Source organism: Indicator indicator, unplaced genomic scaffold, assembly GCF_027791375.1.
Source record: "Indicator indicator isolate 239-I01 unplaced genomic scaffold, UM_Iind_1.1 iindUn_scaffold_63, whole genome shotgun sequence".
Taxonomy (NCBI): Eukaryota; Metazoa; Chordata; class Aves; order Piciformes; family Indicatoridae; genus Indicator; species Indicator indicator.
The window spans coordinates 250,806-318,747 of NW_026539194.1; the positions used below are offsets into that span (position 1 = coordinate 250,806).

Genomic DNA, 67,942 nt, shown 5'->3' on the forward strand with positions numbered 1-67,942 from the left:
AGATCTGCCTGATGGTTGTGTTGTTGTTCTTCAGTAGCTTTGCTCTTAGGAATGTGAGCATCAATGTGTCTCACTTTCACTGGGATTCTCTCAATGCGAGCAGCAATGTCTTGCCACAGATCTGCAGCCCAGATAGGCTTTCCTTTCCTCTGCCATCCATTCTTTTTCCAGTCTTTCAACCAACCCCACAAGGTATTGGCTACCATCCACGAGTCAGTGTAGAGATAAAGCTTTGGCCATCTCTCACGTTCAGCTACGTTAAGAGCTAGCTGGACAGCTTTTACCTCTGCACATTGACTGGATTCTCCTTCTCCATCTCTCGCTTCTGCAACTCTGCGCGTTGGACTCCACACTGCAGATTTCCATCTCCACTTGTTCCCAACCAGACGACAGGAACCGTCTGTGAACAAAGCATATCTCTTTTCATCATCGGACAGATCACTGTAAGGAGGAGCTTCCTCAGCACGAGTTACTCTCTCCTCTGGAGGTTTAGCACAGCTTGTGCCTTCTGGCCAGTTTGTGATCACCTCCACCAAACCAGGCCTTTCGAGATTTCCCATTCGAGCTCTCTGTGTTATCAGAGCCATCCACTTAGACCAGGTAGCATCTGTTGCATGATGTGGTGAAGAACCTTTGCCTTTGAACATCCAATTCAGAACTGGCAATCTAGGAGCTAGAAGAAGTTGTGACTCAGTTCCAATGACTTCAGAAGCAGCTTTCACTCCTTCATAAGCAGCTAAAATCTCTTTCTCTGTTGGAGTGTAGTTTGCCTCTGAGCCTCTGTAGCCACGACCCCAGAAACCAAGAGGACGTCCTCGTGTCTCCCCTGGAGCTCTTTGCCATAAGCACCAGGTTGGACCATTGTCACTCGCAGCTGTGTACAGAATGTTCTTAATGTCTGGACCAGTTCGGACAGGTCCCAGACCCATCGCTTGGACTACCTCTCGCTTGATCTGGTCAAAGGCTGCTTCTTGCTCAGGACCCCATTGGAAACTGTTTCTCTTTCGAGTCACATCATATAGAGGTTTCACAATCTGACTGTATCCAGGAATGTGCAGTCTCCAAAATCCCACTATGCCTAAGAAACGCAGAGTTTCTTTCTTGTTGATGGGATTTGCCATGGTGGAGACTCTGTTTATCACATCCATTGGGATGTGACGGCGACCATCTTGCCACCGCACTCCCAGAAACTGGATTTCTCTGGCAGGTCCTTTCACCTTGTCTCGCTTGATAGCGAAACCAGCTTGCAAGAGAATGTCAAGGATTTTATTACCTTTCTCGAAGACTTCTTCAGCAGTCTCACCCCAGACGATGATGTCATCGATGAACTGAATGTGTTCTGGAGCTCCACCTTTCTCCAGAGCATCATGGATCACTGCATGGCAGATGGTTGAACTGTGAATCCACCCCTGGGGCAAACGATTGAATGTGTACTGAATGCCTCTCCAGGTGAAAGCAAACTGAGGCCTGCATTCCTCTGCTATTGGAATAGAGAAGAAAGCATTAGCAATGTCTATGGTAGCATACCATTTGGCCTGCTTGGATTCCAGCTCATATTGGAGTTCCATCATGTCTGGTACAGTTGCACTCATGGGTGGAGTTACTTCATTCAAGGCACGGAAATCAACTGTCTGACGCCACTCTCCATTCTGCTTTCTCACAGGCCAGACTGGACTGTTGAAAGGTGAATGAATTTTGCTGATGACTTTCTGACTCTCCAACTGACGAATCAAGTTTTGAATGGGCACCAAAGAGTCACGGTTGGTTCTGTATTGTCTGTGATGCACAGTTTGAGAAGCAACCGGCAGCTTTACATCCTCTATCTCATGTTGTCCCACAACTGCAGATTCAGCTGAAAGCTCAGGTCTAATGGACAACTTCAATTTTTCTCCATCAATTTCTACAGTTGCTATTCCAAAAGCCCATTTGTAACCCTTAGGGTCTTTAAAACGCCCTTCTCTCAGAAAGTCAATTCCCAAAATACAAGGTGCATCAGGTCCCCAATCTTTCCAATCAGAGTTGAAATGGCCGAAACCAAAGAAGTACGTGCAAGACTATCCTCCAGTTGCCTCATTTGGTCAGTGAAATGGCCAACAATAGGAGGCGCTCTGCCATAATTTCTTGCCAAGATTCTATTTGCCAGAATGGCAGCGTAATTAGGAGGAGCAAGCTTAATGAGCTTTTTGGCAAGGCCTGTTCCCACTCTCTCAGGTGCTTGATTCCCTTATCTATTGTGGTCCAAGGCTTAGGGTTCCATGGTAAATCATCTCTGGTGGGGTACCTCATAAGGACTGCCAGTTGGAGGCATGCCTACAGAGAAACTTTACCAAGGTACTTGCCTAGATGCCTGTCTATGCCTGCATCTTTTGAGAACATCCCCAACTGGGAGGCCGACTTGTTGCCTACCACCAAGGTTGGGGCTCCCATATCAAAACACCTGGCTAGCCAAGACAGGATTGGCTCAGTATCTCCTCTGATATAATCCTTCCTCACATGTCTAATTTCCTGTCTGGGTGCATTAGCTGACTGTATATCATCCTCATCCTCCTCCTCATCATCATCTTGAGCTCACTGTCCCCATACTCCTACTGCAATCCTCTGTGCAATTTCCTGGAGTTCAGAGGCACTTCAAGCAATTGCTAATTCACTAGGGCCCATAGGTTCCTACATCTCCATCATCCATGTGTGGTCTCAAGAAGCGTGGCAGACTTTTAAGGCTAACTTTCTCGTCCTCATCAGAAGGATCTTTCTTAACAGAGGACCCCGAACAGAAGGATCCTGACCTCCTTCTGCACCCTCCTGCAGCATCTGCACCTCCTGCTGTGGATCTCTTGCACTTTCTGGTGAGAGTGGCAAATAAATTCACTGGTTTAGCTTTCACATTCACAGCAGAGTCAGCAGAAATACAGAGATTCTGTGCAGAGTCAGCAGGTACTCTTTGGGACACTGCAACCGCTGCTGCTTCCATATTGGCAGCAGAGGGAGGAAGAGACTGTGCCTCGTTAGTGGTGCCTGCCTGTGTAGCCATGGCTGTTATCAGAGATCCTGGCAAAGTTCCCAGAGCTACTGGCAGAGTTCCTGCAGCTGCTGCTACTGACTCTGAGCCAAGGCTATCTCACAAGCCTTCTCTTCCCTGCACTTAATTGTGATCTCCTGGACACTGTAATCAGAATCAGAACCTAATTCTGAATCTCTCTGAGCTTTTCTATGCTTCCTTCTACATCTATGCAAGCTGCTAGAGCAAATAGCTCCATGTATTTCTCGATACAGTAGCCATATGTTTATCACAACAAACACCAGATTCAAGCTTAGCATAAAAATCCATTTAGGGTTCCATTGGTTCACACAACCCTCTGCAAGAGGAATAGCAAACTCAAATGCTTCTGCTGGCAGATTTGTAATTGAGTTACCATAACCTCCTAGTCTGAGAAAACCAGAACAGAACTCAACAACTTTCAGTAACTTGTTCTTACCCTAAAGAAACACCTTATATGCCACATATCTCACAATCTTATCTATCATGGCAGAAATGGCCCATTTATAGATCACCACAGTCAGACAAGAGTAAATAAGATGCCAAAGAATCCAAAACAGCTTCATTTTGCTTCCTAATCTGAGCAGAAATAAATCATACAAGCAATTGCCCCGCCTTGGGCACCAAAATAATGAACTATAACAGTGTGAGAGCTGAAGTCCCACACTGACAATAACCAGGCTAGCTCAGTCTGGAAGCAAATGAAAGCTGTATTTACAGGCAAATCTACAATCTATGATAAAATGCAATGAATCTGTACAAATAGACACTATTCACAACATTTACAAATATGTACAATCAACAGAAAAGCACAACCAAGCCCCCTTTGCTTCCCCCAAGGGGCCTCCCCCGCAGCCAGAAGGAATCCCCCCAGGCCCCCCTAGCAGAAGACAGAGTAGAGATGCTGTTAGACTTAGCTTGCCAAGGTCAGTGTGTTATCTTCAGCTGGAAAAGAAGCAGCAGCAGACAGAAGCTGAGCAAGCAAGCTGAGAACCAGACTGCCCAATTCTGCAACCTTGTTTTGACTAATAGTTCTTAAACATTTGTATCTCTCCAATGGAAGTGTTTAGAATAATCATTATTTTGATTTCTTACACTCAATAGTGGTTTATTTACATTCTTTCACTTTATCTGCTTGAACTTGGTGAAGAAAAATTAAAAAGATAGTCTTAAAACCATCACACAAGTGTAGGGTCCTACATCTGGGGAGGAACAGGCACCAGGAGAGGTTAGAGGCTGCCCTGTTGGAAAGCAGCTCCATGGAGAAAGTCCTTGAAGTGCTGGTGGACAGCAAGTTCTCCACGGACAGCAATGTGCTCTTGTGGCCCAGAGAGCCAATGGCATCCTGGGATGCAGCAAGAAAAGTGTGGCCAGCAGGACTAGGGAGGTTATTCTCCTCAGTTGTATCATTTATTACCAGCATTGAACAGGCAAAGTTTTAAGATCTCCTACAATCAAACACCAATTCTGAAGTCATTCTCCACACCAGGGATGTCAGCATAGCTTTGGTAACTTGCAAACAAACTCAGCTCTCAGTCTCTTTAAAACCTGCAATGCCTGCAAACTGTGAAAACTGCAAGTGAGGGGAGAGAAGAGATGGGATGGGGGCTGGGCAGTGAAGAGGTGATGCTGGACACAGCAACCTTCTTGCGCTGTTTGCAATCCGTCCTCTTCACAAAGGCATAGGTCTACAAGCATTAGAAGTGAGGTCTGCATCGCAGCAGTACTGCTCTTGGTTCCACAGCCTGCTTGGGGCTGAAAAAATTGCCTCATGTTCCTTTCAACCAGAGCTGTCCAAAGGAAAGCAGAAGCAGGGCAGCAGGAGAAGCCAAGCCCTGGAATTCTTTGGAGCTGCCACCTGGGCTGCTTTAGCTGCCATTTTGCCTGCTATAAGCCGTTCTCAAGCCATAAATCTTCACCACAGAGGGAAATCTTCTTGCAACTTAAGGCACTCTGCAGCAGTTGTTTTTTTCACAGCCTACTTCTCTCGAGAAAGCCTCAATTCCTGTGCCCTTTCGAGGGGCACCTGTGAAATGGAGTGAGCTTAAGAGCAGTAAGGGAGGTGGAAATCTCATGGCAAGGAAGAATCATTTCTTCAGGCACCTCATCCCTTTTTAGCTGCAGTGTCTGTCCCCCTTTGTCCAGACAAGCCAGGTGCTGAGAGCCCTGGCTACAAATCCACACAGCAAAATGTCAGTAGGAAGCTTTTTTGCCCCCTGCTAGCACAGAGCCCTGTGCTATTTGAGAAGGATTCCTGTGGCTGCTCAAGTCTGCTGTCCAGCAGGGAGATGGTGAAAAACTCCTGCATGCTAGAAGTCCTTCTCCCCTCTCAGCCACACATTCCTCACTGGATGTCTTCTTCTCTTAACATCTTCCAGTCAGCCATCCACACTCAGGTGCCAGAAGTCCTACCCCCGTTTTGGGGTGCTGATGGAGTCGTACTCCCTGAGAACAGGGTGCCATCTGACGTGACAAATGTACCAAGCCCCTGGGGGTACAAGAAGATGCCAGAATTGTAGAGGGGAGAGAATCTCAGGAGTCTTCTCACAAGTCCTTGACTACAGCCTTGCAGAATCCCCAGCATGACAGACTTAGAGTGTCTTTAATATCACAAGGCCCAGAAGGCCTTAACAGAAGTAGCTTACAGAAGTCCCTAACCGAATATCTACTGCACAAAGTACCTCATTTTAATAGACTTTCTTACCTCTCACATTGATTCATGGCACCAGCAGAATCCAACCCTGTATATAATCTAAAGCATGCTCCAATCAAAGGTGCCAGCACATCTGGCTCATGCAGGATGTTGTGCTTGGCTCACATATGAAAACAACTTTGCAGCTTGTAGTTGGTCAGGAGAGAATCAGAGGCTCTACACACGGCCCAGTAGCTGCCCTTGTGCGCAGAAGAGCAGCTGCAATCTAGGAGAGGAGGAGAAGCAGGGAATTCTAAAGCAAGGAATCATTACCACCTGGCATCCAGTGCTGCCTCACCAGTCCTAAAGGCTTCCTGCAGTGGGGAAGCTCCACACACCCAAGTTGCTGTCACAGGTTTAGACTTTCCCAGTCCCCCATGCAGTTACACTTCCTTAGTTGATTGCCAGTTCCTTGCCCAAAGTGCCCTTCTGGGCTTCTGTGGCAGTTTAGGCTGGGTGCCCCCTGCCACTGCCACATGAGATGCACCTCTGGTGTCCTGGGTGCCCACCCACAGGGGTGGACACAGGAAACGACGTATTTCTACCCATAAGTCCTGCACCCTATAAGGCCATCTGCAAAGTCATTCTCTTCCTCTTTCTTCCCTCTCTGCTCCACAGGAGATGTCCTCTCTTATCGGGTAATGCCGGGGGAGTATCCTCAAGGCCTCTTAGGCCTGTCTAGGCCTAATGCCAGGAGGAGAATGGAGGGGGAGCAGTCTCAGACCTGGCCAGCCTGAGACTTGCCTAGCAGTGGGAGGGGGAAGAAAGAGCCCTGGGGGGTTTGGGTTTACCCTCAGGTGGGAAGAAGGGAAGGATTGGGAAGCTTTGGGAATTATGTAACGGGCTCTGTACGCTTTGGGATACTCTTTGTCACTATGCTTTGTAGTTTGTAGTTCTCTGTAGCTTCACCAACTGCTTTTCCGTTTAAACTTTCCATCACTATCCAATCCGTTTGTGTGAGTCTCATTCTTTTGTCCCTTTCGGGGCAAGAGAGGATCTGTATCTGGCCCCAAACCAGCACAGCTTCTCTGCACCTTGTATAGCTCCAAACTGTGCCTGTGCCAGTTAGTTGTGGGGAGAGGTCTCTCCACCTGAAGACCATGACATTTCAACACTCACTTTCAGGCTCCAATGCAGCATCTTGAGCACAGAACTTGTGGATTTGTGCAGCAGCTCAGCCAGCTCCAGCTTGTGGAGCAACAGCTTACGGTTCTGCCAGGCACACTGCTTAGAGCTGCAGAGCTTAGATCAGAGCCAAGTGTAAGACAGACATCCTGGGGGAGTATTTCTGGGCACTGTGATGAGGCACAGCATCCTTTCTTGCAATCATTTAACTCTTTACATTCATAAAGCTCCTCAAAACTCCTCGATGCTCAAAGAAATCTCTTCCTGCTTCTGGGTGGGTGCTGCCAGCACCATTGTAGGTAGAAGCCAGGCAAAGCCACACAGCTGCTGAACCAACCGCTCCCATCCCCTGCAGCCTTGACCCTCCATCCATCGGTCCATCTGCACTCACTCTCTGATCCCCAAGAGTCTTCAGTGCTCCACCAGGCCCCAGAGCTGACCTAGAGCCCCAGCATGGCCCAACAGCAGCCCCCGGGTGAGAGCCTAGAAGAGAATACCCTGGAGAACAAGTCTCAAGGGAGAGGAAGAGGAAAAGGAGGTTGAGAATGAGGAGGAAAAGGAGGTCGAGAAGGAGGAGGAAAAGGAGGTCGAGAAGGAGGAGGAAAAGGAGGTCGAGAAGGAGGAGGAAAAGGAGGTCGAGAAGGAGGAGGAAAAGGAGGTCGAGAATGAGGAGGAGGAGTACAAGAACAAGAAGGATGAGGACAGGAAAGAGAATCTGCAGTGCCCCTCTGTGCCAGCTGAGCAGCCCAATCAGTGCCTGAGTGCACTTCCCACCCAGCTCAACGCCACTACAGCACCAAGGGCCCCACCCTGGGACCCAATCACTTCTATTCAAAACTGTTCCAAAAGGCTTTAAACTGACTGAAAAGATCATCAAAATCTATTCAGAACTCATCACAAACCCTTAAAAATCATTCAGATCTCTGAACAACTCCTAAAAAACTAATTCTGAAGAGATTTTAGGGAGTTTCTAGGCCTATCTCTGTGCTTGACTTTGAAAATGCTTAAGAAAGGTTTAAAATTGCCCCAAAACCATCAACATCTCTGCCAAACTCCTACAGGTTCCTAAAAACTCTCCGTCTTAAAAATCTCTTCAGAAGAATTTAATTTCCCTTTGAAACTCACGCTGGACTCTGCCACAAGCAGGAGGAGCCAAGGCCCAGCCCAAAATGCCCCGAGGGAAGCACCCAGAAGGCAGGAAAGGACCCCCCAACCCCAGGGGAGACAGGACTGGGGACTGCAGAGGGATCCTGCAGGGCAGGGCCATGGCAGTGCCACTTTGGACTCTGCCTGACCTGGGGGCAAAGAAGTCTTGGGGGACAGCAATATTTTGGGACCTTCCTGTTCTTCCCTTCCCACTTCATTGCCCCCCAATTTGGGGACCTGAGGGTACCCCCCACATACACACATCCTGGTCTCCTTTCAGCAGTCACCTTTGGTCCCAAATGGGGGCTCCTGCCCATGAGGCCAGCCCAGCCCCAAAACCTGTGCTCAGAGATGAGGCCAGGCCAGGGTCTGAGGTGCCCTGCGACCAAGCCAAGCTGAGTCCAGCACCAAGCCACTGCTGGATCCCCCTGGACTCTTTCTCTGGACCCCCCAGCAAGGGTAGAGCTCAAGGAGGTGTCTTGCAGCTTGTGCAGGGCTGAGAGCAGCTGAGGAGAGAGGAGAGAAGGCAAAGAGAGAACAAGCAGAGAGCTCAGCACCACCCCAGGCTCCCATCCAGGCTGCCAAGGTGCTGGGCACCCACTGGACTTGGCTGGGGGGTGCCACCACTGACAGCTGGCAGTGGCCAGCACAAGACAGACATGGACCTCCTGGAGAGGATCCAGAGGAGGACACAAAGATGATCAGGGGCTGGAGAACCTCTGCTGTGGGGACAGGCTGAGGGAGCTGGGGGTGCTCAGCCTGGAGAGGAGAAGGCTCCAGGGAGACTTCAGAGCAGCTTCCAGTCCCTGAAGGAGGCTGCAGGAAGGCTGCAGAGCGACTGTGCTTTGGAATGAGAGCAGAGCACACAGAGATTGGATGTGAGCAACAAGTTCTGCACCAGGAGGGTGGTTGAGCTCTGGCACAGGCTGCCCAGGGAGGTGGTTGAGGTCCCAGCCCTGCAGATATTCAGAATGAGGCTCAGCAGGGCTCTGGGTGATCTGCTCTGGGGGAGGATGTCCCTGCTGACTGCAGGGGCTTGGACTGGATGAGCTCTGGAGATCCGTTCCAGCCCTGGGGATTCTATGGTTCTGGTGGCACTGCCTTGAAACTCAGTGCCAGGGTGAGCTGCCCTGGGGCTGTGCTCCTGTACCAGGGGCTCAGGACCCTCTGGGGCTGCCCTGGAGCTGTGCTCCTGTGCCAGGGGCTCAGCTCCCTCTGGGGCTGCTCAGGGTTGCCCAAGTTGCTTCCTTTGCTAATGATGGAAAATGTTTCATTGCCTTCCAAGCAGCAACAGCTCCCAAATACTTTCCTGCTTCAGAGAACCACAAACTGCTTGGGGTTGGAAGGGACCTTCAAGATCATCCAGGTGCAACCTCCTGCCATGGGCAGGGACACCTCCCACCTGCCCAGGTTGCTCCAGGCCTCATCCAGCCTGGCCTTGAACACCTCTTGGGAGGGAGCAGCCACCATCTCCCTGGGCAACCTGTGCCACTGTCTCTCTACCCACACGCTCAAGGATTACTCCCTTCTCTGCAGTCTCAATCTCCTTTCTCCCAGCTTCAATCTATTGCCCTCATCCTGCTCTGCTCTGCTGAGGCCTCACTTAGGAGTCCTGTGTGCAGCCTGAGAGCAGCTCTGCCACTGCCAGCCACAGCCTGCCCTGTCCTGCTGGGGCCTAGCCTGTGCCCAGCTGCCTGCCTTGGGCTCTGCAGCCCAGCCAGGATGGCAGCAGGGAGCTCCTGCCCCTTCCAGCAGCTCTCAGCTGCCATTCTCCCAGGCCCTGCTCTCTGCCCTCCAGGGCCCTGGCCCTGCTCTATCAATGCCAGGCCCAAGGCTGGCTCCTGCTCCTCTGCCTGCCCTGCCCTGCCCTCCAGGATCAGGGGGAGATGAGGCTGGCACAGGAGCACTGGGAGGCACTGGAGCCATACTGGGAGCACTGGGACCAAACTGGGAGGCACTGGGAGCCATTCTCCCAGGCCCTGCTCTGGCAGCAGCTGAAGCTGGCCTGGCCTTGCCCAGCAGCACCAGGTGCCAGCAGTGCCCTAGGCAGAGGTGGCCCAGGGCAGCAGCAGGACTCAGCCCAGCAAGGCCCTGACCCTGCCAGGGGGTGTGAGGCACCTGCCAGGCTGGCCCTGCCACAACACTGCAGGGGCCTGTAGGGCACTCTGGGGGAACTACTCAGGTGCTGTCCACCAGGGATGCCCCTGGCACCTCTGGCAGTGCAGAGCTGGGCTGCCAGGGGCTGCAGGAGGGAGGCTGAGGAGGCTCAGTGGCCCTGGCTGGGCTGCAGCTGCTGAAGGCAGGCTGAGCCAGCAGCCCCAGGCAGCCCCAGCCCAGCTGTGCCCAGCCAGAGCTGGGCCTCAGGCAGTGCCAAGTGCAGATGGAAGTGGCCCCCTAAGGATGCCCAGAGCCCAACCAGCAGGTGCTGAGCTGCCAGGGGTGTGCCACTCAGCTGGGGGCTGTGGGCAGACCTGTGCCCAGGGATGGCAGCTTGGCTTTGGGACCTGCCTGCCTGCCCTGCAGCCCCCAGAGAGGGTAGGGCTGTTTGTGGGGGGTGTTGGGGGCTGGGGTGCTGACCCCAACCCCCACAGTAGACCCCCCCAGGACTCCCGACAGAGGAGCAGCTCTGGGCAACTGCAGCCTGAAAAGAGGCTGCAGGGACAGCTGGGACCAGAGGTGCCACCCTCCATGGCCACCCCTCACCCAAAACCAACTAAGAAACCACCCCACAAGCCCTGGGGCCATTTGGGGATCTCAGAGGTCATTTTGGGCATCCAGGGGAACCATCTTGGGGTCCCTGGGGGCAATTTGGAGATGCCAGCAGGGAAACTAAGTAAGGAGTCCATGGAAAGGATTCTGGGGTCCCAAGCTGCTATTTGAAGTTCCTTGGAGGCCATTGTAGGGTCCTGGGCCCCACTGGGGGCATCCCCATCGGGGAACATTCTGAGTTCCAGGACCCATTCTGGGATCCCCCAGGGCCATTTTTGAGTCCAGTAGAATATTTTAAAGGATCCAGAGGAGCACTTTTGGGTCCATGTTCAGTTTCCATTGCTAATGTGGCCTGGAGCTCCATGGCCTCCACATGGTGGGGAGGGAGACCCCCAAAACCCAATGGGTCCCCCAAAATCACAGGGTTCCCCCTCACAAGTCAGGGGACCCCAAAACTAAACACCTGGGGGGGGGAATCTGGAACTCCTGTGGAGCAGCACAGGGGGCAGGGGGGTTGGGGGCATCCTGCAATTAGAGGGTCCCCAAAACCATGCAATGGGGCTGGGGTCACTTGAGGTACTGCTGGCAGCACAGGACTGGGCTCAGCAGACCCCCACAGGAAGGGGGTGGAGTGCACAGAGACCTTTGATGCCACCACCCCTAGCACAGCCAAACCACCCCAGAGCTGCCACCAGCCCCAGGCGCTCCTAAGCTCAGGATCAGCACAGCACCCACGGTTGCCACCCCCACGGCAGCCAGGGCACAGCCTGGCCTGGGCTCCCCCCCTGGGCCTGGCCCTCAGCCCAGCCGCTGCCCTTTAGCACAGCAGCCGCCGGGCACCTGCCAGCACAAAGCCTCCAAACCCCCAGAGCTCCCCACAGGAGCCTCTGCTGCAATCCAGCCCCCACGCTGCCCCCTACCTCTCCTTGCCACAGCAGCCCCCAGAGCGCCGCTGCCAGCTCAGCTCTGCTGCCAGGGCAGCAGTGAGCAGAGGGGGCCGGGGCCAGGGAGCCAGGGCCAGGGCCAGCCCCTGCAGGGGACTGGCCCAGGCCCAAGGCTTTGGGCTTGGGCTTGGCCTGGTGGGGCCTGGTCTCACAACACAGCCCAGGAACAGCCTCGGAGCCATTTGGAATCGAAGAAGAAGGAATTTTCCCCAAAGCCCGGTGAGAGGTGTGACTCGGCTGACTTGGAGTGAGAAGTACCCAGAAGTTCCAGTTGGTTGTCACCTGCCAGAACCACACACGGTTGGAAGTCAGCTTGGTGCCTGAACGTCACGAGACGTCCTGGAACAAAACTAAGTCCGCACGTGCGAGGCAGCAAGGTCAGAGCAAGGACAACCGAGGAAGACCACTGACTGCATCCCACGGCCACCCGAGAGGGAAGGGGGAGACCCTCGGAGCGCGACTGCGGCTGCACAAGGCACCAGAACTAAGGGGAGGAGGCTTCTGGGGTCTTCTCCAAGCAAGCATTTGCACATGTCTGTGAGCCGGGGTATAAAAGGTGAGGAGCTGTCCTGTGCGGGGTGGGTGCAGGGGAGCTGAGGCACCGCCACACCCAGTGCTGTTGGCTGTGCTGTGGTTACCCACACAGGGACGTCCCCACGGGGGTGTCAATAAAGGTCGCTTGGGTTATTGACTTGGCTCAAGGCATCTTTGTAACACCTCAAAGGGACTTAAGGCAAAGGAGAGAGAGTAGGGAGGGGCAGAGACAGAACCTGACTGGATGGCAGCAGATCCACAGGAGACAGGCACAGGCCACAGGGAGCAGGCCTGGAGCAGGCCTGGAGCAGGCCTGGACTGGGTGCAGCAGGCCTGGCCTCACCCTGTCCCCAGGACTCCCACTGCCATCCTGGCACAAAGGGGACAGTGGGGGGACAGGGAGAGGACAGTGGGGGGGGGGGGGCGCAGGGGACACTGGGGGGTGGCAGCCACTGTCCTCTCCTCCCCCTCAGGACAGAGGTCCCAGGGTCCCATAGAGCTGTGCCAGGGTCCGGCCCAGGGCAGGGCCCAGGGACCTGTGGGGAGAAGAGATAGGAGAGTGAGGATGGGACTGGGGGGGACTGGGTTTGGGGACTGGGAGGGGACTGGAAGGGACTGGAAGGGGACTGGAAGGGAGTGGGAGGGACTGGGAGGGGACTGGAAAGGAGTGGGAGGGTCTCACCTGTTGGGGGGGTCTCTGGGCAGGGCCCCCAGCAGCTTCTCCCCCTCCTGGGGGTCCTTGCAGTTCCGGAGGGCTTCCAGTAAGCTGGGGGGGGGATTGGGGCCCAACTATTTCAGACCAGTTCCCCACCAGTCCCTCCTAATCCCCTCCCAGTCCCCTCCCATTCCTCTCCCAATCCCCTCACAGTCCCTCCCAAACCCCTCCCAGTCCCTCCCAATCCCCTCCCAGTCTCCTCTCAATCCCCTCCCAGTCCCTCCCAGTCCCCTCCCAATCCCCTCCTAGTCCCTCCCAATCCCCTCCCAGTCCCCCCTAGTCTCTCCCAGTACCTGGCTGGGGTTGGGAAGCAGCTCAGGACCCCTCTGGCCACCCCGGGGCTGACTCCCCTGACCTGCAGCAGCTGCCTGGCAAAGACCTCCCCCACAGTCTGGGGCTGAGGAGGGAACCAATCAGCCTGGGGGCCCCCCAGGAACCCCCCCCAGACCCCAGACCCCCCCTTAGGGCTGGCTCCCCCAAGCCTCCATTTGCCCTCCCCCCATTTTACCTCCACCCCCTAAGGACCTCTGTGCCACCCCCAGACCCCCACCCCCCCTTCAGGGAATCCCCCCGACCCCATTTCATCCCCCCTGACCCCTATTTATTCCTCCAGCCCCCTCCCCCCCACAGATCCTATTTTGACACCCCCCCCAGGAAGCCCTTTTCCCCCCCCATTTTACCCACTTGGGGACCCCCTTTGCTCCCCCCCAGACCCCATTTTACCCCCTGCAGACCCCAATCCACCCTAGGGACCCCTGTGCCCCCCCCCAAGACTCCTCACCCCATTTTGCCCCGCCCCTACCCCCAATCTCCACCTTAAGACCCTCCCCAGGCCCTCAGACCCCCCTTCAAACCCCCCTCAACCCTCCTAGATCCCATTTTGCCCCCCCCAACCCCCAATCCTGCCCTTAGGACCTCCCACACCCCCCCCCCCCCCCTTAAGCCCCCCCTACCTGAAACTCAACCCCTCCCTTAAGACCACCTCACAGACCCCCAACCCCCACCTTAGGACTCCCCCAGGCCCCAAAATACCCCTTTGGGACCCCCCCCAACGCCTCCAGACCCCCTTTGCCCCCCCAGATGCCTCCCCCCCCTTACCCTGCTCTTGGCCCCCTCCTCCCTCAGCCTGTCCCAGGTGAGGAGGGGGCAGGGGACCCCCGGGGGGGGCAGCTCAGGGGGACCCCTCCCATCCAAATCCCCAAGCCAAGCCTGCAGGGGGCGCCCCTGGGGGAACAGAAAAGGACCCAAAGTGACCCAAAAGGACCCAAAATGGACCCAAAGGGACCCAAAATGACAAAAATGGACTGAAAGTGACCCAAAATGACCTGAAGTGATTCTAAAGGAACACAAAATTACCCAAAGTGACCTAAAATGACACAAAATAGACACGAAATGAGCCAAAACGGACACAAGTGACATCAAAGTGACTCAAAGTGACCCAAAACAACTAAAATGGACACAAAGTGAGCCAGAATGACAAAAAATGGACACAAAGTGACCTAAAGTGACCCAAAATGATCCAAAGTGAATAAAAACGGAACCAAAATGACCAAAAACAGACACAAAGTGACCTAGAATGACCCAAAGTGATCCAAAATGACCCAAAGCGACATAAAATGACCACAAATGGACATAAAGTGACACAAAGTGACCAAAAATGGACCCCAAGTGACTAAAAACAGACACAAAGTGACCCAAAATGAGCCAAACCAACCTAAAATGATCCAAAATAGACCCAAAGTGACCCAAAATGGAAATAAAATGACCCAAAAAGAGCCAGAGTGACCCAAAGTGACCCAAATTTGGTCCCCAATCAGCCCACAGCAACCCAGTTGGAATTGGTATGGGACCAGTAAGGACCAGTAACAGACTTGGGAGCTCCAGTGCCTCCCAGTACAGGCTGGGAAGGCTTCCCAGTGCTCACAGTGTGCCCTCCCATGCTCCCAGTATGGGCTGGGAATCAGTCCCAGTGCTCCCAGTGCCCCCAGTAAGGCTTCCCAGTAAGGCCTCCCACTGCTCCCAGTAAGGGTTGGGAACCAGTCCCAGTGCTCCCAGTATGAATGAGAACCATTTCCAGAGCCCTCAGTATGGACTGGGACCCATTCTCAATGCTCCCAATATGGGCTGGGTCTCACTCCCCATGTTCCCAGTATGGATGGGACCCATTCCCAGTGCTCCCAGAGCTCCCAGTAGGCCTCACCGAGTATCTCCTCTGCAGTCCATCCCCCAGGGCCGCCAGGAAGGCAGCAGAGTGCTCAGGGCCCTTGGTCCAGCGCAGCAGGAACCCATCCGACACCTGCCCAGTACACACCAGTACACACCAGTACGCACCGGTATGCACTGGGGCACACCAGTACACAGCAGCACACACCAGTACGCACCAGCACACACCAGCACACACCAGTACACACTGGTACACACCAGTACACACCAGTACACACCAGTACACACCGGTACACACCAGTACACACCGGTACGCACCGGTACACACCAGTACACACCGGTACGCACCGGTACGCACCGGTACGCACCGGGGCACACCAGTACACACCAGTACGCACCGGTATGCACTGGGGCACACCAGTACACAGCAGCACACACCAGTACGCACCAGCACACACCGGTACACACCAGAACACACCGGCACACACCAGTACACACCAGTACACACCGGCACACACCAGCACACACCTGTACACACCAGCACACAGCAGTACACACCAGCACACACCAGTACGCACCAGCACACACCAGCACACACCAGCACACACCAGTACGCACCGGCACGCACCAGCACACACCAGCACACACCAGTACGCACCGGTACACACCAGCACACACCAGCACACACCAGCACACACCAGTACACACCGGCACACACCAGCACACACCAGCACACACCGGTACACACCAGCACACACCAGCACACACCAGTACACACCGGTACACACCGGCACACACCAGCACGCACCAGCACGCACCAGTACACATCAGTACACACCAGCACACACCGGTACACACCAGCACACACCAGCACACACCAGCACACACCAGCACGCACCAGCACACACCAGTACGCACCAGCACACACCAGTACACACCAGCACGCACCAGCACGCACCAGCACGCACCAGTACACATCAGCACACACCGGTACACACCAGCACACACCAGCACACACCAGCACACACCAGTACACACCAGCACGCACCAGCACGCACCAGTACACATCAGTACACACCGGCACACACCGGTACACACCAGCACACACCAGCACACACCAGCACACACCAGTACACACCAGCACACACCAGCACGCACCAGTACACCAGCACACCAGCACACACCGGTACACACCAGCACGCACCAGCACGCACCAGTACACATCAGTACACACCAGCACACACCGGTACACACCAGCACACACCAGCACACACCAGCACGCACCAGCACGCACCAGTACGCACCAGCACACACCAGTACGCACCAGCACGCACCAGCACACACCAGCACACACCAGTACACACCGGTACACACCGGCACACACCAGCACACACCAGTACACATCAGTACACACCAGCACACCGGCACACACCCGCACACACCAGCACACAGCAGCACGCACCAGTACACACCAGCACACACCAGCACGCACCAGCACGCACCAGCACACACCAATACACACCAGTACACACCAGCACGCACCAGCACACACCAGTACACACCAGTACACACCAGTACACACCGGCACACACCAGTACACACCAGCACACCAGTACACACCAGCACACACCAGTACACACCAGCACACACCGGTACACACCGGCACACACCAGCACACACCAGTACGCACCAGCACACACCAATACACACCAGTACACACCAGCATGCACCAGCACACACCAGTACACACCAGTACACACCAGTACACACCGGCACACACCAGCACACACCAGTACACACCAGTACACACCAGCACACACCAGTACACACCAGCACACACCTGCACACAGCAGTGCACACCAGTACACACCAGTGTACACCAGCACATACCAGCACACACCGGTACACACCAGCACACACAAGTACGCACCAGCACACACCAATACACACCAGTACACACCAGCACGCACCAGCACACACCAGTACGCACCAGTACACACCAGTACACACCAGTACACACCGGCACACACCAGTACACACCAGTACACACCAGCACACACCAGCACACAGCAGTGCACACCAGTACACACCAGTACGCACCAGCACACACCAGTACACACCAGCACACACCAGTACACACCAGCACACACCAGCACACACCAGCACACAGCAGTGCACACCAGTACACACCAGTACGCACCAGCACACACCAGTACACACCAGCACACACCAGTACACACCAGTACACACCAGCACACACCAGTACACACCAGCACACACCTGCACACAGCAGTGCACACCAGTACACACCAGGGTACACCAGCACATACCAGCACACACCAGCACACACCAGTACACACCAGCACACACCAGTACGCACCAGCACACACCAGTACACACCAGTACACACCAGTACACACCGGCACACACCAGCACACACCAGTACACACCAGTACACACCAGCACACACCAGTACACACCAGCACACACCAGTACACACCAGCACACACCTGCACACAGCAGTGCACACCAGTACACACCAGTGTACACCAGCACATACCAGCACACACCAGCACACACCAGTACACACCGGCACACACCGGTACACACCAGCACACACCAGTACGCACCAGCACACACCAATACACACCAGTACACACCAGCACGCACCAGCACACACCAGTACGCACCAGTACACACCAGTACACACCAGTACACACCGGCACACACCAGTACACACCAGTACACACCGGCACACACCGGCACACACCAGTACACACCAGTACACACCAGCACACACCAGCACACAGCAGTGCACACCAGTACACACCAGTACGCACCAGCACACACCAGTACACACCAGCACACACCAGTACACACCAGTACACACCAGCACACACCAGCACACACCAGCACACACCAGCACACAGCAGTGCACACCAGTACACACCAGTACGCACCAGCACACACCAGTACACACCAGCACACACCAGTACACACCAGTACACACCAGCACACACCAGTACACACCAGCACACACTTGCACACAGCAGTGCACACCAGTACACACCAGTGTACACCAGCACATACCAGCACACACCAGCACACACCAGTACGCACCAGCACACACCAGTACACACCAGTACACACCAGTACACACCGGCACACACCAGCACACACCAGTACACACCAGCACGCACCAGTACACACCAGCACACACCAGCACACACCAGCACACACCGGTACACACCGGCACACACCAGCACGCACCAGCACACACCAGCACACACCAGCACGCACCAGTACACACCGGCACACACCAGCACGCACCAGCACACACCAGCACACACCAGCACACACCGGTACACACCGGCACACACCAGCACACACCAGCACACACCGGTACACACCGGCACACACCAGCACACACCAGTACGCACCAGCACACACCAATACACACCAGTACACACCAGCACGCACCAGCACACACCAGCACACACCAGTACACACCAGTACACACCAGTACACACCGGCACACACCGGCACACACCAGCACACACCAGTACACACCAGTACACACCAGCACACACCAGTACACACCAGCACACACCAGCACACACCTGCACACAGCAGTGCACACCAGTTCACACCAGTGTACACCAGCACATACCAGCACACACCAGCACACACCAGTACACACCGGCACACACCGGTACACACCAGCACACACCAGCACACACCAGTACGCACCAGCACGCACCAATACACACCAGTACACACCAGCACGCACCAGCACACACCAGTACACACCAGTACACACCAGTACACACCGGCACACACCAGTACACACCAGTACACACCAGCACACACCAGCACACAGCAGTGCACACCAGTACACACCAGTACACACCAGTACGCACCAGCACACACCAATACACACCAGTACACACCAGCACGCACCAGCACACACCAGTACACACCAGTACACACCAGTACACACCGGCACACACCAGTACACACCAGTACACACCAGCACACACCAGCACACACCAGCACACAGCAGTGCACACCAGTACACACCAGTACGCACCAGCACACACCAGTACACACCAGCACACACCAGCGCACACCAGTACACACCAGTACACACCAGCACACACCAATACACACCAGCACACACCGGCACACACCAGTGTACACCAGTACACACCAGCACACACCAGCACACAGCAGTGCACACCAGTACACACCAGTACGCACCAGCACACACCAGTGCACACCAGTACACACCAGTACGCACCAGCACACACCAGTACACACCAGTGCACACCAGTACACACCAGTACGCACCAGCACACACCAGCACATACCAGTGCACACCAGTACATACCAGTGTACACCAGTACACACCAGCACACACCAGTGCACACCAGTACATACCAGTACACACCAGCACACACCTGCACACAGCAGTGCACACCAGTACACACCAGTACGCACCAGCACACACCAGTACACACCAGCACACACCAGTGCACACCAGTACATACCAGTGTACACCAGTACACACCAGCACACAGCAGTGCACACCAGTACATACCAGTACACACCAGCACACACCAGCGCACAGCAGTGCACACCAGTACATACCAGTGTACACCAGTACACACCAATATACACCAGTACACACCAATCTGCACCAGTACACACCAATTAGGCACCAATTAGAGCAGTACACACCAGTACTCACCAGTTAGAGACCAATGCCCTTCCATCCCCTTCCAGTCCCTCCCATTCCCTTCCCAGTCCCCTCCCAGTCTATCCCAATCCCCTCCCAGTCCCTCCCAGTCCCTCCCAGTACCTGTGTGCTGGCCGCGGCCTGGCGCAGGGTGCGGAGGGGCACTGGGAGCTGCTGCCCCCTGCTGGGCATCTCCAGGAGGTAGATTGGGCAGCGCAGGCCGCAGCGCCCCAGACGGAACTGGGAGGGCACCAGTATGGGCCAGTAAGGACCAGTATGTAGCAGTAGGCACCAGGATGAGCCAGGACAGCACAGAACTGGGGCTCCCAGTGCCTCCCAGTCACACCAGTAACACCCAGTACTCACCCCAGCCACCCACACACTGACCGAGTCTCAACTGGGAGGGCACCAGTATGGACCAGTAAGGACCAGTATGGACCAGTAAACATGACTAAGAGCTAGGGAAGCAGAGAATTTGGGCTCCCAGTACCTCCCAGTCCCTCCCAGTGCCATCCAGTCTCTCCCAGTGCCTCTCAGTCCCTCCCAATGCCATCCAGTCCCTCCCAGTACCTTCTGCTCCCGGTACCTCCCATCACAGATGCTGCTGCCTAGGTCCGAGGCTGTTTTCCTCTCCACCACCCAGTCCAGGACCAGCTCCCGGGGGGCCCTGCCTGGGGGTGACCCAGTATGGACCAGTATGGACCAGTTCCCCTCCAAATACCCTCCCATTCCCCTCCCAGTGCCCACCAGTATCAACCAGTTCATCCCAGTAGCTGCCGGGGCTTCCAAAGCCACTCCCAGTCCCTCCCTGTGACATCCCAGTGCTCACCAGTCCCATCCCAGTGCCTCCCAGTGACATCTCAGTACTCACCAGTCCCATCCCAGTCCCTCCCTGTGACATCCCAGTGCCTCCCAGTGACATCTCAGTGCTCGCCAGTCCCATCCCAGTGCCTCCCATTCCCTTCCTGTGACATCCCAGTGCTCACCAGTCCCATCCCAGTGCCTCCCAGTGACATCTCAGTATTCACCAGTCCCATCCCAGTGCCTCCCAGTCCCTCCCTGTGACATCCCAGTGCTCACCAGTCCCATCCCAGTGCCTCCCAGTCCATCCCTGTGACATCCCAGTGCTCACCAGTCCCCTCCCAGCACCTCCCAATCCCCTCCCAGACCCCTCTTCGCACCTCCCAGTGCCCCCCCAGTCCCTCCCAGTCCCCCCCAGTACCTGGGACTGGGTTCCTCTCCCTGGCCACCCACAGGAAGTCTCCCACGGGAAGTCTTCTCCTCAGGACCTGCCTGGAGCGGCTGAGCAGGGCTGGGACCAGGCCCCGCAAGCGACCCCCCCTGGGGGGCAGCAGCAGTGTCAGATGGGGGCGGGGCTTGGACCGGAGGGGTGGGGCTTGACACAATGGGGGGTGTGGTCTCCACCCCCCCACCCTCTTCTTTTTCAGACCAGTAGGACTGAGGGTTTAGCCATGGAACTGATTGAGCCCAGGCTGGAAGTGGGTGGGGCTATGGCAGGAAGTGGGCAGGACTTCACTCAGAAGTGGGTGGGGCTTTGGCAGGAAGTGGATGGAGTTTTGTGCCGGAAGTGGGCATGGGTTAGATCAAAGTAGCAGAGCTTAGACCAGGAGAGGAAGAAGGCAGAGTCCAGACAGAGAGTGGGCGTGGTTTGGGGCAGTAGGGGGCGGGGCTTAGCCCAGAAGAGAGTTTGGAAGGGCTGGGGGAGGTTACACTGGAAGTGGGCAGGGCTTTAGACCCAGAGGGGTGCAGTGCTCAGACCAGAAGTGGGCGTGGTTAAATCAGAAGTGGGTGGGGCTTAGACCGGAAGTGGATCAGGGGTTGGACTGAAACCAGGAAGTGTTAAAGTGTAAGGAAAGAAATTGAGATGGGGGAAAGGGAAGGGGCTAGCCCCGGGAGGGGGCGTGGCTTACACAGGGTAGGGGGTGGACCTTACTCTGGAAGGGGCTGGGAGTCTTAAGCAGGAAGTGGGCAGGGCCTAGGCCGGAAGTGGGTGGGGCTTAGAGCAGAAGGGCTGCAGGTAAGGCTGAAAGGGGGGGGGTTGGACTGGAGGGGGGCAGAATTGGGACTAAAAAGGGGCGTGGCTTAGACCAGAAGAAGGCGGGGCTTAGGTTTGACATGGAGGAGGTTAGCATGGAAGGGGGTGGGGCTTAGAGCAGAAAAGGGCAGGGCTTGGGAGGGAGGAGCTAGAGAGGAAGGGAGCAAAGTTTAGGCTGAGGTAGAGGAGATGAGGAAGGGTTGGGCCAGAAGAGGGCGGGGCTTGGGCTAGAAGTGGGCGGGGTTTCCTTTTTCAGGCTGGAAATAGTGAGGGCTTAGGCATGAAAGGGGTGGGGACTGGACCCGAAGTGGGTGGGGCTTCCTAAAAAAGAGGTAGGGCTGGTGGTGGAAGAGGGTGGGGCTTATATGGGGAACTGACTGGAATTTCAGCTGGAAGAGGGCAGGGCTTAGACAGGAAGGGGCAGGGTAGTGTAGACTTGAAGGGAAGGAGTTTGATCAGAGGGGGTGGGGCTTAGACAGGAAGTGGGTGCAGTTTAGCCCAGGGGTTGTCGTTTAGACTGGAAGTGAGTGGGGTTTAGACAAGAAGGGGGCAGGGGTTAGACTGGGGGTGTGGTCTGGGCCAGAAGTGGGTGTGGCTGGGCCAGAAATGGGCGTGGCTAGGGCTGGCAGTGGGCAGTACCCGCACTCCTCAGTGACGTCAGCACACAGGATCAGGTCGTAGGAGCCTGGCTGCAGTGTGAAGGGGCTGGGGGGCACCAGGGAGTCCCAGTAAGGCACCAGTAAGGTATCAGTAAGGTACCAGTAAGGCACTGGGGCCTCCCAGTAAGGCATCAGTTAGAGAAAAGCTGAAACCAGCAGCTCCCAGTCACACCCAGTGCCTCCCAGAAACCAACCCCCAGTGGCTTCTAATGTTCCTAGTAACCCCCAGTACCTCCCAGTAACCACCTCCAGTACCTCCCAGTGCTCCCAATAACCACCCCGAGTATTTCCAGTACCTCCCAGTAACCCCTAGTACCTCCCAGTGTCTCACCCTGGGGCCGAAGGGAGGTCACTTCCCTCATCCTCCAGCAGGGGGAGCTCTGTGCTGGGCAGAGCTTGAGGGGAGGTCTCGACCAATTGCAGGGCCAGGAGCCGCCCACGTGGGGTCAGGGAGTACCTGGGCAGGAATGAGGTCAGCCCAGGACCTCCCAGTACAGACCAATAGCAACCAGTGACCCCCAGATCCCCTCCCAGTCACCCCCAGTCCCCTCCCAGTGACCCCCATTCCCTCCCAGTCGCCCCCAGTCCCCTCCCAGTCACCCCCAGTCCCTCCCAGTGACCCCCAGTCCCCTCCCAGTCACCCCCAATCCCTCCCAGTCACCCCCAGTCCCTCCCAGTGACCCCCAGTCCCCTCCCAGTGACCCCCAATCCTTCCCAGTTGCCTCCAGTCCCTCACCGGGGGGGGTGGCTGTGGCGCTCTGCCAGTTGCCGCCTCAGGAGGTCTCTCAGCGCCACCTGCTGGACGGAAGCAGCCAATGCAGGATCCTCCCCTGGGCCCTCCTGGCCCTTACTGGTCCTTACTGGTGTCACTTACGGGGCTCAGGGGCAGGTCGCAGAGGGGCTGGGCCAGCTGCAGCAGCTCCTCCGCTCTGATTGGCTCAGAGCTCTGAGGGGGCGAAGCTTCCGGTTAAGCTGGGGGGGGCTTCCCAGTGCCCTCCCAGTCCACCCCAGTGCCTACCAGTACAAACCAGTAGCCTCAAAAACCCTTCCCAGTCCCCCCCCAGTGCCTCCCACTTGCTTCCAGTCCATTCCAGTGCCCGCAGACTGCCTCCCAGTTCCCTCCCAGTCATTCCCAGTCCCTCTACATCCACTCCCAGCACCCTCCCAGTACCCACCAGTATCAACCAGGCCCCACAAAATCCCCTTCCAGGCACCTCCCAGTGCCCCCCAGTTTCCCCTAATCCCCTCCCAGTCCCTCCCAGTCTCTCCCACAGCCCCACCCCCTCACCTTGAGCAGGGCCAATAGGAGGGCAAAGCCCCGAGAGCGGGGACGGGGCTTGTAGTCACGTGGTGGACAGGCCTGGGTGGTAGTGGTGACATCACTTCCTGTCTGGGCCTCAGTTCTGGTGGGGGGGCTGGGGGGGAGGCCTTGCTCTGGGATTGGAGAAGGAGAGATGCAAATGAGGATGCAAACGAGGCTGGGACCCTCCCAGTCCCTCCCAGTCCCTCCGCACCTGCTCGGTGCCTCCTCAGCCTCTGCTGCAGTCTGTGGCAGAGTCGAGGCCCAAAGTGCTTCAGGATGGCAGCAGCAGAGCCTGAGCTCAGGGGCAGAGGATACAGAGCCAGGGAGCGCAGGGCCTGCAGGCACCCAGCACCCATCAGGGCACCCATCAGGGCACCCAGCAGAGGCACCCAGCACCCAAGGGATCCACCAGCACCCAGCAGGGCACCCAGCACCCAGTAGAGCCCCCAGCACCCATGGGATCCCCCAGCACCCAGCAGAGCCCCCAGCACCCAAGAGATCCCCCAGCACCCAGCAGGGCACCCAGCACGGCACCCAGCACCCAAGGGATCCCCCAGCACCCAGCAGAGCCCCCAGCACCCATGGGATCCCCCAGCACCCAGCAGAGCCCCCAGCACCCAAGAAATCTCCCAGCACCCATCAGGGCACCCAGCAGAGGCCCCACCACCCATGGGATCCCCCAGCACCCATGGGGTCCCCCAGCACCCATAGGACCCCCCCGAAGGACCCAGAGACCCCCAGCACCCAGGGGACCTTCCCCGGCCCCCCCCCCCAGCACCCATGGGACTCCCCCGGGGTCTACAGAGCAAGGAGCAAAGGGTACAGGGCCTGGGGGGGAGGGCACCCAGCACCCATGGGAACCCCTAGCCCCTGTAGGACCCCGCCCAGACATCACAGGAACCCTCAGCCCCCCCCTCCGCAGCACCCATGGGACCCCGCAGGACCCTTAGGGACCCCTCCCAGGAGCCCTTCCAGCACCCACAGGCCCCCCCCGACCACCCCAGCCCTCCCCCCAGCACCCATAGGACCAGCCCAGGGTCCCCCCAGCATCTATGGGACCCCCACAGGCCCCCATCCCCAGAGCCTCACCACCACCCCTAGGATCCCCAGCACCCATGGGACCCCCTCAGCCCCTATGGGAGCCCTCAGGACTCACAGGGACCCCCCCGGACCCTTCCCAGACCTCCTCCCCAGCCCCAGGCCCCCCCCAGGCCCTTCCCCCACCCTCTCGTAGGCCTTGGCCGCCCTGGTGCCCGCGGCCTGCTCCTTCCACTCCCGCAACCACAGAGTGAAGAGAGGATTAGGGGAGGAGCGGGGCGTGCGGCGGCGCCGGCGGCGGCCGGGGGAGGGCAGAGCGGAACCGGCGGCGGCCGAGGCTTCCTCCATGGCCTGGAGCGGGGCCCAGGGAAGCGGCGCCGAAGAATTTCCCGCCCGGGGCAGAGCCAACCGAAAGTGGAGGGAGGAGCTGAGAGGTGATTGGCTGATGCGGGAGGCACGGGAGTGGAGGACTCCACTCAGTCGCCTGCTCCGGAAGCCTCAGAGCCACTCTAGGCCCCACTGGAGGCCTCTCTCGACTGCTCTGGAGGCCTGAGGCCTCTTCTGTCGCCCCCTAGGGGCAGGAAGGGTCAAGTGCAGCACAACAAAACTTTTTTTATTGTTTTACAAAACCCTTTTGGGGGGAGGGGTCAGCCCCAGCCCCCCCTCAAAACTCCCCCAGACCCCCACGAATCGACTCAGACCAAAATGTCTCAAACACCCCAAAAAGGGACTCCAAGGCCCCAGAATTGCCCCAGCCCCTCCTCCCCATGCAATTCTGCCCCTCCCCCCCCCCCGTAGGGGAGGGGCAATGTCAGTAGAGCCTCCCCCGAAGTTGGGGGGGAGGGGGGGAGGAGTTGGGGACCCTCCCCTGGGTGGTTTTGGGGTCCTAGGGGTTGGGGGGGGAGGGGTTGGGCATCCCCAAGGCCTTGAAGGGGGCAGCACCACGGGGTGGGGCACACGGGGGACAGGGGTTGCCCAGGAGGGGTTGGGGGTGCCAAGGTTGGGGGGAGTAGGGGGGGTTGGAGGGTGCCAGGGATGGGCACTGGGGGGCCAAGGAGCAGCTCTGGGGGCACCAAGAGGTGGCCTGGGGGTGCCAGGTGCAGGGGGGAAAGGTTTAAGGGCACCCAGGGCAGGGTTTGGGGTGCCAGGGATGCCAAGGAGGTGCCAAGGGGAAGGTTTGGGGCACCCAGAGCTGGGCTTGGGGTGCCAGGAGGAGGCTTTAGGGTGGGTTCAGGATGCCAGGGGTGCCAAGGAGATATTTTGGAGCACCCAGGGCAGGGTTTGGGGTGCCAGGAGGAGGCTTTAGGGTGGGTTCAGGATGCCAGGGGTGCCAAGGAGATGGTTTGGAGCACCCAGGGCAGGGTTTGGGGTGCCAGGAGGAGGCTTTAGGGTGGGTTCAGGATGCCAGGGGTGCCAAGGAGATGGTTTGGAGCACCCAGGGCAGGGTTTGGGGTGCCAAGGGCTGGGTTTGGGATGGGTTTAGGATGCCAGGGGAGGAAGTTTAGGATGGGTTTAGAGTGCCAAGAGGATGGTTTGGGGCACCAAGGGCTGGGCTTGGGATGTAGGCTGCCAGGGATGCCAACGAGGTGCCAAGGAGACACTTTACGCCACCAAGGGCTGGATTAGAGGTGGATTTATGTTGCCAGGGCAGCCAAGGGCACACTGGGTGGAGGTTGGCAGGGGTAGGCCAGGAGAGGGCAGGGGAAGGCAGGGGAGGGCTGGGGGGTGCCAGGGGTGCCAAGGAGCTGGTTGGGGGCGCCTGGGGCTGGGTTTGGGGTGCCAGGGGTCAGGTTAGGCTGCCAGGGATGCCAAGGGGGTGCCAGGGACACACTTTAGGGCACCAAGGGCTGGGTTAGGGCTGCCAGGGAGAGGCTTTAGGCTACCAGGGGCACACTTCGAGCCCCCAAGCTCAGGGTGGACTCTGCCAGGGGGAGGCCAGAGGAGGGCAGGGGAAGGCTGGGGGACGCCAGGGGAGGTGCCAGCTGTGCCCCTCAGAGGAAGGCATCGCACCACTCGCGCAGGCAGCCGGAGCAGTCCCTGCTCTGCTTGGCGTTGGCGCCGCAGGTCTCCTTCAGCCACTCCCGGAACAGTTCCTCGTCCTTGCGCAGCACCAGGAACTGCCCCAGCACCACATAGGCCTGGGAGGGGGAGGGGAGGGAGGGGAGGGGGAGAGGAGCAGGGAAGAGGGGAGAGAAAGGACACAAAAAGGAGAAAAGTTCTCAGCCCAGCAGGGGGCGCAGGAGAGGCTCCCAGTGGGACCTCCCTGCTGGGGGGAGCTGAAAGGGGTTGGGAAGGAAGGGGAAAGAGGGAGAGGAGCCAAGACCCTCCCTGTGTCCCCCACAGCCTCCTTGTCCCCCTCTGGTATCCCCAAGACCCTCCCTGTGTCCCCCACAGCCTCCTTGTCCCCCTCTGGTATCCCCAAGACCCTCCCTGTGTCCCCCACAGACTCCTTGTCCCTCTCTGGTATCCCCAGGACCCTTCCTGTCCCCTCCCTGTGTCCCCAAGGCCCTTCTTGTCCCCTTGGTACCACTCCCAGCACCCCAAAGTCCCCCTTGGTGCCACTCCTGTCCCCTTCGTGCCACCCCAGACCCCTTAGTGCCCTCCTTGCCCCCTTTAGTGCCAGCCCCACCCCCCAAACCTCCTCTGGGTGCCACCCTCCTCCCTCTCCCCCCTCCCCCCAGGCTGTGGCTGCCCCAGGGCCGTGCCCAGGGCTGTGCCAGTCTGCTCCAGGGCCGTGCCCAGGGCTGTGCCAGGCTGCTCCCCACCTTGTCAAAGCCTTTCTCCTCCAGCTTCTTGCCCAGCACGTCCCCAATGCCAGCCAAGGTGCCCACAGGCTTCTCCCCCATGGGCTCAGCCACGAAGTCTCTGTGCTTCTGGGAGGTGGAGGACATGGCACCTGGGGGGGCACGGGGAGCACATGGTGAGAGCACAGCTCTGGCACCCCTACGCCTCCCCCTGGCACCCCCAAGCCTCCCCTTGGCACCCCTGACACCCTAAACCCACCTCCAAACCTTACCCTGGGCACCCCTGGCATCCCTAACCCAGCCCTTGGCATCCTAAAGCCTCCCCCTGGCACCCTCAGCCCAGCCCTTGGTGCCCCAAACCCTGCCCTTGGCACCCTAAAGCCTCCCCCTGGCACCCTCAGCCCAGCCCTTGGTGCCCCAAAATCTTCTCCTTGACACCCTCAGCCCTGCCCCTGGCACCCCAAACCCAGCCCTTGGTGCCCCAAACCCTGCCCCTGGCACCCTCAGCCCAGCCCTTGGCACCCCAAACCCTGCCCCTTGGCACTGCCAGGGGAGCACTGCCCAGGGGGAGGAGGGAGGGGGAGAGGGCTTGGGGGGGACACAAGAAGGGGACATGGGGGGGAGGGCACCTGGGGGGACACAGGGAGAGGACTGGGGGGAGGGGACAGAAGAAAGGTTGGGGACATGGTGAGGGGGGAGGGAAGGAGGGAGGGGACATGGTGAGGGGTGGGGAGGGGACACTGCTAAGGGGGGGAGGGGTCTCGGGGGGACAAGGACAGGAAAAGGATTTGGGGACATGAGAGGGGGGAGGGAGGGAGGGGAGAGTGCTGGGGGGTGAGAGGGGAAGGATGAAAGAGAAGAGACATGGGGGGAGGAAAGGGGAAAGGGAGAGAGGGCTTGGGGGGGACACAGAGGAACAGGGCAGGGAGAGGATGTGGGGACACTGTGAGGGGTTGGCAGGGACAGGAGGGAGGGTTGGGGACATGGGGGAGGGAGGAGGAGAGGGCTGGGGGGGGGGGACAGTAAGGGGACATGGGGAGGAGGGAGGGGGACAGGCAGGGACCCAGGGCAGAGGAGGGAGGGGGATAGGGCTGGGCAGGGAGGGGGCAACAGGAAGGAGGCTTGGGGACATGGTGGGGGGGAGGGGAACAGTGGTAAGGGGGGAGGGGCAGGGGAGAGGAGAGAGAGGGGACAGGGGAACAGAACTGGGGGGGGACATAAAGGCACAGCCCAGAGAGACCCTGAGGGGACAATGGGGACAGAACTGAGGGGACCTGAGGAGACATAAAGGCACATCCCCGGGGGTCGTGAAGGGACAATGAGGACAGAACTGAGGGGACCTGAGCGGGGGACAGGGGTGGGGGGACCCTAAGGGGACAATGGGGACAGAATTCAGGGGGGACAATGGGGACAGGAGAAGGGCTCAGGGGTGGAGAGGACTTGGGGACAGCCCAAGGGGGAGCCTGGGGGCCGCCGGGGCCGGCCGCGGGCGGGAAGGCTTCAGGGCCCCTCCTGGGCCAGGCCTGGGCCACACCGGCCACCCCCGGAGAGCTTTGGGGACATCCGGGACGGCCTCGGGGACATGGCAGAGTGCCCTGGGGACAGCCCGGACCCGCCCTAGAGACACACAGGACCCCCCCGCGGGGACAAGAGAGGCCTCCGGAGGCCCTCACCGGCGCCTCCGCCGCTCCAACGGCCGCTCCCGCCTCGGGCCCGCTGCGTGCGCTGCGTGCAACGTCACTTCCGGCGGCGGCAGGGGGGCTGGGGAACCTTGGTCTGGGGAGGAGCCGGAACCGGAAGTGGAGGCCGCGGGGCCGCTCTTGGCGCGCAGGACCATGAGACGAGAATTCCCCCCCCCACCCCGGGTCCTCCAAGGGCTCTCCTGGAGAGCCTGGGAAGGGCTGAAGAGAGCCTGCGGGGCCACAAAGGGCTTGGAAAAGGTCACCAGGGATCTCTGGGCTCCTCCAAGGCCCTCCTGGAGCCCTGGAGAACATCTCCAGGTCCCTCTGGACTCCTCCAAGGCCCTCCTGGAGCCCTGGAGAACATCTCCAGGTCCCTCTGGGCTCCTCCAAGGGCTTCCTGGACCTCTGGAGAACATCTCCAGGTCTCTCTGGACACAGAGGTGGAGACTCCAGCAAAGAAAGGAGAAATTTAGGAGGGGGAAAGGAAAAATTGGGGCCAAAAAAGGGAAAATTTGGAATGAAAGGAGAAATTTGGGACAAAAAGGAAGGAATTTTGGGAGAAAAAGAAGGAATTTTGGGAGAAAAAAAATTAAATTTGAGCCAAAAGGAGAAATTTGGAGGAAAAAAGTAGAAATCAAGGACAAAAAGAAGGAGATTTGAGAAAAAAAGGAAAAAATTGGGGCCAAAAGGAAAAATTTTGGGCAAAAGGGAAAGATTTTGAGCAAAAAAAAGGGAATTCAGGGAAAGAAAAGGAGAATCTGGGTGGGGGGAGGGAGTTTTGGGGCAAAAGGAAGAAATTTTGGGGTAAAAAAGGAAATCCTTGAGCAAAAAAGAAAAATTTTTGGGGAAAAAAGGAAAATCTTGAGAGAAAAAAGGGAAAATTGGGGGGGAGGAAGGAGAATTTGGGGCAAAAAAGGGAAATTTGGGACAAAAAGAAGGAATTTTAGGACCAAAATAAGGAATTTTGGGGCAAAAATGGAAATTTGGGGCAAAAAAAGGAAATTTTGGGGGAGGGAAAGGGAATTTGGGGCAAAGAGGGAAAAATTTGAGGCAAAAGGAAATTTTGGGGCAAAAAGAGGAATTTTGGAGCAAAAAAGAAATCTGGGGCAAAAAGGAAATTTGGGGAAAAAAAGGAAATTTTTGGGCAAAAAATGGAATTTTGAGAGTAAAAATGGGAAATTTTAGGGTAAAAAAATTTAGGGCAAAAAGTGGAATTTGGGGGGGGAAGAGGGAATTTGGGGGAAAAAGAGGAAATCTGGGGGGAAAAAAGGAGAAATTAGGGCAAAAAGTGGAACTTTGGAGAGAAAAAGAATTTTGGGATAAAAAGGGGAAAATTGGGTCAAAAAAGGAAATTTGGGGACAAAAGGGAGAAATTTTGGGGCAAAAAAGAAATTGGGGCAAAAAGGGAAATTCTAAGGGAAAAAAGAGGAAATTGGGGGCAAAAGAGAAGAAATTGGGACAAAAGGGGAACTTCTGAGTAAAAAGGGGCATTTGGGGGAAAAAAAAGGAAATTTGGGGCAAAAATGGGGAATTTGGGGGCAAAAGGGATTTTGGGGGCAAAAAAAATTGGGGCAAAAGGAAGAAATTTTAGGGCAAAAAGGGGAATTTTTGGGAAAAGAGGAAATTCGGGGGCAAAAAGGGGAAATTCGGGGGCAAAAAGGGGAAATTCGGGGGCAAAATACAATTTAAGGGAAAAAAAGGAAATTTGAAGCAAAAAAGACATTTGGGCAGAAAAGTGGAACTTTTGGGGGAAAAAAAAGGAATTTTGGGATAAAAGGGGAAATTTGGGGGCAAAAAAAACATATTTGGGGACAAAAGGGAGAATGTGGGGGGCAAAAATGGGCAATTTTGGGCAAAAAAGGACAAAACTTGAGGGCCCCCTCCCCCCCCATTTCCCCTCCTTCCCCTTCTCCATTTTCGGGGGAGGCAAAACTCCAACCCTTCACCTCCACAGCTTTTAACATTTGCTTTATTTGGGGCTGAGCCCCCCCTGAACCCCCTAAGCAGCCCCTCCCCCATTCCCTCCTCCCTCCCACCCCCAGGGCCCCCCTCAGGTCTCCTCCTCACTCAGCAGCATATTGGGGACCCCCCTGGAGATGGGGAAGCGTCGCCCTGAGTCCGGGCACTGCAGGACCCCCTCCAGCACCTCCACCTGGGGGAGGGAAACACAAAAAAGGTTAAATGAGGGGAGAAGGAGACTCATAGAAGGTTTAGGAACCCCCCCAAAAAATTTAGGGACAAGCCCCCCCCAGTTTTACCTCCAGCAGGAGGTGGTGGAGGCGGCGCAGGAAGGCTTCGTCCTCCTCGTAGCCAGGGGAGGGCTCTGGGGGCAGCTCTGGGGGGTGCCCTAACTGGGGGGGGGGGAGGGTAGGGGTTAAGAGACCCCCAAGATGCCCCTTCCCCACCCCCAGTCCCCCCCCAGCTCTGTCAGACCCCCCCACACACATTTGAGCCCCAGCCCACCCTCCCTAAAAACCCACACTGGAGACTCCCAAATGGCTTCTCCCAGGGACCCCCAAATTAGGGACTCCCCCCACCCAAGGTTCCACTAATTAAGGACTCCCTCCAGGCTCCCCTAATTAGAGACACCCCCCCCCAGGACTCAGCCCTCTCCACCTTCTTAGGGGACCCCAAAACTCAGACCCCCCCAACCTTGAGCCCCACCCCCAAGTTCCCCAGGCACCCCTAAACTGAGACCCCCCCCAAAACGGGAGTCCTCCTGGACCCCCCCAAAAACTCCCTCCTGAATCCCCCCCTCCCCACCGAGTCCCTCCTGGACTCCACCCAAATGGGGACTGCCCCCCAGTTCCCCAGGCACCCCTGAACTGAGACACCCCCCCCAAAGTCCCTCCTGGCTTCCCCTCCCTCCAGATGGGGACTCCCTCCTGGACCCCCCCCAAATGGTGATGTCCCCTCCCCGCCCCCCCCAGAGTCTCTCCTGGATTCCCTCCAAATGGTACCCCCCCCCCCCCAAGTGGGGACCACCCCCCCAGAGTCCATCCTGGCCTCACCCCAAAGACTCCTTCCTGGACCCCCCTCCCCCTCGAGTGGACCCCCCCCCCTGGATCCCCCCCCCCCCAAACAGGGACACCTTCATCCCCTTCAAACCAACCCCCTTCAGCCCCCCCCGCCTTGCTGTGTGTGTCCCTCCATTTGCCCCCCAAACCCGAGGCTCCCCTCCCCCCCACTCACGCTCTCGGCCGCCTGCAGCAGCGCTGCCCAATGGAGCCTGGGCACCAAGCGAGCCACGAAGTCAGCGTTGAACGGCACCGGCCGGACCCGAACCTCCGAGGCCTGCAGGGGGGAGAGGAGGGGAGGGAGGCGGCGGAGCCGGGAAGGGAGGGGAGTGGACGGGACGGGGAGGGATCGAACCGGGGAGGAAGGAGCCGGGAAGGGGGAGGAGAGGCCTAGGCGGAGCCTAGTGGGGGACCGGTTGGGACCCAGCCAGGGTCTAGTGGAGGTAGCCGAGGCTTAGTCACGGCTTGGTCGAGGCCCAGCCGGGGTCCAGTTGGGACCTAGCCAGGTTGGTCGAAGCCTGGTCGGAGCCTCGGCTGCGTGGTCGCGTCCCGTCGAGGCGCTCGGGACTTAGTCGGCATCAAGTCAGGGCCCAGTGGCAGCGGTCGGGACTAGTCGGGGTGGTTGGGGCCTGGCCGGGGCCTGCCCGCTAAGGGCCGCGTCCGCACCTGGATCTGGAGGGGGAAGCCGCCGCCCGGCTTCAGGCCGCGGACGTGGGACGTGAGCATGTTGTGGGTTAGCAGCTTCATGCTGGCTGCTGCGACTGCCGGCAGCGCCGCACTTCCGGCAAGAGACGGTGGCCGGGAGGAGCCAAGCAGGGCGCTTGCCGGAGCGACAAAGAGGCTGCGGCCTAGACCTAAAGCAGGGAAAACAGGGGGACTCCCAAAACGACCAGCCCTGAGCCTGCCACCACCTCTGGGAGGCCTCAGAGCTCCCTCCCAGTCTGTACTGGTTTAGACTGGGAGGTCTCAAAGGCTAACAGGGAGCCAGAGAGCCCCATAGAGCTCCCCATAAGGGCCACAGTGACCCACAGCCCCAAACATAGCTACCCACAGGGACCCATAGAGCTCCACCTACCGTCCAAGAGAGCCCCATAGCGACCCACAGAGCAGCACATGGGGACCCATAAAGACCCACAAGCAGCCACCGTGCACCATAGGGACCCACAGAGCCCCATAGAGCTCCACATGGGGACCCATAAGGACCCACAGTGCAACATAGGGACCCACAGAGCCCCATAGAGCTCCACATGGGGACCCAGAAGGACCCACCGTACACCATAGAGACCCACAGAGCCCCACATGGGGACCCATAAGGACCCACCGTACACCATAGGGACCCATAGAGCCCCACAGAGCTCCACATGGGGACCCATAAGGACCCACAGTGCACCATAGGGACCCACAGAGCTCCACATGGGGACCCATAAGGACCCACCGTACACCATAGGGACCTATAGAGCCCCACACGGGGACCCATAAGGACCCACAAGGAGCCACCGTACATCATAGGGACCCATAGAGCCCCCCAGAGCTCCACATGGGGACCCATAAGGACCCACAGTGCACCATAGGGACCCACAGAGCTCCACATGGGGACCCATAAGGACCCACCGTACACCATAGGGACCTATAGAGCCCCACACGGGGACCCATAAGGACCCACAAGGAGCCACCGTACATCATAGGGACCCATAGAGCCCCCCAGAGCTCCACATGGGGACCCATAAGGACCCACAGTGCACCATAGGGACCCACAGAGCTCCACATGGGGACCCATAAGGACCCACAGAGCCCCACAGAGCTCCACATGGGGACCCATAAGGACCCACAGTGCACCATAGGGACCCACAGAGCCCCACATGGGGACCCATAAGGACCCACAGTGCACCACAGGGACCCACAGAGCTCCACATGGGGACACATAAGGACCCACAGTGCACTATAAGGACCTATAGAGCTCCACATAGGGTCCCATGGAGTCCCATCACAACCCACAGAGCCCCATAGGAACCCACAAGGAGCCACACTGCACCATAGAGCCCCATAGGGAGCCACATATGGACCCAGAGTGACCCATGAAGCCCCCTAGGGAGGCACAGTGCATCATAGAATCAGTCAGGGTTGGAAGGCACCACAAGACTCATCCAGTTCCAACCCCCCTACCATGGAAAGGGACACCTCACACTGGATCAGTCTGGCCAGAGCCTCATCCAGCCTGGCCTTAAACACCTCCAGGGATGGGGCCCCAACCACCTCCCTGGACAACCCACTCCAGGCTCTCACCACTCTCATGGGGAAGAACTTCTTCCTCACCTCCAGCCTGAATCTCCCCACTTCCAGCTTTATTCCATTCCCCCTAGTCCTATCACTACCTGAGATCCTAAAAAGTCCTTCCCCAGCTTTCTTGTAGCCCCCTTCAGATACTGGAAGGCCACAAGAAGGTCACCTCAGAGCCTTCTCTTCTCCACACTGAATAGCCCCAACTCTCTCTGTCCTCATATGAGAAGAGCTCCAGCCCTCTGCTCATCCTGGTGGCCCTCCTCTGGACACCTTCCAGCATGTCCATATCCGTCTTTTAATAGGGGCTCCAGAACTGGATGCAGTACTGCAGGTGGGGTCTCACCAGAGCTGAGTAGAGGGCAAGAATCACCTCCATTGACCTGCTGGCCACAATTCTCTTGATGAAGCCCAGGATCTGGTTGGCTTTCTGGGCTGCAAGTGCACATTGACAACTCGTGTTGAGCTTCTCATCCACCAGCACCCCCAAGTCCCTCTCCCCAGGGCTGCTTTCCAGCCAGTCCCTGCCCAGCCTGGATTTGTGCTTGGGATTGCCTCGACCCAGATGCAGGACCCTGCACCTGGTCTTGTTGAACCTCATGAGGTTGGCTTGTGCCCACCTCTCCAGCCTGTCCAGGTCCCTCGGGATGGATCCCTTCCCTCCAGCCTGTCTGCTGCACCACACAGCTTGGTGTCAGCAGCAAACTTGCTGAGGGTCCATGGCACCGACACAGATGTTGAACAAGCCTGGTCCCAGGACTGAGCCCTGAGGGACTCCACTTGTCACTGGCCTCCACTGGGACATGGAGCCATTGACAGCCACTCTTTGGGTGTGGCCATCAAGCCAGTTCTTTATCCATCTTGTGGTCCACCCATCAAACCCATGTGTCACCAGTTTGGAGACCAGGATGTGGTGTGGGACAGTGTTGAACCCACAGAGCCCCACAGGGAGCCACAGAGCCCCACAGGGAGCCACAGAGCCCCACAGGGAGACACAGTGCACCACAGGGAGCCACAGAGCCCCACAGGGAGACACAGTGCACCACAGGGAGACACAGAGCACCACAGGGAGACACAGAGCCCCACAGGGAGACACAGAGCCCCACAGGGAGCCACAGTGCACCACAGGGAGCCACAGAGCCCCACAGGGAGACACAGAGCCCCACAGGGAGACACAGTACACCACAGGAACCCACACAGCCCCACAGGGAGCCACAGTGCACCACAGGGACCCACAGAGCCCCACAGTGCACCACAGGGAGCCACAGAGCCCCACAGGGAGCCACAGAGCCCCACAGGGAGACACAGTGCACCACAGGGAGCCACAGAGCCCCACAGGGAGACACAGTGCACCACAGGGAGACACAGAGCACCACAGGGAGACACAGAGCCCCACAGGGAGCCACAGTGCACCACAGGGAGCCACAGAGCCCCACAGGGAGACACAGAGCCCCACAGGGAGACACAGTACACCACAGGAACCCACACAGCCCCACAGGGAGCCACAGTGCACCACAGGGACCCACAGAGCCCCACAGTGCACCACAGGGAGCCACAGAGCACCACAGGGAGCCACAGAGCCCCACAGGGAGACACAGTGCACCACAGGGAGCCACAGAGCCCCACAGGGAGACACAGTGCACCACAGGGAGACACAGTGCACCACAGGGAGCCACAGTGCACCACAGGGAGCCACAGAGCCCCACAGGGAGACACAGTGCACCACAGGAACCCACACAGCCCCACAGGGAGCCACAGTGCACCACAGGGACCCACAGAGCCCCACAGTGCACCACAGGAACCCACACAGCCCCATAGGGAGCCACAGAGCCCCAACCCCCTCCCCCCCCCCAACACCCCAGAAACAGGAGCCAAATTGCAGCTGATTTAATACAAGGGGGATGAGGGGGAAGGGGCACCCCCAAAGACCCCTCCCCAAGCCATCCTCAAACCCAAAGTGCCCCCCAAAACTGCCCAGAGGTCCCCTCCAGAATGGAGTGTGGGGGATGGGGGGAACACAGACTCCCCCCCCAAAATGGGTGAGGGGAGTGGGTCCCCCCCCGGGCTCCCCGAATGTGGAGGCTGAGAGAAAGGGTGGGGAGGGGTTTAAGGCCACTTCTGCATGCTGGGGGGACCTCCATAGTGGGAGGGGGACCCCAACGGAAGGGGAACCTCAAGATTGTGGGGGGGGACCCCAAGAGTGAGGAGAAACCCCAAAAGTGAGAGGGGGACCCCAAGAGTGTGGAGGAGACCCCCAGAGTGGGAGGGATCCCAAGAGTGAGGGGGATCCTAACAATGGGGGGGACCCCAATAGTGGGAGAAAGACCCCAAGAGTGAGGAGAAAACCCCAAAGAGCAGGAGGGGGACCCCCAAGACTAAAGATGGGTTCCAGTTGTGGGCAGGGGGATTGGGAAGGGGCCGAGTGAGGATTTAGGGAGGGTCCCAGGGTTTGGGGCGTGGGGGGGGTCTCCCCAATGATCTGGGGGTGCTAATGGAGGAATTTGATCCAATTGTGGGGTGCTGGAGGGGGCCCCAATGATCTTGGGGTGCTGGGGGAAAGGATTTGATCCAATTATGGGGTCCTGGGTGGGGGGGGGGTTCTGATGATCTATGGGGGGTCTCAGTGATCTGGGAAGGGGTCCCCCATGATCTTGGGGTGCTGGAGGCAGAATTTGATCCACTTGGGGGTACATGGGTGGTCCCCAATGTTATGGAGCTCCTGAGCAGGGCCTCAGTGATCTGAGGAGGGTCCCAAATGATCTTGGGGTGCTGGGGGGGGGGATTTGATCCACTTGGGGGTCTACACGGGAGGTCTGTGGGTGGTGGGGGTCTATGGGGGTGGTCCCTAGGGGGTGTTAGGAGGTGTAGGGGAAGCTGAGCAGGGCCCCCTCATAGGGCTCCAGCTGCAGCTCCTCCAGCTTGATCTGGGGGTCGGGGGGCAGGGGCTGGTGGGTCCTGAGGCGCAGGGTGAGGCTGGGGGGGACCCGGGGGTCCCGCAGGGAGATGTGGGTGAGGGGCTGGGGGCCAGGGTTGAGCAGCACCAGAAACCTCTGGCTCTGGTCCCAGCTGCGCAGGAAGGCGGAGGCCTGGGGGCCTGCGTCCAGGGCTTCAGCCTCCCCCAGGGCCAGGGAGCGCTCCCGGGAGCGCAGCGCCCCCAGCTGGCGGCACAGCTCCAGCAGCTGCAAGGGGGGGAAGAGGCAAGGAGGTCAGAGACAGGCCCTGGGGTGGGGCCCTTCGAACAGCTCCTCCTGGGGTGCTGCCCCTTTAAGAGCCCACCCTGAGGGCTTACACCTTCAGGGCCCTACTCTAGGCATTGCCCCTTTAAGGTCCCACCCTGGGATGTTGCCCTTCTAAGAGCCCACCCTGGGCACTGCCCCTTTCAGGGCCTATCCTGGGAGGTTGCCCCTTTAAGGGCCCACTCTGGGGGGGGGGCTGCACTTTTAGGGCCCCACCTCAGGCACTGCCCCTTTAAGAGCCCATCCTGGGGTAAAAAGGGAAAAGTTTGGGGCAAACAAAAAGAGAAATTCAGGAAGACAAGGAAAATTTGGGGCAAAAAGGGGAAGGCTTGGGGTTAAAAAGGGGGAAATTGGGGGAAAAATAGGTAATTCAGGAGAACGAGAAATTTGGGAGTAAAGGGGAAGGCTTAGGGCCAAAAAAGAGAAGGCTTGAGGGAAAAAAAAAAAAATTCAGAAGAAAAAAGGGAAATTTGGAGATAAAGAACATTTAGGGCAAAACCCAGAAGGCTTGGGCCAAGAAAGGGAAAATTTAGGCCAAAAAAGGGAAGATTTGGGAGCGAAAAGGAAATCTGGGGGCAAAAAGGGAAAATGTCCGGAAAAAAAAAAGTTCAGGGGAAAAAGGGAACGATTTGGGGGGCAGAAGGGGAAGACGCGGGGGGCAGAAGGGGAAAGATTCAGGTTGTCCCCACCCCAGTGCCATTGCCCCGTTAAGACCACCCCCTTTCCCCCCCCACCCCGCATTGCCCCGTTAAGAACCACACCCACCTGCGAGCTGTTCCCGGGCTCCTGCAGCAGCTCCCAGGGCATCTGCGTCAACTGGGGACACAGGGGGAGGGGTCAGGGGCAGGGCCTCCGGGGTAGCTCCACCCCCAGCAGCACCCCATTGGGCCCCAGAGAGACCCACATGGAACCATAGAGACCGATAGAGACCAGTGGGAACCCATAGAGCACCACAGGGTCTCTATGAAGCCACAGAGCCCTACAGGGACCCACATGGAGCCCTACAGAGCATTATACAAAGCCACAGAGCCCTATAGGGACCCACATGGAGGTCTACAGGGCATTATATAAAGCCATAGAGCCCTATAGGGACCCATAGGGACTCACATGGAGCCCTACAGGACATTATATAAAGCCATAGAGCCCTACACGGACCCACATGGAGCCCTACAGGGCATTATATAAAGCCATAGAGCCCTATAGGGACTCACATGGAGTCCTACAGGACATTATATAAAGCCATAGAGCCCTACACGGACCCACATGGAACCCTACAGGGCATTACATAAAGCCATAAAGCCCTATAGGGACTCACATGGAGTCCTACAGGACATTATATAAAGCCATAGAGCCCTATAGGGACCCACATGGAGCCCTACAGGGCCTTACATGAAGCCATAGAGCCCTATAGGGAACCGTAAGGACCCACATGGAGCCATAGAGCCCCACAGCGTCTCATACAAAGCCAAAGAACCCCATAAGCTCTTATAAGAAACCATAAGCCACCATAAGGCCCTATAAAGCCCCATAACAACCTATATGGACCCACAGAGCCCCATAAAAACCTGTAAGGACCCTTAGAGCCCCTCAGGGACCCAGAGAGCCTCATAAGGACCCATAGGGACCCACAGACCCTTATAAGAACTTATAGGGGCCCATAAAGCTCCATAAGAACCTGCAAGTACTCTTAAAACCCCCCAGAACCTCATAGGGTTCCACAGAGTCCCATAGAAACCTAGAGAACCCCATAAAGGCCTATAGAGGTCTACAGGAACCCACACAAACCCATAGCAACCTGTAGAACCCCATAATGACCTACACAGCTCTATAGGGATCTATAGAGCTCTACAGACAAGCAGCCAGAGACCTCCATGAGAACCCCTGGAGCCCCATAGGAAGCTATAGGTCCCCACAGGGACCCGTAGCGCCCAATAGAGCACCACAGAGACCTACAGAGTCCCATAGGACCCCAGAAGGACCTATGGACACCTATAGCAACCTACAGACCTCCACAAGGACCCACAGAGCCCCACAGGGACCCACAGAGCCCCAAAGATCCCCATAGAGACCTATAGAATTCCATACAGACCCACAGAACTCCACAGGGATGTATAGAGCTCCATAAAGACTCACAGGAACCTATAGCGTCCAATAGGGACCCACAGAGCCCCACAGAGATCTCTAAGAATCTATATAGCTCCTTAAGGACCCATAAAGACTAACAGAGCCCCTCAGGAACCCATAGAGTCCCACAGGGACCCAAAGAGCCCTTCAGGGACTTAAAGAGCTCCACAGGAACCTATAGAACTCCATAGAGCCTTACAGAGCTCCATAGGAACCCACAGAGACCGAGAGAGGCCAATAGAGCCCCACAGGGACTCACGGATACCTACAAGGACCCACAAGGACCCCTGGGCCCCCCAAGTGCCCCCTAGAGCCCCACTGCCCCCCTCACGGGTACCTGTCCAGGCTGGGGGCCCCCGGGGAGGTCCTGCAGCCCCAGCTCATCCCCATAGCTGAGGGCAGGGGTCCCAGGCAGGGCCCAGAGCAGCAGCAGCGCTTGGGGAGCCAGCAGGGGGCGCAGGCTTGTGAGGTGCTGCCAGGGGGAGCCCACCTGGGGGTGACACAGAACAGGTTGGGGGGGGGGGGGGAAATCAAGGGGTCTCCAGGGGCAGTTTTGGGGTTGAGCAGGGGTCCCAGGGTGGATTTTGGGGTTCTGGGGGGGGGGGGGTCCCAAGAGGAATTTTAGGGTTTGGAGATCCTAGGGTGGACTTTGGGGTTCAGGGAGATCAGAGCAAGATCTAAGAGGGTCTGGAAAGCGTGTGACGGTCCACAGGGGTTGGGTGTCAAGGGGTCCCCAGCAATAATTTTGGGGTTCAGAGAAGGCTCCCAGGATCAGTTTAGAGATCAGCAGAGATCAAGGAGAGTCCCAAGATGAATTTGGGGGTTCAGAAGGATTGGGGTTCAGGAAAGGATCCCAAGATTAATTTGAGGATTCAGGGAAGGGTCCCAAGAGGAATTTCGGAGATCAGAAGGGCTGGGGTTCAGGGAAGCATCCCAGGATGAATTTGGGGGTTCAGGGGGGGGTCCCCACTCACACTCCAGACCAGGGGGACCCCCGGCTGCAGGAAGCTGAGAAGCTGGGGAGCAAGTTTGGCTGCTGGGGTCCCCTCCAAAGCCTCCTGGAAGCGCCCCAGGAGGGGACCCCCCGGAGCCCCCTCCCCAAGGCGCTGCAGCAGCTCCAGCAGCTGGGGGTGGGACTGGAGCTGACTGCCCCCCACCAACACCCTGCAAAAAAGGGGAGGGAGAGGTCAGGAATTGGGTCTGGGGTCTCCAAGGAGTTCCCCTGAGGGTGTTAAAGGAGACCCCAAAAATTGGGAGACAAAAAGAAAAAGGGAAGGGGAAAAGCCTCACCTGGAGCCTCCCTCAGGGCCTGGCTGGGCCTGGGTCAGATTCTGCCACTCGGAGAGGAGATGCAGCTGGGGGGGAGGGAAAAAGGAATTAGGAGAGGAGATCCCCAAGAGGAAGACCCCAGACCCAAATGGGGAAGCCCAAGCCTTAGGGGGGACCCCAGCCCCAGGGTTGGGCCCCATAAAGGGAGATCAGACCCCAGTTGGGGTCCACCCCCAGGGCTGAACCACAGGGAGACCCCAGACCCAATTTCCCCCCCACCTCCCAGGAGACCCTAGACCCAATTTGGGCTCTCCCAGTTCCACCCCACAGGAGCCTCCAGACCAAACTGGGGCTCCCTCAGCCCCCCAGTTCTGCTCCATAGGAGACCTCAGACCCAATTTGAAGACCTCCCGTTCTGCCCCATAGTCACCCCCAGCCCCCGAGGTCTGCCCCACAGAAGACCCCAGACCCAATTTGACACCCCCCCCCCCATCTCCTCTCTCCCTCTCACCGGCAGCTCCTCGACGCTGTCCAGCAGGAAGCCTCCAACCCCCCTCTGCAGCCAGGAGCTCAGCACCCCCTGGGGGGACCCCAAAATCACACAGGGACCCCCCCAGTGACCCCCAACAGCTCCTCAGAGCCCCCCAAAGGGCACCGAGGGACCCCCAAAACCCACCCAGGCACTCCCAAGTGACCCAGAGCCCCTCAAAACCCACCCAGGGACCCCCCCCCAAAGTGATCTATGGCTCCCCAAAATCCACCCATGGACCCCCCAAATCTGACCCAGGGACCCCTTGAATTACCTCAGGGACCCCCCAACACCCACCCAAGAACCCTTCTAGGGGCCTCCAAAGCTGCTCCAGGAACCCCAAAACCCCCACAGGGACCCCCAAAACTCACCCAGGCCCTCCCCAAATTCATCCAGAGACCCCCAAACACAACCCAAGGACCCCCAGAAGTCCCTCCCCTTACCTTCATGTGCTCATTGAACTGGGGGTGCTGAGCCAGGCCCCCCCAAACCAGCCCCTCCCCAAACTTGGGGGTCAAGTCCACAAGCAGCTGCAGCCCTGGGCAGGGGGAGCGCAAAAAGAGGTTCAGGGCACCCCCAAATCACCCCCACCCCAGAGCCTTGGGAGCCCCACAGCACTGGGGGGGCTGCTCTGAAGGCTGCTCCCCCTCATTTCTGGGCATTCCCCAAGGTGAGACCCCCCCCCCCAGATACCAAATTTAAGGGTGCCCCTCCCTTCAGGCCCCCCCCGACCCCATTTCAGACCCCAAATTTGAGGGTGTCCCCCCTCTCAGGGGTGCTCCCCATTTTTGACCCTCCCTGACCCCATATTAGGCCCCCAAGACCCCAATTTAGACTCCCTGACTCCAAGTTTGGGGGTGCCCCCCATTTAGACCCCTCCAGACCCCCAAATTTAAGCCCCCACCCCTTTTAACCCCTCCCCCCCAACTTAGGGTTCCCCCACCCCAATTTTGGGGTCATTTCCCCCCCTCCTCTTCCTCACCTTTCTTCTTGGCTGCCTGCAGGAGGTCCCCAAAATCCTCCAAGGACCCCAAACTTGGCTCCAGCTGGTCCAGGGGGGGCAGTTTGGAGCCCCCCCACTCAGAGGCATTTTGGGGGTGCAGGGGGCCCAAGATCAGGCCCCGAGCCCCCAACCCTGCCACATGCTCCAGGCGAGCTGCAACCCCTGGGGGGCGGCACAAAGGGGGAGGAAAGACCCCCAGAGTTGAGCACCCCTCAAAACTGACCTCCCCAGGGACCCCAAAATCCTCCCCAGGACAACACATCCCCCCAGGGGACCCCAAAATTCTCCTCCCAGAGACCCTTCTCCCCACTCCCCTTTCGTCTCTCCCCCCTCCTTTTCTCTCTCTGTCCCCTATTTTCCTTCTGCCATTGCTCTTCCTTCTCCCTTTCCTTCCGTCTTCACACTCTTCCCTTCTCTTCCTTCCTACTCCATTTCCCCTTCTCTTTTTCTCCCTCTTTCCTTTACTTTCTTTTCCCTTACCTTCTCCTTCCTTTTTCCTTCCTTCCCTCTTCCTTTTCCCCCTCTCCCTTCCCCTTTCTCCCTTCTCCCCCCCTCCACTTTCCTTCTTCCCCTCTCCTCCTCCCTTCCCCCTTTTTCCTTCCCTCTCCCCTCCCTTTTTCCTTCCCCCCTCCCCCTTTTTCCTTCCCTCCTCCCCTCCCCTCCCTTTTTCCTTCCCCCCTCCCCCTTTTTCTTGTTCCCACCTTCCCCTCTGTTTTTCCCCCTCCCCTTCCCCTTTCCTTCCTCCCCAGCTTTTCCTCCTCCTCCTCCCTTCTCTCCCCACTCCCTTCCACCCCCGCTTCCCTTCTCCCACTCCCTCCCCTTCTCCTCCTCACCTTTCAGGTCCCCCCCAAACTGCTTTGGGGGTGCCCTGTAGAGGGCCCCCAGCTGCCACCAGTGCCTGCTGGGGAGGGGTCTGCAGGGGGGGGCCCTGGCCACGATGGCAGCAGCAGCCCCCAGCATCCCTGCCCAGCCCAGCCAGAAGAGGAGGAGGAGGCAGATCCGAGCCTTCCTCCAGGGAGGGGAGGCAGCAGCCCTCAGCAGCTCCTCCTTCCCCAGCCCTGTGAACTTTTGGGGGGCCCCAGACCCCCCTCCAGCCCCCACCCCCAAAACCACCTCCTCCTCAGGGGCCCTCCCCTTAGCTTCCTTCCCCCCTCCTCCTCCTTCCTCTTCCTCCTCCTCTTCCTCAGGAGGCATCTTCAGGACTAGGCCATTCTTGGCCCCTCCCCCATCCCCTAAGGGGTCCTCGGGGGGGGGATTTGGGGGATCCAGAGGGGGGTCCCCCAAGTTTTCCGGGGGGGCTTTGGTGGCTGCCAAGGTGGAAAGCTCCACTGGGGGGGGAGGAGAGCTGGAGGGGTCCATGGAGAGAGCTGGAAAAGAGGAGGGGGGGAGACAAAAAGGGAGGGTGAGGAAAGGTATCAAAGGGTGGGGGAGGTCCCAAAATTGAAAGGGGGACCCCAAAAATCTAAGGGTGAAGGAGGAGAACCCAAAGGCAAAGGGGTGAGGGTGGGGGTACCCAAAATTAGGGGGTCAAGGGTGGAGAGCCCCCAAAAGTCCGAGTGAAGGAAGGCCCCAAAGTCAAAGGGTTCAGAAAGAAAGAAGCCCAAATTTAGGAGAGAAAGGGGTGGGGGACCCAAAAAATTGAAGGAGGGACCCTAACAAATCTAAGTGTAAAGAAGGGGTCCCAAAATGTGGGGGCTAGGAGAGGGGGACCCCAAAAATTGAACTGGGACCCCAAAATTAGAGGAAAAAGGAGTAGGGGGAGCCCAAAATTAGGGGAGGAGAAGTGGAGGACCCCAAAAATTGATGGGGGAGGACCCCAAAAGTGAAAGGGTGAAGCAAGGGGCCCCAAAGTTAGAGACTTTAGAGTGGGGGCCCCAAAATTGAGGGGTTGAGGCCCCCAAAATTAGGGGGGTTGGGGTCACCCCAAAACTCACAGGCATGTGGAGCTTTAAGGTTCCCCCCTAAAAGGAAGCTCACAATCCAAAGTGGGGTTTGGGCTCCCCCCTGCACCCCAAAAACCTTCCCCACCCCCTCCCTAAAGAGCCTGAGCCCCCCCCCAGCCCTCCTCAATTTTTGGGGGGAGGGTCTCTGAGCCCCTTTCTTCCCCCCAAAAAACCCTGAGGGGGTCCCCAAGACCTCAATGACCTCCCAAGGCCCTCAAGACCTCCCCACAAGCACCCCAAAATAGTTGGGTGGCCCCCAACTCCCCCCCAGGACCCCCCAAACTCATCTAGGAACCTCTCCACAAACTTGATGGGAATCCAAGACCCCCTGAAGGTACCCCAAAAACTCCTCATGGGGACCCAAGACCCCCCTAGGACCCTCTAACTCCCCTCTAAGACCCCCCCAAAAGCCCTCCCCAGCCCCCTCAGCCCCCCCTTTCACCCCCCCCAAAATTCTCAAAGACGCCCCCCCCCCCCCCCCCAGCTCCCCCCCCAGTCTAACCAGGAGGACTCTCAGGACCCTCCTCAGACCCTTCAAACCTGCCCAGGGGGTCCCCTAAACCCTCGACCCCCTCAAAAGCCACTCTAGGACCCACCCAAGCCTTTCGCAGCTCCTCCCCGCCCCCTCCCCAGCTAACCAAAGGGACTCTCAGGAACCTTCCTCAGACCCCTCAAAAGCCCTCAAGGGGGTCCCCACATCCCTGAAACCTCCCCAAGGGCCCTCCTAGGCCCCCCTAAAGCCCTCCCCAGCTCCTTCAGCCCCCCAAGACCCTTCCAGGCCCCCCCACCTGATCAAAAGGATTCTCAGAGCCTTCCCCAGACCCTTCAAGCCCCCCAAAAGGATCCCCCAAAACCCTGAGGCCCCCCAAGAACCCCTCTAGAACCCCCCCCAAAACCCCTCCCAATCTATCCAAAGGGACTCTCAGGACTCTCCTCAGAGCCCTCCAAGAGGTTTCCAAGAGCCCTGAACACCCCTCCCCCCAAAAGCCCTCAAGGCCCCCTCCAGAAACCCTTCCCCAGCGCCTTCCCCCCCGAAACCCTTCAGAGCCTCCTCCAGCCCCCCCAAACTAAACAGAAGGCTTATGAGGACTCTCTTCTGACTCTCCAAACCCCTCAAGAGCTTTCAAACCCCTCCGGAACCCACCTAGAAAACCTTTGACCCGCCGTCCCCCCCACTCCGCTCTTCCCCCGCTACCTTCCCGCCGCCGCCTGAGGGCCGCCGCGCGCGGCCCGCGGGAGCTTTTTATAGCCTCCGCGGCCCCGCCCCCCGCGCTGCCGCGGCGCCAATCAGGGGCGGCTCTGAAGGGCACGAGGACGGCGCCCGGCCGCCATTTTGCCGCCTGCTCCCCCCCTCGCCCTCCCTTCCCTCCGCGGCTGCCATTTTGGTATAGCCTCCGGGCGCAGCCATTTTGTCCTAGCCGCAGGGCGTCGCCATTTGGATGCCGTCAGGGCATTGCTTTGTTGTTTCCTCGCTAGCGACCCCCCCCCCCCCCCCCACCACCACCAGCGACGCCATTTTGTTGTACCCTCAGGGCATCGCCATTTTCATGCTGTCAGAGCCCTGCTTTGGTTTTTCCACCTCCACCCACACCACCCACGCTCCAGCGACGCCATTTCGCTGTACCCTCAGGGCGTCGCCCTTTTGATGCCTTCCGGGCACCTCTCTTTGCCACCATCGCCCTGCCCGGCTCTGCCATTTTGACATTGCCCCAGGGCGCCACCATCTTGTTGTACCCCTCCTAGCTCCCCACAGCAAGTATAGCTCTTGGCCTCTGGGCGCAGCCCTTTTGTTACACACCCAGGGCGCCGCCATCTTGTATTCCTCCCTCCCCACCCCCCGCAAGGCATCACTCTTTGGTTGCCTCCAGGGCGCCACCATTTTGTTGTAGCCTCAGGGCGCCGCCATCTTCCTGCATCTCCCTGCTCCAGGCCCCCCCCTCTCCAAAGCATCAGCCCTTGCAGCCCGGGTGCCGCCATCTTGTTGTATCCCTAGGACGCCACCATCTTGTATCCCCCTCCCCAGGCACCAATCTTCGATTGACTCCAGGGCGCTGCCATCTTGTTGTACTGCCCCAGGGCACCGCCATTTTGATTCCAGTTCTGCCCCAGGCATCTCTTATTGCCTCCAGGGCACTGCCATCTTGTTGTACTGCCCCAGGGCGCCGCCATTTTGATTCCCCTCCTGCCCCAGGCATCTCGTATTGCCTCCAGAGTGCCGCCATCTTGTTGTACTGCCCCAGGGAGCCGCCATTTTGATTCCCCTCCTGCCCCAGATGTCTCTTATTGCCTCCAGGGCGCTGCTGCCATCTTGTTCCCCCTCCCCAGTGGCTCCCTGGTGGCTTCTTCCCCCTCGGGGGGAGGGAGGTGGTCCCTGGGATGGAGCCTTCCCCAGCCTCCTTGCCCTTCTCTGGAGCTGCTCCTGCTCCTCTATGTCCTTCCTAGAGTGAAAGAGGAGCCCAAAAGTGACCCCAGGAGTCCAGGGATGGCCTCCCAGGGGCACAGGAGGACAATCCCTGCCCTGCTCCTGCTGACCACAACATGGCTGGCGCCAGGCCAGGCTGCTGGAGGCCATCTTGGCCTCCTGGGCACCCTCTCCTGGCTCATCTCCAGCTGCTGGCACCCAGCACCCCTCAGGTCCTTTTCTGCCCCCAGCCTGGAGCCTCTGTGGGGTTGTTGGGAGCCAAGAGCAGCCCTCAAGGCTTGGCCTTGGGGAACCTCAAGCCATGGAGCCCAGGCTCTGGATCCAGCCTGGGCAGAGATCTCCTCAGAGCCTTCCTCACCCCCAGCAGATCAACTCCAACCCAGCAGGGAGCCTCAGTGCCCTCCCCCAGATCAACCAGAGCCAATCACATCCTGCCTGGAGGGGATGGATGAGCTTGGTCAGACAGGAGGTGGCCTCTGGGAACCCAGAGCAATCAAAACGACCTAAAAATGACCCCAAGTCAATCAAAATTACCTAAAAATGACCCCAGGTCAATCAAGATGAACCCAGAGCAATCCAAATGACCTAAAAATGACCACAGAGCAATCAAAATGACCTAAAAATGACCCCAGGTCAATCAAAATGAACCCAAATCAATCAAAATGACTGAAAAATGAAGCCAGGCCAATCAAGATGAGCCCAAAGCAATCAAAATGACCTAAAAATGAACCCAGGTCAATCAAGATGAGCCCAAAGCAATCAAAATGACCTAAAAATGAACCCAGGCCAATCAAGATGAGCCCAAATCAATCAAAATGACCTAAAAAGGACCCAAGGCCAATCAAGATGACCTAAAAATGACCCCAGGTCAATCAAGATGAACCCAAATCAATCAAAATGACCTAAAAATGACCCCAGGCCAATCAAAACCCAAATCAATCAAAATGAACCAAAATGAACTAAATTTTCACCCAAATCACCCCAAAGTGAACCCAAATCAACCCAAAAGAGACCCAAATTAACTCAGGACGAATCTTAGTCAACCCAGAAGCAACCCAAGTCCATCAAATTAACCCAAATGAACCAAAACCGACCCAGAGTTACTCAACAGCAACCAGGACGAGCCCAAATCAATCCAAGCTGAAGACAAAATCTATCCAGGATGAATCCAAATCCACCCCAGATGAACCAAATCCGCCCCAAATAAGCCAACACCAACCCAAGATGCCCTAGGGAAGTCTCTTTGTCACTTAAGCCATGCCCTGCTGGCAGCCAATCAGAAATTAGCCTTTCCTGAAGTCCCACCCGTGCTGGAAGCGTCAGCCAATCATAGCCACTCCTTTGTGGAAACCTCTCTGTTCCCTTTGGCATTCTGGCCAATCACAAAACAGCATTTCTGAAAGCCCCTCCCTTCCCAGAGAGTCGCAGCCAATCACAAATGAAACTCTCCTGAAGTCCCGCCCTTCCCGGAAAAGTCTCCTTAATGCCAGCCAATCAGAACATGGCACTTGAAGAAGCCACTCCCTCCCTCGCTGTACTCCAACCAATCACAAGGGTGCTTTCCCTGGAGGCTCTCCCCCTTCTCCTCCCCCTTTGCTGGGTCTCAGCCAATCACAAAATAGCATTTACAAAAGCCCCGCCCTTCCCAGATGGTCCCAACCAATCACAAACGCTGCTTTAAGGAAGCCTCTACTTCCTCATTTGTGTTCCATCCAATAAGAAACGCACCATTCCCCGAAGCCTCTCCCTCCCCGGGGGCTTCCAGCTAATCACGAGCGTCCCCTTTCTGCAAGCCTTCCCTGCCTTGCTGCATCCCAACCAATCAGAAACGCGAGCTTCGGGAAGCCCCTCCCTCCCTGGGGAGTCCCAGCCAATCAACTCCGCTTCTTTCCGGAAGCCCCCCCCTTCCCGGAACCTCCCGGCTAACCACAAGGGCTCCTTACCGGAAGTTTTTGTGCCGTTAGCGGAAGTCCCTTTCCCTCACCGGTAGTCCCCCTCTGGCCGTCTCCTTGGCTCGGGACCGGAAGTGACGTCGCGGGCGACCGGAAGCGGCCTTGGCGCGCGGGCCATGGGCTCCTCCAAGAAGCATCACCGGGAGCGCGGCGGCGCTGAGGCCGCTGAGGAGGCCCCGGCCGGAGGGGGAGCGGCGACGACGACGACGACCACCGGGAGCAGCCCGGGAGCCAGCGCGGCGGGGAGGCCGCGGGAGCACCGCAAGCATCGGCACCGCGGAGGGGAGCGGAGGGGGAAGCGGAGCCGCTCCCGGGGGGAGAGAAGCGGCGGAGGAGGAGGCGGCGGCGGCTCCGGCTCCGCTTCTTCTTCTTCTCGCCGCGGGGGAGGCTCCGAGGAGTCGGCGAGGAGCGGCCATGGCCGCGGGAGCGGCGACGGAGAGCGGAGGGCGAAGAGGGAGAGGAGGGAGGAGAGGGAAGAGAGCGGTGAGAAGGGGGAGGGGGAGGGGCGGAAGTGGGGATAGGGGAGAGGGCCGGGGGGGCTGTGGGGCGATGGGGGTCTGGGAGGCACTGGGAGGGGGCTGGGGGGGACTGGGAGGGGGCTGGGGGGCACTGGGAGGGGACTGAGAGGGCACTGGGAGGGGACTTAGGGCACTGGGAGGGCACTGGGAGGGGACTTAGGGCGCTGGGAGGGGACTGGGAGGGGTTGGGGGGAACTGGGAGGGGGACTGGGAGGGCTCTGGGAGGGGGCTGGGGCCTCCTGTTGCTTCTTTGTGGCTCATTGATTATTAATCGTGTTCGTTAGTAATCAATTTCCTTAACCAATAACTGATGGAGATTATTAGAGGCTGGTAGTGGTGATCAGGGATTAATTATCTGCCCCTGAGGCACTGTCAGGGGCATTGGGATCTTTTATTGCCATCAATTAATTTTTTTGAGCTGTAATTAATGTTGATTGTTAGCAAATGTTAATGATTAATTATTTTGCCACTATGAATAAGTTTTCTCACGTATTAATTATCATTGGTACTCATTATTTGTTGATTAGTTTGTAGTCACCACAGAGGTCCCTGGGGCACTGCTGGGTCCCCCAGTTAATTTCCCCCTTGTTATTAATCATCAATCAATAATCACTGATGCTAATCAATATTTCCCATTAGGGATTGATTGCCTTTATTGGTTACTTTTAATTGTTATCAATAATTAACTTTCTCCCAACACCTTCTTAGCTTCCATAAAGGATCCTGGGGGGCTGCTGGGACCCCCTGTGAGCCCCCAGTTCCCACTAATGACTAATCAATAATCTCTGGTGCTAGCCTGTGGTTACTATTGGTAATGAATAATGGGTTTTGAGAACCAATCAAAATCTTTATTGATTAGTTAGTCCTTCCTGAGGCTCAATAAAAACCATTGGGACGGACTTGGGACCCCCTCTGGGTCCCCACCCCCCAATTAGTTACCAATAAATACCCCCCAATGTCAATCGGTGCTCTTTATTGGTAGTCAATAGGTGTTATTAATAGCTAATAATTGTCATTAATTATCAATCACTTCTATTCCCAGCCTCAACCCCCAAGACCTCTGGGGCTGAATCTGCTCTCAGTGTGGAAGAGACCAAGTAAGGGTCCCCCCCCCCCCCGCCAGGAACTCCCACCCATGGGTGTCCCCCAGAGACTCCCACCCATGGCTGTCCTGCAGACCCCCTTTGGGACCCCCAGAGTCCCCCTGGGAGCCCTACCCATGGCTGCCCCCCAGGACCCCCAGACCCCTGCCAGACACCCCCACTCATGGATGTCCCCCAGCCCCCCCCCGCCAGAGACCCCTGCCCAGTGCTGTCTCCCACCCCCAGACCCCTACCAGAGACCCCCACCCATGGGTGCTCCCCAGACCCCCCCACCCACCCTTTGTTGCCCCCTCCCCAATTTCCCCCCCAGCAAGCTGAGGGCCAAGCTGGGCCTGAAGCCCTTGGAGACCACAGCAGCCAAGAAAGGTAAGGTTGGGGCTCCCCCTCCCCCCTTTTTCACCCCATTTGGGGGTGAGGGGCACCAAGGTGAGTGCCTGGGGGGGTCCTCACCCTCTGTGCCCCCCCTTTTTGTGTCCCCCACCCCCAGAGGCTGGCACCAAGGAGGACCCAGTGGCAGCTGAGGTCATCAACCCTCTGCTGCTGCGCCAGCGCCAGGAGCTGAGGGAGAAGCTGGCAGCAGCCAAGGAGAAGAGGATCCTGAACCAGAAGCTGGGGTGGGGGCAAGAGGGGGGGTGGGGGTGCCCCAGGGGGGTGGGTGCCTGGGGGTGGGCACACAAGGGTGATGCAGGCCTGTGGGTGGCACCCATAGGGGGCAATGGGTACTAGAGATCTATCGTAATCTATAGGGCTCCCTAGGGATCATTGGGGACCCATAGAGATCCATAGCAACCCATAGAGCCCCATAGGGATCAATGGGAACCCATAGAGATCCATAGCAACCCATAGAGCCTCCTAGGGATCAATGGGAACCCATAGAGATCCATAGCAACCCATAGAGCCTCCTAGGGATCAATGGGAACCCATAGAGATCCATAGCAACCCATAGAGCCTCCTAGGGATCAATGGGAACCCATAGAGATCCATAGCAACCCATAGAGCCTCCTAGGGATCAATGGGAACCCATAGAGGGTGATAGAGCACCATAGGGAGCAATGGGGACCCATAGCAACCTGTAGGAACCCATAGAGCACCTTAGGGACTCATAGCAATCTATAGGGACCCCTGGAGCACCTAGGGACCCATAGAGCTCCATAGGGACCCATGGGGACCCATAGAGCACCATACAGACCCATAGGGACCCACAGCAATGCATAGAGCACCATAGGGACCAATGGGGACCCATAGAGCACCATACAGACCCATAGAGCACTATGGGCACCCATGGGGACCCATAGAGCACTATGGGCACCCATGGGGACCCATAGAGCACCATACAGACCCAGAGAGCACTATGGGCACCCATGGGGACCCATAGAGCACTATAGGGACCCATAGCAACCCATAGGACTCTGTGGGGACCTGCAGGCACCCATGGCAACTTATAGAACCCCATAGGGACCTATAGCAACCCATAGAACTCTACAGGGATCCATAGGGACCCATGGCAACCCATAGAGCACCAATAGGGACACATAAGAACCCATAGGGACCCATAGAGCCCCATTGGGACCGTGGGTGGGCAGCCAGAGGTTGGGTGTCCATGGGTGGGGGTAAAATGTCCTTTTCTGGCCCTAAAAGGGTTTTTTTACACCCAAAATTGCCCGGTTTTGGCCTTTAACTACCCCTGTTGGACCCCAAATTGGCCTTTCCTGACCTCAACTGCCTCTCTCGCCCCAAAATGCCAATCCTTACCCCAAACTTCCTCTTCTGGCCCCAGATCCCCTTTTGTCACCCTAAAATCCGTTTTCCCCCAAAATGTCATTTTTTGACCTCAGATCTTCCTTTTCTTAACACAGAATGTTCATTTTTAACCCAAATTTTTGTTTTTTAACCAAAAGCTGCTTTTTTTTCTCCCTAACTTCGCTTTTTGACCCAAAATCCTTTGTTGTTTGTTTTTTTTTTTCCCCAAATCCTCATGCTAACCAAAGTCCTCTTTTTTTCACCTCAAAATGTCTGGTTTTGACCCAAACTTCTCCTTTTTAACCAAAATCCCCTTTTTTCACCCCAAACTGATCCTTTTTGCTCCAAATCTTTCTTTTTCTCCCCCTATAATGTCTATTTTTAATCAAAATCCTCTCTTTTCACCCCAAAACCCCATTTTGATCTCAAATCCTTTTTTCACCCCAAAAACTGCTCTTTTCACTCTAAACTGTCAATTTTTAAATCAAATTCTCCTTCTTTAAACAAGATCCCCTTTTTTCACCCCTAATTGATCCTTTTGATCCCCAAATCCTCTTTTTCACCCCAAAACTCCCTTTTTTAACGTAAATTCTCCTTTTGTTTTCCAAACTGGGCCTTGGGGAGAACCAAAATGTCCATTTTAAAACCAAAATCCTCTTTTTTACATCAAAACCTGCATTTTGACCCCAAATCCTCTTTTTACCTCAAAATATCCTTTTTTGAGCTAGACTTCCCCTTTTTAACCAGTATCCATTTTTTTCACCCCCATCTCTTTTGACCCCAAATCACCTTTTTTCACCCCCAAATGTCTATTTTTGACCCAGACTCTCTCTTGCTGACCCAAAATTCTCCTTTTTCTTCCCCATCCTGTGCCTTTTGACTCCAAATCCTCTTTTTACCCCAAAATCCCTTTTCCCCAAATCCCCTTTTTTAACCCCCCAAAATGTCCATTTTTAAACCAAATTCTTTTTTAACCAAAATCCCCTTTTTGACCCCAACCCCCCTTTTTGACCCCAAATACTCTTTTTTCATCCCTAACTGTCCCTTTTGACCCAAAATCTCATTTTTTTTACCCCAAACTCCATTTTGACCCAAAAATTCTTTTTTTCACCCCCCAAAACTGCCCTTTTAACCCCAAACTGTCCCTTTTGACTTTAAATCCCCTTTTTTCACTCTAAAAGCCCTTTCAACCCCAAAACGTCTATTTTTGACCAAAAAATTCTCTTTTTTCATCCTAAAAGTCCCTTTTCAACCCAAAGCTCTTTTTTGACCCCAAACTTTCCTTTTCTAACCCAAACTGTCCCTTTTTAACCCTAAATTCTCTTTTTCACCCCAAGGCTGCCCCCAATGTTCCTTTTTACCTAACATCTCCTTTTTTCACCCCAAAATCCCTTTCAACCCCAAAATGGCTCTTTGACCCCAAATCCTCTTTCTTCACCCCAAAACTGCCCTTTTCCCCCTCACCCTGTTCCTTTTGACCCAAAATCCTCTTTTTTTTCACCCCAAAATCCCTTTGCCCCCAAAATGTGCTCTTTTGACCCCAAACCCTTTTTTAACCCAAAAATGTCAATTTTTAACCCAAACTTCCCTTTTTAACTACAATCCTCTTTTTTTTTTGCCCCAAACTGTCTTTTTGACCTCAAATCCTCTTTTTTCACCCTAAAACTGCTCTTTTTACCCCAAAATGTCTTTTTTTGACCCAAGCATCCCCTGTTTAACCAAATCTCCCCATTTTCACCCTTTCCCCCTTTTGACCCCAAATCCTCTTTTTTTCACCCCAAACTATCCCTTTTCACCCCAAAATTTCCACTTTTGACCTAAACTCTCCTTTTTTGACCCCAAATTCTCTTTTTTTCACCCCAAACCCCTTTTGACTCCAAATTCTCTTTTTTTGCCCCAAACCCCTTTTCCCCCCCAGAATGTCCTTCTTTGCCCCCACATCCTCCCTTTTTCCCCCCAAAATGTCTATTTTTAACCCAAATCCCTTTTTTTGCCCCCAAATCCTCCTTCTTGTCCCCAAAGCAAGGTGCGGACGCTGGGGGAGGAGGATCCCTGGCTGGAGGACACCGCGGCCTGGATCCAGCGCAGCCGACAGCTGCAGCAGGAGAAGGAGATGGCTGAGAAGAGGGTCAGGGACCGCCCCGATGACGTCATCACCCCTGTGACGTCATCACCTACCCCCTCCCCCCCACCATGATGTCACCATGGCCCAGGAGGCCACAAAGTTCCCTTGGCTTTGGACCTTTGATGGCCTCCATTTGAGCTCTGGAGGCCTCCACTTGACTTCCCTTGACCCAAGTTGGCCTTTGGTGGTCTCCAGTTGACTTCTGTTGACCCAAGCTGACCTTTGGTGGCCTCTAGTTGACCTTTGCTGGTCCCTAGTTGACTTTTCGTGGCCCATGTTGGCCTTTGATGGTTCCTAGTTTACTTTTCTTGGCCCAAGTTGACCTTTGGTGGCCTCCAGTTGACACTTGGTGGCCTCAAGTTGGCCTTTGGTGTCCTCCAGTTGACTTTCCTTGACCCAAGTTGACCTTTGGTGGCCTCTGGTTCTTTGATGGTCCCTAGTTGATTTCTCTTGGCCCAGGTTGGCTTTCCGTAGCCTCCAGTTGACTCTTCTTGGCCTCAAGTTGACCTTTGGTGGCCTCCAGTTGACTTCCTTTGACCTAAGTTGGCCTTTGGTGGTCTCTAGTTGACCTTTGGCGGTCCCTAGTTGATTTCTCTTGGCCCAGGTTGGCTTTTGGTGGCTTTCAGTTGACTTTTCTTAGCCCAAGTTGACCTTTGTTGGCCTCCAGTTGACTTCTGTTGACCCAAGCTGACCTCTGGTGGCTTCCCCTCTGCAGGCCAAGCTGTTGGAGGAGATGGACCAAGAGTTTGGGGTCAGCACCTTGGTGGAGGAGGAGTTCATGAAGAGGAAGAAGGTAGCTTGGGGACCACTTGGGGACCTCCTGGAGGAGGTGGTGGCAGTGGTGAGCTCATCTCATGTCCCTTTGCCCCCACCCCAGGACCTCTACAGCTCCAGGGACCTGCAGGGGCTGACAGTGGAGCACGACGTGGAGACCTTCCGCGAGGGGGAGACCTTGGTCCTCACCCTGAAGGACAAAGGTCTGGGGGGGCCAGAGAGGACATCAAGGGGCACAGGAGGTCCATGGTGGCCTGAGGGGACCTTGAGGAGGCCACAGGAGCTGGGGTGGCCTCAGGGGACATCAAGGAGGATATTAGGTCCATGGTGGCCTCAGGGAATGTTGGTGTCCCCCCAGCCCTTGGTGTCCCCCCAGCCCTGTCCCCTGCTGTCCCCAGGGGTAATGGAGGAGGCTGAGGACCTCCTGCTTAATGTCCCTTTGGTGTCCCCAACATTGTCCCTTGGTGTCCCCAGCAGTGCTGGACGAGGCTGAGTGGGGTCCCCTTTGGTGTCCCCCAATGTTGTCCCTTGCTGTCCCCACCCCTTGGTGTCCTCTTGGTGTCCCCAACCCTGTCCCCTTGGTGTCCCCAGGGGTGCCAGAGGAGGCTGAGGACCTCCTGATGAACATCACCTTAGAGTTCCCATCCCTTGGGGTCCCCTTGGTGTCCCCAACCCTGTCCCCTGCTCTTCCCAGGAGTGCTGGAGGAGGCTGAGGACGTCCTGGTGAATGTCACCCTGGTGGCCCAGGAGCAGGCCAAGCAGAACCTGGAGCTGCGCCAGAAGAAGCCTCAGTATGTCCCCTACGAGGAGGAGGACCCTGCCACTGCCACCCAGGTCTGTCCCCAGGGGGTCCCCAAGGGAGGGAACCTCCCTTGACAGCTCCCAGAGGGGACATCAAACTGGTGGTGGCCTCAGGAGGAGCTTGGGGCTGTGCTGGCCTCCAAAGGGGACCTGGAGGGGACATGGAGCCCTTGGTGGCCTCAAGGGGACCTGGAGGGGACATGGAGCCCTTGGTGGCCTCCAAAGGGGACCTGGAGGGGACATGGAGCCCTTGGTGGCCTCAGGGGGGCCTGGAGGGGACATGGAGCCCTTGGTGGCCTCAAGGGGACCTGGAGGGGACATGGAGCCCTTGGTGGCCTCCAAAGGGGACCTGGAGGGGACATGGAGCCCTTGGTGGCCTCCAAAGGGGACCTTAAGCCTTTGGTGTCCCCAAGGGTGATCAAAAATGGAGGTTTTGGGGTCAGAATTGGACATTTTAGGTCAAAAATAGATTTTTTGGGTTGAAATAGGATATTCTGGAGTAAAAAACTTGACCTTTTAAGTCAGAAATGGACATTTTGGGGTCAAAAATGGACTTTTTGAGGTAAAAGCTGGGCATCTGGGGTAAAACTTAGAAGTTTTGGGACAAAAATTGGACTTTTTGGGTCCAAAATGGACGTTTTAGGTTAAAAATAGACATTTTGGGGTCAAAAATTGGAATCTTTGGGGTAAAAGTTGGCTATTTTGGGGCAGAAATGGACATTTTAATGTCAAAATAGGAAATTTTGGGGGAAAAGATATTTTGGGGTGGAAATTTGGATATTTTAGGTCAAAAGTAGACGTTTTGAGGTTAAAAAATGGACATTTGGTGTCAGAAATGGACATTTTGGGGTAGATAGTGGACTTTTTGAGAAAAAAATTGGACAGTTTGGGTTAAAAATGGATACTTCAGGGTCCAAATTGGACCTTTTGGTATAAAACTTGGAGTTTTTGGGCTAAGTCATGGACATTTTGAGGTGAAAATGGGACCTTTTGGGTCAAAGTTTGATATTTTAGAATAAGAATTGGATGTTTTGGTTGAAAATTGAACATTTTGAGGTAAAAATTTGGACTTCTGAGGTAAAAAGTAGATATTTTGAGGTTAAAAATGGAGACTTGGGGTAAAAATTGGGCATTCTAAATCGAAATTGGACGTTTTGGGCCCAAACTGGACATTCTGATGTTAAAGAAAAGGCTTTTTTGGGTAAAAATCTGGCATTTTTGGTCAGAAATGGACATTTTGGGGTAGATGTTGGAGTTTTTGAGGAAAAAATTGGACATTTTGGATCCAAATTGGACATTTTGGGTCACAATTGGAAATTTTATGGTAAAACTCAGACTTTTTGGGCTAAGTAATGGACATTTTGAGAGTAAAATTGGACATTTGGTGTCAAAAACGGAGACTTTGAGATAAAAATTGGATTTTTTAAATGGCAAAAATTGGACATTTTGGGTTGAAGTTGGGCACTTTGAGGTAAAAAGGGAACATTTGGGGTAAAAATTGGCCCTTTTGGATCAAAGTTGGGTATTTTACAATAAGATTTGGACATTTTGGTTGAAAATTGGACATTTTGAGGTAAAACTTTGGACTTTTGAGGAAAAAAGTAGACATTTTGAGGTTAAAAATGGAGGCTTTGGGTCAAAATTGGACATTCTAAATCAAAATTGGACATTTTGGGGTAAAAATTGGTCATTTTGGGCCCAAACTGGACATTTTGAGGGGAAAAAAAAGGGCATTTGGGGTGGAAATTGGACATTTTGTGGTTAAAATTGGCATTTTAGGGTTGAAAATGGACTTTTTGAGGTAAGAAGAGGACATTTTGTGTCCAAAAGGGACCTTCTGATGTTAAAATTGGGGAAAATTGCTTTTTTTTTGGAGCCAAATTGGATGTTTGGGGTCGAAACTGTACAATTGCAGGTAAAAATTGGGGCAGTTTGGGGTCAAAATTGGACATCTTGGGTGGAAATTGGACATTTTGGGGTCAAAAGGCTTTTTTTGGATTGGTGAAAAATGAGGATCCTGGGGGTGAAAAAATGAGAAACTGAGGTAAAAAATGGGCAGTTTGGGGTCGATCTTGGACATTTGGGGCCAAAAATGGACTTTGGGGGTAAAGTTGGACGTTTGGGGACCAAAAATGGAGGGTTTAGGTCAAATGCAGACACCTGGGGGGGGGAAATGGACTTTTGGAGGTTAAAATTGGCCATTTGGGGTCAAACTTGGACTTTCTGTCTCCTCCTCTGTCCCCCCCCAGGGCCCCCAGCCCAAGGTGCTGCTCCCCAAGTACTCAGACCCCCCCCAGCGACCTTCCTTCCGCCTGGGCCCCGGGGGGGGGGCTCCGGCTGGGGGGGGCCCTGGAGGGGACCCCCAGGCTGGGACCCCCCCAGGCCCTGCCCCCCAAAGCCTGCAGCTGCCCCCCCTGCGCCTGGCCCCTGAGTATCTGACCCCAGAGGAGATGGTGAGACTGGGAGGGGACTGGGAGATGATTGGGAGGGACTGGGGGGGAGTGGGAAGGACTGGGGGGGACTGGGAGGGGATTGGGAGGGACTGGGAGGGGATTGGGAGGGACTGGGAGGGGAGTGGGAGGGACTGGGAGGGACTGGGAGGGATTGGGAGGGACTGGGAGGGGATTGGGAGGGACTGGGAGGGGATTGGGAGGGACTGGGAGGGGATTGGGAGGGACTGGGAGGGACTGGGAGGGGATTGGGAGGGACTGGGAGATGATTGGGAGGGACTGGGGGGGACTGGGAGGGGATTGAGGGGAAACTCGGATTGAACTGGGGGGGGTCCAAGTTCCTTTGTGGGGCAACTGGGAGCACTGGGGTTGAACTGGGAGATTCTTGGGGGGGGTCCCAGCCTCTTTTTGGGGTCACTGGGGGTGGTCCAAGGCCCTTTGGGGTGCAACTGGTGGCCCTGGGAGGCAGCTGGGTGCTTGGGAGCCGTTTTTGGGCTGCTTTGGTGGGAGAGGGTAGGGTCTGGGGGAGTCTTGGGGGGGTCTGAAAGCTTTTGGGGACCCCTCCCCAGGTGACCTTCCGGAAGACTCGGCGCAGGGTGAAGAGGCTGAGGAGGAAGCCCCTGAAGGCTGATGACCTCCTGCCCATGGCCCCCGGGGACACCCAGGGGGACTTCGGCTCCAGGTGGGGCTGGGGGGGGACTGAGGGGCACCCATGGGTGCTGGGAGGGGTCCTGAGGGGGACTAGGAGGGTCTTAAGCATGCTGAGAAGGTCCTAAGGGGCACCAATGGGTGCTGGGGGAGGTCCTCAGGGGGTCCTAAGAGCGCTGGGAGGGGTCCTAAGGGGCACCCATGAGTGCTGGGTGGGGTCTAAGGGTGCTGGGAGGAGTCCTAAGGGACACCCATGGGTGCTGGGAGGGGTCCTAGGGGGCACCCATGGGTGCTGGCTGGGCTTTAAGGGTGCTGGGAGGGGTCCTAAGGGGCACCCATGGGTGCTGGCTGGGGTTTAAGGGTGCTGGGAGAGGTCCTAGGGGGCACCCATGGGTGCTGGCTGGGGTTTAAGGGTGCTGGGAGGGGTCCTAAGGGGCACCCATGGGTGCCCAGGCAGCACCCACCTCCCCCTTAACCCTTTGCCCCTCCCCCATTCCAGGTCCCGTGGGCGTGGCCGCAAGGTGCAGGAGGATGAGGAGGGGGCCGAGGCGGGGGAAGAGGCTGGGGGGTCCTCAGCCCCCTCCAGCCCCAGCCAGGGGCCCCCCACCCAGCTCCCCTCCGACGACCCCCGGGTGGAGAACATGGAGATCAGCAGTGAGGGTGGGTGGGGGCACCCAGGGGTGCTGGGGAGGGGTCCTGAGAGGGAGGGGAGGGTCCTAAGGAGGGGGGGAGGGGTCTAGTGGGCACCCAGGGGTGCTGGGGAGGGGTCCTGAGAGGGAGGGGAGGGTCCTAAGGAGGGGGGGAGGGGTCTAGTGGGCACCCAGGGGTGCTGGGGAGGGGTCCTGAGAGGGAGGGGAGGGTCCTAAGGAGAGGGGGAGGGGTCTAGTGGGCACCCAGGGGTGCTGGGGAGGGGTCTGAGAGGGAGGGGAGGGTCCTAAGGAGAGGGGGAGGGGTCTAGTGGGCACCCAGGGGTGCTGGGGAGGGGCCGTAGGGTGCTGGGAAGTGGTCTAAGGTGGGGGGCAGGGGGGTAAGGGGCACCCGTGGGTCCTGAGTGGGTGGGGCTGGTGGGGGGGTACCTCTGGGTGCCCTTCCCCCCTCCCCCTCCCCCCCCATGGGTGCCTTCCCCCACCCAGACGAGGCCGGGGGCTCCGGGTCCCCCCCTCAGGGGCTGGAGGAGGAGGAGGAGGGAGAGCAGCAGGAGCTGCAGCTGCAGCTGCAGAGGAGTCGCCGCCTGCGGCAGCTGCAGGCCCTGCGCGACCACCAGGGGGCGCCCAAGGTGCGTGGGGACCACCCCCTGCCCCTGCTCCTCCCTTCCTCCCCCCTCCTCCTCCTCCTCCCTTCCTCCCCCCTCCCCCCCTCCTCCTCCCTTCCTCCTCTCCTCCCCCCCTCCTCCTCCCTTCCTCCCCCCTCCCCCTCCTCCTCCCTTCCTCCCCCCTCCCCCTCCTCCTCCCTTCCTCCCCCCTCCCCCTCCTCCTCCCTTCCTCCCCCCTCCCCCTCCTCCTCCCTTCCTCCCCCCTCCCCCTCCTCCTCCCTTCCTCCCCCCCTCCTCCTCCTCCTCCTCCTCCCCCCTCCTCCTCCCCTCCCTTCCTCCCCCCTCCTCCTCCTCCTCCCTTCCTCCCCCCTCCTCTTCCTCCTCCTCCCTTCCTCCTCCTCCCTTCCTCCTCCTCCCTTCCTCCCCCCTCCTCTCCCTCCTCCCTCCCTCCCTCCCCCCTCCTCCTCCTCCTCCTCCCTTCCTCCTCCCCCCTCCCCTCCTCCTCCTCCCTTCCTCCCCCCTCCTCCTCCCTCCTCCCCTTCCCCTCCCCTCCTCCCTCCTCCTCCCCCTTCCTCCCCCCTCCTCCTCCTCCTCCTCCCTTCCTCCCCCCTCCTCCTCCTCCTCCTCCCTTCCTCCCCCCTCCTCCTCCTCCTCCTCCCCTCCTCCCTCCCCTCCTCCCTCCTCCCTTCCTCCCCCTCCTCCTTACTCCTCCTCCCTTCCTCCTCCTCTGCCCTCCTCCCTCCTTCTCCCTCCCTCCTCCTCCCTCCTCCTCCCTTCCTCCCCCCTCCTCCTCCTCCTCCCCCTCCTCCCCCCCCCCTCCCCCTCCTCCCCATCCCTCTCCCCCTCCTCCCTCCTCCTCCCTTCCTCCCCCCTCCTCCTCCTCCTCCCTTCCTCCCCCCTCCTCCCCTCCTCCTCCTCCTCCCTTCCCTCCCCCCTCCCCTCCTCCTCCCTTCCTCCCCCCTCCTCCTCCCTCCTCCCTCCCCCTCCTCCCCCCTCCTCCTCCTCCCCCTCCTCTCCTCCTCCCCCCTCCTCCTCCCTTCCTCCCCCCTCCTCCTCCCCCCTCCTCCTCCCTTCCTCCTCTCTTCCTCCCTTCCTCCTCTCCTCCTCCCCCCTCCTCCTCCCTTCCTCCCCCCTCCTCCTCCTCCTCCGACCGTCCTCCCCCCTCGTCCTCCTCCTCCTCCGTTCCACCCCCCTCCTCCTCCTCCTCCTCCCTTCCTTCCCCCTCCTCCATCCCCAACCCCTCCACATCACCCATGGGTGCCCTTTAGGACCTTCCCACCCCCTTACCCTCTCCTTTTTGGAGCCTATTTTTGGCTCCTGTCCTTCTTCCTCCCCTTTGCTCCCTCCCCCCTAAAACTCTTTAACCCTTCCTGCCTCTCCCCCCCCAGCCCCCTGCCCAGGTGCTGGAGCTGCTGAGGGGCTCAGGGGGGGTCCCAGGCCCAGACCCCCGGGGGGGCTCCATCGTCTTCAATGCCACCTCCGAGTTCTGCAGGACCCTGGGGGAGATCCCAACCTATGGCCTGGCAGGGAACAGGGAGGAGCAGGAGGAGCTGATGGTGAGGGGAGTGGGGGGGGATCAGGGGGGCACCCATGGGTGCTGGGGGGGTCCTAAGGGGTACCCATGGGTGCTTGGGAGGAGTCTTAGTGTGCTAGGATGGGGGTTAGGGTGCTGGGGGGTGGATCTTAAGGTGCTAAAAGGGGTCCCAGAGGTCACCCATGGGTGCTTGGGGAAGGTCTTAAGAGTATAGGGAGGGGTGGGAGAGGCATGGGGAAGATGGGGAGGGGATGTGGTGGGCTGGGGGGCAATAGGTCTCGGGGGGATGATTTGGGAGGGATTGGGGGTTGAGAGAGGGCAAGGGGGGAGGCTGGGAGGGATAAGGGGGCAATATGGGTGGGGTTGGGGGTGAGAGTGGGGTCTGGAGAGGCTTTATGGGGGGCTGGGGGCTGATATTGGGGTGCAGGGGGCGATAGGGGGTGATAGAGAGCCTCTGCAGTTCCCTACAGTGACACCAGGGGACACTAGAGAGCCTTATGGCAGCACTAGAGAGCCACTGCAGTACCCTATGGTGGCACCAGATGGTGCCAGAGAACCTCTATTGTGCCCTATTGAGCCCCTGCAGTACCTTTTGGTGGCACCAGAGGGTGCAGAGGAGTAGAAGCTCCTATGGAGTCCCTGCAGTTCTCTATGGTGGCACCAGAGGGCATTGTAGAGCATTAGGGTAGCACTAGAGAATCCCTGCAGTACTTCAGGCATCTCCAGATGGTGCCAGAGAGCCTCTGCAGTGCCTTAGAGGAGCTCTATAGAGCCTCTGCAGTTCCCTGGGGTGGCTCCAGATGGCACCAGAGAGCCTCTGCAGTGCCTTAGAGGAGCTCTATGGAGCCCCTGCAGTTCCCTGGGGTGGCTCCAGATGGCGCCAGAGAGCCTCTGCAGTGCCTTAGAGGAGTTCTATGGAGCCCCTGCAGTTCCCTGGGGTGGCTCCAGATGGCGCCAGAGAGCCTCTGCAGTGCCTTAGAGGAGCTCTATGGAGCCCTTGCAGTTCCCTAGGGCGGCTCCAGATGGCGCCAGAGAGCCTCTGCAGTGCCTTAGAGGAGCTCTATGGAGCCCCTGCAGTTCCCTAGGGCGGCTCCAGATGGCGCCAGGGAGCCTCAGCTGGGCCCGATCCTGATTTTTGTTCCCTCCCCTCCCCCCAGGCTCTGGAGCATCCAGGCCCCTCCCCCCCCCCGGGGGCGTCCCCAGATTCCGAGGGGGAGGAGAACGTTGGCTGGAGCAGTGTGAACCTGGCTGAGGAGAGGCAGCACCAGAACGTAGGCACTGACCCCAACAGAGCCCCCAAAACAGACCCCCCCTGAGGTCCCCCAAAACAGACCCCCCTGAGGTCCCCCAAAACAGACCCCCCCTGAGCTCCCCCAAAACAGACCCCCCCTGAGCCCCCCCAAAACAGACCCCCCCAGATCCCCCCAAGCCAGACCCTCCCAGAGCCTCCCCCAAAACAAACCCTCCCAGAGCCCCCCAAAACAGTCCCCCCCAAACCAGACCCCCCCAGAGCCCCCCAAAACAGACCCCCCCGAGCCCCTCCAGACCAGACCCCCCAACCAGACCCCCAAACCAGAGCCCCCCCAAAACAGACTCCCTCAGAGCCCCCCAAAACAGACCCCCCAAAACAGACCCCTCAGATCCCCCCAAAACAGACCCCTCAGTTCCCCCCAAAACAGACCCTCCCAGAGCCCCCCCAGAACAGACTCCCCCAGACCCCGACCGCCCCCCCAAAACATCCCCAACCCAGAGAGCCCCAAAATGGACCCAGACCCCCCCCAAGTGGACCCTAGCCCACCAAGAATAGACCCCCCCCAAATCCAAGCCACCCCAAATCAGGACCCCCCCAACCCACAGACCCCCCCGAAATCAAGAACCGCCCCCCCCCCAATTAGGAACCCCCAGATCCAGACCCCCCCCAAAATCAGGACCCCCTGAAATCCAGGACCCCCCTCCAAAATCAGGGCACCTCCAAACTCAGACACCCCCAAACCCAAGACCCCTTCCCCAGTTAGGACCCCCCCAAACCCAGGCCCCCTCCCAAATCCACAACCCCCCGAATTAAGACTCGCCCCCCAAACCCAGGACCCCCAAAGTCTCCCCCAAATTCAGACCCTTCCCAAGCCTAAGCCCTCTCCAAATCAAGATCCCCTTCCAGATTAGGGCCCCCCCAAATCCAGCCCCCCCCAGATTAAACCCCCCTCCAAAATCCCAAAGCTGCCCAAATCAAGACCCTCCCCCCACCAAATCCAGCCCCCCCCCCTCCAACTCTAAGCCCCTCCCCAAGCTGAGACTTCCCCCAACCCCTGCCCCCACCCCCCAACCCACTTGTTGGCTACCTCAAAATTTGAGGGGGGGTCCCCTGGGTTCCTCTCTGAGCTTCTGCCCCTCCCCCCCAGCTCTCTGCCTCCTCCACCACCATCCTGGACGAGGAGCCCATAGTCAACAGGGGGCTGGCAGCTGCCCTCCTGCTCTGCCAGAACAAAGGTGGGGAGGGGGGCTGGGGGCTCGGGGGGCAGCCTTAAGGGTCTCTAAATGGGTCTGGGGGCTCCAGAAGGGCTCTAGAGGGCGTCTGGGATCTTTTGGGGGGAGTCTGGGGGCTCTTTGGGGCGGGGGGGGAACTCTGTGCAGGGGTTTAAGAGTCCCTGAATGGGTCTGGGGTCTTCAGAGAGGGGTTTGGGGGCTCTGTGTTTGGGTCTGGGGTGTCTAAGGGCGGGTTTAAGGGTCCCTAAATGGGTCTGGGGTCTCTATGTTTGGGTCTGGGGATTTTCAAGGGGGTTGAAAGGTCTCTAAATGGGTCTGGGGTCTCTGGAGGGGGATCTGGGGTCACTATGGGTAGATAATAATTTTATTTTTTAATTTATAAAGAATATTAATTATTAATTATTATATTAAATTATAATATTATATTTATTTATTAATTAATATTTTATTATTATTATTAAATTTTTGATTTTTCTTAATTTATAATTAATATAATAATTATTTATTTTTTAAAATTTTTAAATTTATTATTTAATTTATTTAATATTAAAATTATTAATAAATAATAATTAAATTAAATATTTTTTATTTTTATAATTATAAATTTTTTATATTTTTTTTATTTTAATAATATTAATTATAAAAAAAATATTTAATTTTTAATTTTAAAATTATTTATTTATTAATTTTATAATTATTATATTTAATATATAATTTTTAATTTTAATTTAATTATTATATTTTTTAAATATTTTTTTTTTAAAATTATATATATTTTATAATATTTTCTTTTTAAAATGATTTTTTTTAATTTTTATTATTCTTATTAATTTTTATATATAATAAATATATACTTTTTTATTATATTTATTATTTTATTTTTATTTATTTTATTTATTATATTTTATTTATATATTTTATTTATTTTATATTTATTTATTTTATTTATTATTTTTTTATTTTTATTTTATTATTATTTTTTTATATTTTATTTATATTATTTTTATTATTTTTTATTTTTATATTTTTATTTTTAATTATTTTATTATTTATATTTTATATTATTTTATTTTATAATATTTTTATTTATTATTTTTTTATTTAATTATTTTTATATATTTATTTTATTATTTATTTATTTAATTTTATATATTATTTATTTTTTATTATTATTATTTATTAATTTTATTTATTTTATATTATTTTATTTTTTTATATTATTAATTATTTTTTATATTTATATTTTATTTATATATTAATTTATTTTTATTATTTATTATTATTTTTATTTTATTTTTATTTATTATATTTTATTTTTTTATTATTTATTAATTATTATTTATTTTATATTTTATTTATTATATTTATTTTTATTTTTTATTTTATTATTTATTTTTTTATATTATTTTTATTTATATTTTTATAATTTTATTATTATTTATATTTTATTATATTTTATTTTATTTTTATTATATTTTTTATTATTTATATTTTATTATATTTATTATTTATATTTATTATTATTATATTTATTTTTATATTTTATTATTTATTTTATTTTATTTATATATTTTATTTATATATTTTTTTATTTTATATTTTATTTTATTATTTTATTTATATTTATTATTTTTATTTTTTTATTATATTATATTTTTTATTATATTTATATTTATTTTTTATATTTTATTTTTTATTTTATTATATATTATATTTTATATATTTTTATATTTTTATTATATTTTATTATATTTAATTATTTATTTTATTATTTATTATATTTTATTATTTTTTATTATAATATTATTTTATTTTTTTATTATAATTTATTTTATTTTATTATATATATTTTATTTATATTTTTTAATTATATTAATTATTTTATTATTTTATATTATTTTATTTTATTATATATTTATTATTTTTTATTATTTATTTTTATTTATATTTTATTTATTTTATATTTTTTATTTTTATATTATTTTTATTTTATATTATTATTTTTTTTATATTTATATTATTTTTATAATTTTATTTTATATTATTTTATATTTTTTTATTATATTTATTATTTTTATTTATATTTATTATTTTTATATTAATTATTTTATTTTTTATTATTTATATTTTTATTATATTTTTTATTTATTATATTTTATATTTTTATTATTTTATATTTATATTTTTAATTTATTATTATTTATAATTTTTTTTTATTTATTATTTTATTATTATATTTTTATTATATATTTTATATTTTTTATTTAATTTATTTTTATTTTATTTAATTATATTATTTATATTATTTTTTATAATTTATATTTAATTATTTTTTATATTATTATTTATTATTTATTTTTTATTTATTTTTATTATTTTTTATATTTTATTTTATATTATATTATTATTTTATTTATATTATATTTATTTTTATTATTTTATTATATTTTATTATAATTTTTATTAATATTATTTATATTTTATTAATTATTAATATTTATTATATTTTATATTTTTATTTATTATATTTTTATATTTTATTATATATTTATTTATTTATATTATTTATATTATATTTTATATTATTATTATTTTATAATATTATTTTATTTAATTTTTTAATATATTTTATTTATATTTATATTTTATATTATTTTTATATTATTTATATATTTTATATTTATTATATAATTTTATTTATTAATTATTTTTATATTAATATTATTTTATATTATATTTATTATTAATATTTTATTATTATTTATATTTTATTTATTATTTAATATTTTTATTATATATTTTATATTTAATTTATTATATAATTATATTTTTATTATTTTATTATATTATTATATTTTATATTATATTTTATATTATTTTATTTATTTATTTATTATTTTTATTAATTTATTTATATTTATAATTATTAATTTTTATAATTTTTTTATTAATATATTTATATTTTATTATATTTTTATATATTAATTTTATTTTATTATATTTTATTTTATTTATATTATATTAATATATTTATTATTTATATTTTTATTTATTTATAATATTTATATTTTTTATTTTATTATATTTTATTAATTATATTTTATTTATATTTATTATATTTTTTTATTTTATATATTAATTATTTAATAAAATTACAAATAATTACTAAAATAACAACATCATAAAAATAAAAAAACCACCGGCATATAAAAAAACAATATAAAAATACAATCCAAATTAATAACTATAAATAAAAATATCACACATTAAAAAAAAAAAAAACCACCAAAAAATTAATCACCCAACAAAAAACAAACACAAAGCCACCCATCTAATGAATACCATCAAAACACACATATAAAGAAAAAATATTACCAATAATAACAACAACCGACCCACACTTTCTAAACAACACAATACCTATATAAACAAATAAATAAATAGATCTCAAATTCCCAA

General features: G+C 55.1%; 6 protein-coding genes across 7 annotated transcripts in view; 1 reads left to right on the forward strand and 5 right to left on the reverse strand.

Moving 5' to 3' along the window:
- Positions 1-12,653: 12,653 nt before the first annotated feature.
- Positions 12,654-25,204, reverse strand: MUS81 (MUS81 structure-specific endonuclease subunit). Its single transcript, XM_054398527.1, has 17 exons — positions 25,043-25,204; positions 24,030-24,153; positions 23,804-23,949; positions 23,367-23,461; positions 22,847-22,972; positions 22,496-22,561; positions 21,023-21,141; positions 20,371-20,471; positions 19,924-20,040; positions 19,613-19,756; positions 19,433-19,522; positions 15,377-15,469; positions 15,100-15,195; positions 13,998-14,123; positions 13,193-13,296; positions 12,867-12,950; positions 12,654-12,720 (listed from the first exon to the last, which is right to left on the reverse strand). The coding sequence occupies exons 1-17, from the start codon at positions 25,202-25,204 to the stop codon at positions 12,654-12,656; spliced, it is 1,860 nt and encodes a 619-aa protein (XP_054254502.1).
- Positions 25,205-25,880: 676 nt separating this feature from the next.
- On the reverse strand, positions 25,881-29,299 carry BANF1 (BAF nuclear assembly factor 1). The gene is made up of 3 exons (XM_054398536.1): positions 29,274-29,299; positions 27,622-27,752; positions 25,881-26,994 (listed from the first exon to the last, which is right to left on the reverse strand). The coding sequence occupies exons 2-3, from the start codon at positions 27,745-27,747 to the stop codon at positions 26,848-26,850; spliced, it is 273 nt and encodes a 90-aa protein (XP_054254511.1). The 5' UTR covers positions 27,748-27,752; positions 29,274-29,299; the 3' UTR covers positions 25,881-26,847.
- A 2,033-nt stretch (positions 29,300-31,332) lies between these two features.
- Positions 31,333-33,074, reverse strand: TRMT112 (tRNA methyltransferase activator subunit 11-2). 2 transcript variants are annotated; one of them, XM_054398535.1, is made up of 4 exons: positions 32,966-33,074; positions 32,475-32,576; positions 31,541-31,615; positions 31,333-31,434 (listed from the first exon to the last, which is right to left on the reverse strand). In XM_054398535.1, the coding sequence occupies exons 1-4, from the start codon at positions 33,044-33,046 to the stop codon at positions 31,333-31,335; spliced, it is 360 nt and encodes a 119-aa protein (XP_054254510.1). In that variant the 5' UTR covers positions 33,047-33,074. The 2 variants fall into 2 exon arrangements, with proteins under 2 accessions (XP_054254510.1, XP_054254509.1); XM_054398534.1 differs by having other exon boundaries at positions 31,541-31,617; positions 32,471-32,576.
- Positions 33,075-33,076: 2 nt separating this feature from the next.
- LOC128980093 (uncharacterized) lies at positions 33,077-34,074 on the reverse strand. The gene has a single exon (XM_054398533.1). The coding sequence runs from the start codon at positions 33,918-33,920 to the stop codon at positions 33,273-33,275; it is 648 nt and encodes a 215-aa protein (XP_054254508.1). The 5' UTR covers positions 33,921-34,074; the 3' UTR covers positions 33,077-33,272.
- Positions 34,075-37,431: 3,357 nt separating this feature from the next.
- Positions 37,432-43,802, reverse strand: SLC3A2 (solute carrier family 3 member 2). The gene is made up of 10 exons (XM_054398528.1): positions 43,571-43,802; positions 42,717-42,899; positions 42,178-42,272; positions 41,717-41,785; positions 41,227-41,291; positions 40,911-41,100; positions 40,274-40,426; positions 40,196-40,201; positions 38,578-38,628; positions 37,432-37,755 (listed from the first exon to the last, which is right to left on the reverse strand). Exons 1-10 carry the CDS (start codon positions 43,695-43,697, stop codon positions 37,432-37,434), a joined length of 1,263 nt encoding a protein of 420 aa, XP_054254503.1. The 5' UTR covers positions 43,698-43,802.
- A 5,368-nt stretch (positions 43,803-49,170) lies between these two features.
- Positions 49,171-67,942, forward strand: part of SART1 (spliceosome associated factor 1, recruiter of U4/U6.U5 tri-snRNP) — a gene marked incomplete at its 3' end in the record, with an annotated part of 29,935 nt that continues 11,163 nt past the window's right edge. Inside the window, exons 1-16 of the mRNA XM_054398529.1 lie at positions 49,171-49,537; positions 50,615-50,669; positions 50,986-51,041; positions 51,163-51,289; positions 54,438-54,543; positions 55,256-55,333; positions 55,418-55,517; positions 56,009-56,148; positions 58,365-58,568; positions 59,135-59,247; positions 59,713-59,761; positions 59,810-59,873; positions 60,347-60,489; positions 61,854-62,021; positions 63,157-63,270; positions 64,399-64,486. Of these exons, the coding sequence (XP_054254504.1) occupies positions 49,171-49,537; positions 50,615-50,669; positions 50,986-51,041; positions 51,163-51,289; positions 54,438-54,543; positions 55,256-55,333; positions 55,418-55,517; positions 56,009-56,148; positions 58,365-58,568; positions 59,135-59,247; positions 59,713-59,761; positions 59,810-59,873; positions 60,347-60,489; positions 61,854-62,021; positions 63,157-63,270; positions 64,399-64,486 (1,972 nt within the window). The remainder of the gene's footprint in view (positions 49,538-50,614; positions 50,670-50,985; positions 51,042-51,162; positions 51,290-54,437; positions 54,544-55,255; positions 55,334-55,417; positions 55,518-56,008; positions 56,149-58,364; positions 58,569-59,134; positions 59,248-59,712; positions 59,762-59,809; positions 59,874-60,346; positions 60,490-61,853; positions 62,022-63,156; positions 63,271-64,398; positions 64,487-67,942) is intronic.

Coding starts and splice junctions, on each gene's coding strand:
- MUS81 (XM_054398527.1), bottom strand. CDS start 25,204: ATGGAGGAAGCCTCGGCCGCCGCCGGTTCCGCTCTGCCCTCCCCCGGC. Junction 23,950..24,029: donor GCTGAGGAGGCACCGAGCAG/GTGCGGAGGGAC, acceptor CTCCAATCCCAG/AGCAAGGCCTCCCCCCCAGC. Junction 22,562..22,846: donor GACCTCCCTTCGGCCCCAGG/GTGAGACACTGG, acceptor GGTGCCCCCCAG/CCCCTTCACACTGCAGCCAG.
- BANF1 (XM_054398536.1), bottom strand. CDS start 27,747: ATGTCCTCCACCTCCCAGAAGCACAGAGACTTCGTGGCTGAGCCCATG. Junction 26,995..27,621: donor AGGAGAAAGGCTTTGACAAG/GTGGGGAGCAGC, acceptor TCCCCCTCCCAG/GCCTATGTGGTGCTGGGGCA.
- TRMT112 (XM_054398534.1), bottom strand. CDS start 33,046: ATGAAGCTGCTAACCCACAACATGCTCACGTCCCACGTCCGCGGCCTG. Junction 32,577..32,965: donor GCTTCCCCCTCCAGATCCAG/GTGCGGACGCGG, acceptor TCCCCCCTGCAG/GCCTCGGAGGTTCGGGTCCG. Junction 31,435..31,540: donor TCCACCACCTCCTGCTGGAG/GTAAAACTGGGG, acceptor TCCCTCCCCCAG/GTGGAGGTGCTGGAGGGGGT.
- LOC128980093 (XM_054398533.1), bottom strand. CDS start 33,920: ATGGTGTACGGTGGGTCCTTATGGGTCCCCATGTGGAGCTCTGTGGGT.
- SLC3A2 (XM_054398528.1), bottom strand. CDS start 43,697: ATGCTGGGGGCTGCTGCTGCCATCGTGGCCAGGGCCCCCCCCTGCAGA. Junction 41,292..41,716: donor ACAGCGTCGAGGAGCTGCCG/GTGAGAGGGAGA, acceptor CCTCCCCCCCAG/CTGCATCTCCTCTCCGAGTG. Junction 37,756..38,577: donor AGCCCGGGAACAGCTCGCAG/GTGGGTGTGGTT, acceptor CCCCCCTTGCAG/CTGCTGGAGCTGTGCCGCCA.